The 72,089-nt window shown below is 36.8% G+C and overlaps 1 long non-coding RNA gene across 3 annotated transcripts; it reads left to right on the top strand.

The window, feature by feature from the left end:
• Positions 1-35,823: 35,823 nt before the first annotated feature.
• On the top strand, positions 35,824-52,703 carry LOC112970390. 3 transcript variants are annotated; one of them, XR_003254978.1, is made up of 4 exons: positions 35,824-36,019; positions 40,990-48,281; positions 50,002-50,223; positions 50,318-52,703. It is a non-coding gene; the product is annotated as an uncharacterized LOC112970390 (long non-coding RNA). The 3 variants fall into 3 exon arrangements; XR_003254977.1 differs by lacking the exon at positions 35,824-36,019 and having other exon boundaries at positions 37,169-45,962; positions 50,318-52,693; XR_003254976.1 differs by lacking the exon at positions 35,824-36,019 and having other exon boundaries at positions 37,169-48,281; positions 50,318-52,693.
• Positions 52,704-72,089: the final 19,386 nt, after the last annotated feature.

Here is a 72,089-nt window from a genome sequence, read left to right as displayed (position 1 = left end):
GTGTGGATGTGTACATAGAGTTATACTTGTTTAAAACATTACTAAAATGCTTCCAATTAAATAGCAACTATGTAGGAAGTGGTTACATAAATATTGTAGTATAATTATGCTATAAACATAAAAATTGAATAAAAAATGAAGAGCCATAATATTCAGATACACCATCTGTAAATATTTACACAAGTAACAAAAGAAATAAAAAGAATCTTTTTTTCTTCTTTTTTACTTTGATGATGCTGAATGTAAATGCATCTTTAAACATCAGTTCTGCAGTCCTCGCTAAAAATCAACAATTTTTGAGTTTGGACCAAGTCAAATATTGTTGTGTAAGAACATACAGAGAATAAGCTAGAAAAGCAAAAGGTAATGAACTAGAGAAGCAATACTGATAAAATACAAAGGCTTTGGGTCAAGATCATTAAAAAGTAATGTAGGACATTTCTGTACTGGTGCAATAATGCGTCTTTGTTTATTATGCTGTCAGAGAGAAATCAATCTGAGTACAGCTAAAACATTCCCACAAGTATCAAAACAATATATATAAAAAGGGCATAAGAAGAGGTGAGTGGGGGCATGAATAGGCCTTCTCAGACAGAACTGCTCTCTGCTGGGGAGTTGTTTGCGGCGGATGGATCACAAACCCTCCTTCCCTGAAGGCTGACACTGTCACAGCACGCTAAACAACTTCTGTAAGAGGTGCAAAACAGACATCTCTCTTTATACCAAAACCCAGTCTTAGAAGTAAATAAAAACAAGCATTTTTCTTTTACTGGGAATAATTTTGTCAAAATGACTTCTTCCTAATTCTGAATACCAAAAATATTTTCTGTATGATTGCTGATTCCTCTAATTTTAGGCAATGTGTGCTATGTTGTCAAAGAATATTATTTTTTGTCTTGGAATTCAGGCAAATCTCCCACACTAACAAAAGAATTTATTCTTATTTTTTGTRAAGTCTGAAGGTATACTTTTGTACATATTTTGTTCAAAGTGTGACTTTCTAAAATGGAACCCACTTATGCACGTGCACATTTCTTTTATTAGGAAAGTAACTCATAGTGGTACATTTGAGTGCAAGCAACCCATAAAATATGCTGTATTAAAAATTAATGTGACAGAAATGTTTAAATGCTGTGCATCTTCCAACATATCTCACTTAGAAGATATTTCACATTTTCAGATATAAACCTTGAAGATCAAATAAACACATATCTTGAGAGTGGTTTACAAGTCCCTCAGGTAAATAGCAGCAGCACAGCCAATAAAATGATAAAAATAGCTGTTWTCAGTATTCCAGAATGACAATAAAAAAACACATAATTGTTACGATATGAATGTTTGATAGACACAAGTTAACCTAAAATGAGTTACTGTTAGAGTTACCTAGGGAGACTGTCATATTGTAAACCAAATATTTCATTTTCCCCTACCTCATTACTTTCTCTCCATCTGTCCCCAACCTCTGCAGCAGATTTATTCAAATAAAATCACTCCATGCATTACAAGACTAGACCTCCAAATAGACCCCAAAATAGGGGTCTATTCTAGTAACATATGTGACCTGCTTGCTATTGAGTTTTGTCCATTGAGCAGCTTTATTGCAAAACTGCTAAATATCAGATGGAGGCTGTGACGCTAGAGCAGCTGCGCTTGTACAAGGCAGCTCACCTCAGGAGCAGGCATATTCATGCCTCAGTGACACGCACACRCAATAGTCGTAGTGTCTTCAGATGGCGCTCTCCAGACAGCCCTACCACACAGCTAGCAAGCGACAAACCAGAAGTGTTTCAGAGGTACAATGACTGTTGGTGATAAATGTAGGTAGTACCATTTTTATAAACAAAATGACAATATGCTAAGCAGGAAGAAAGCCTGAGATCAGGATAGGTCTCTTACTAGGGCAAATTCAGAATAATTTTAATATATTTATTATTCACTTCATTGTGCATATTACTATAGGTACCAGCCGTGTTTGCAGCCAGCAAACCATTTAAGTTTCATTGTTTCTTGATGTTTTTTAGGGAAAACCTGTTCTGCCCTGAGGGTCTTGCAATAAATGTCAATTAAACATAGAAAAGCACAGTAATAACAGCATAAGCTAAACATAGAAATCTACAGTAATAATAGTGCAAACATGTTTCCATGTGAAACATTTCTATACATTGTAGCATAACAAAAATACACTTTTTGGGGCAGACCAAAAATATTTGACCATTATGTGTTCTAGTTTATTTTCCTGTGAAAACACAAGTGTGGAGTGTGTCTCTCCCGTACGTATATGTATGTGTGTATGTAAGTGTGCATATATACTTTATGTAGCTATACCTTTCTGTGAACTAAGATTTTAGGCCTTCAGACATTTTGATTTAAACGCATTTGCAATCTCTCGGCTCTCAGCAAGAACTGGAAGAAAGCCACAGATTTGACACTGAAATCAAGGAGATATTGAACACTCATAAGTATCATAGAATTCAGTCAAGTAGAAACTCCAGGCGACTGTGAATTGGGTCATCTCAGTGATTATAATTAAACCTCATTCTTCAAAAAAAGATGGATCAGATTCTTCTTGCAGCTTTGGTTTTGATGGCTTATTTAAACATTCTTTTGAGATATGGTTAGGTTTAAATGTCTTTTTGAGAAAAAAAGGTAATTAGCAAAAAAAAAAAGTTTACAGAGGTTTATGCTTCAACTGTTAAGACTGATGAATCAAATGTTTAGTCATTTTAAAAGCTGTCCCAACAAAATATGAAATATTGGGTTGAAAATTAGGAATAGGTCTGAAAAATAATGTTCTGTTTACTCGACAGTAGTCTCACAGAAATAATTGCAATGGAAATAATTATTTGTAAATCTTAATTCCCTTGAATGGTCTTTGTGCTGTTTTCAACTACTCCCTTTCCTTTCAGAGTTATGATATATGATGTCCACATTTATTTTTAGTTTTCCCCAAGTATTTTCTAGTGCTGAGAGCATTGACAAAGCATTACTGTTTTGACCAGTTTGGCTGCACTCTGTAATCTCAGCTCAGACCGGATGGTAAGCCTCAGCTGCTGTGTGAAACAGGTAAAAAAAAAAAAAACAACAAAAAGCAACCCCCCCACAAACACTTAAAATATTGTGGGCAGTTTTATCAAAGATACTTTCCAGACAACAGGTGTTCTTTTTCTGTGTTATTTATGAAAACACATATCATGTAGAGCTAGAGGCATTTGCTTGCTCAGTGTTCAATGCTATTATCCTTTTAGTCTTCTATGGATTTTTCTTCTGTTTCTAATGTAGTTAGTACAGCATTAATTGTACAGGCTTATTGCACAGGCACAAGTAGGGTGAAGAGCTGCCTAGAGAAGCAGACATACATTTAAGATGTTTCTAGTTGGAACAAGCATGTAGGGTGAGTGACATTCTCTCCTTTGGAGAGACAGAAGTGCTTAATGGGTTGTTTGGCAGAAGGCAGAATTATTTTCTTCCAGTTGGCATTAACAGGTTTAAGTTGCTGTATTTTTTGTTCCTTGGGGGAAGGGAGAAGGAAATTTAATTCTTAATTTCTGTGATACTTGTTGGCTGACCAGTTATAAGGGAGTAGGATACATGTAGTGTGTGGACAGAGAGCTGCAACTGGATGTCCTCATCCCTCGCAGGTGTTATGAGGATGCCCACTGCCTCTGGACCTTCTGTTTTCTGCTCTCTTCTGTGTGTGCTTGTCCTTGCTCCTGTGCCCTTCCTTCTGCTTCTTCCACAAAAATTCAAAACCTAGAAGGCAAATAAAAATGCCAACAAAGGACTATCATAGATAACTGCCTGTTTTTTTAAGACAGCCTTATGACTTTGAATCCTAAGGCTTTTGAAAGTGTAGAACTAACCAATCTTTTGACTGTAAGTATTTAACCAGAATATATTCCATATCTGTCTGTTTTTTCTTTATGCTGTAAAGGGATGCCACCTCTAAATACACCTTGATGTTTGTAAGTTTTTAACTAGTTCACTGGAGGTTCCTCATGAAAATTCGCGTCATGTTTGGGAGCACAGGGTGAGAAAAGTGCGAATATGCATTTGTCGTTCTAAAGCAAAAGGTTTGTCCTGCAGCTGGAGACAACTGAAGCGGAAAGCTCAGGGTAAATTCTGCTGTTAACACAAGATGGAAGCTGCTACAGTTTCAACAGACCTTTTCAAAGAGAGAGTGAAATCTCCTTAGCAAGGCTGTGTTACAAAATAAATCACTGAGGTTTGGAAATGGCATATATCTGCTTGTCTGTCCAACTTCTAGCTAAGGTTCTTTGTCTTCAAATTACTTGTGGTAACTGGAAGGTCTAACATTTCTATTAATGAACACATACTGTTTTCCTAAATTTATCACTATGGCAGTGTAACTACATTTGCTCCTTGTGACTGAAGTGGCATTAGGCAGTTTAAAAGCCAATAATATACAGTTAGCTCAAAAAAAAAGTCTTCTTTCATGAAATGACTCCTAACTAGTAACAACCGGATCAATTATTCTTTTGTTGGATAGGGATAAATAATGGGTGGTGTTATATTCCTTGCTGATTGCAAATTCTAGATAATACTATGTTGCTTAGAAACAGATCATGTCATTCTCACCGAAAACACGGAAATATCAAGCAGTTGATATTTGGATAGCTTCTTCATTAGCTTCCTAAAGGTTTTCTTTTCAACAACTGTAATCGTAATTTAGTAAAATGATACTTAAAACAGCCTGAATAACAAAGCAAGATGCCAAATAAAATCACCATTCTACAACGGGCAAATTATAAATGTCAACAAACTTTTGATTTTAATTCTACAACAGGATATGTGCTTTACTAGCACACATAGCAAATAGTGGACTCGAAAGTGTCAGGCTAGGTAAAGCTCATAAAGCTGGTTCTGCTTTGACCAGTGTGTGCACACAATAAGGCAGGGGCATATCCATCTGGATAGACAGCTGCATATCACAGGAACCAGTAACCCTACGCGTTGAAACGCCCACATAGAGCTACCAGCTGCTTGCATAGCTATATTTATTCGAAAACTTTTGTACATAACATAACATAAACCAATTGAGCCATGAATATACACACAGTTGTTATCGCAACCATTCTCTGCTATTGCTTGTAAGTGGTTCAGCATCATCTTGCTGTATTATAATCTATTGTGGTTGTTCTGCAGGGTTTTTGTAGCAGCACTATGGAAAAAAATCAGCTACTGCCATGTTATGTGAATACATTGTAAGAGAGTGAACAGACCAAATCTAGAATGACTAACACATTCACAGTAAATCTACTTCAGGTGCAGAAGGATCTGAAAGCCTTTAGGAACTAAATAAAATATTTATAGTGTCTTGTTCTTTATTTATTACTGCCATCAGCAACAAAACATTGCTTCATTTTACAGAGGCTCCATAAAGCACTGCATAAGAGAAGCAAGCAAAAGCAAATGGACAGAGAAATAACCCTGCCTCTTTATTTAACAGACACTAAATTAAAAACAAACAAATGAACAAAAAAAAAAAAAAAAAAGACAAATACAGCCCTGAAAAAAATCCCAAACCTTAAGCTCTAAATATCTTTAAATTCTGTATGTGTAGATACACGTCACATATATCATGCTCCCAGATGTCAGACTTTAATCCTTGTTCTTGGTCCTCTTCATTTGATCCCTTCTGACTGCTTGTGTTGAAAAGGTGACTTCAGTGTGGATAAATTCTCTTTGTATAAATGATTTATTTAGAACAGGAAAATACTTGGAATTTTTGGCAGATCATGGCGGCATCCTGTTGCATCATATGCAAGTGCACATATTCAATCCCAGCAGCTAGAAATAATTAACTCATTTAAAAGCACGAGGAAAAACTCTAAATTTTGTGACATATTCATGAACCAGTGTTCACAGTTTTATGCATGTGAGCAATTTTACACATAATATTTGTGTTGCAGTTTGTTTATCTGCATAAACTACAGGCAAAATGAAGGAGAATGGGACAATTTTTATGCACCACTTATTTATTTTGCATTTTGACCTGTCAAAATGTTTGTCCAACAGGGTGGTCACACTGTTTCTTTGCTGTTTCTCAATAATCTGTTTATTTGTTTAAGGCTTTATGCAGGCTGACTGTAAGACAAATGGAGATTCACAGCCAGTTGAAAAAGTGAAGTCCCTATCACCAATCTCTTCAGCTCCCTTACCTTAATACTTGCTTTAACTCCTTTAAAGAAGCAAAATAAAACTGGAAGTAAAATGAAGTTGGACCACTGAAYAACTATTGTGGATGGCCTTTCATGCTGGTGCTCAGCAGAGGAAGGATTCACTTGTGATTCTTGTATACTTTTGTAACAGTGAGCACATCAGTCACTGGCAGGCGGAAAGCCAGTTACCATCTATCATGCCTCTTTACTTTGAGTCATATATTACCTGGAGCATCAAGAATGTAAGAAGTAATAACCTGAATGTGGCCTCAGAAAGCTTAAATGTGGGTATGACGTGTGGCTGGTCCACCCAGAGCAGTAGGGTAACTTGGGGTTCATGCAGAACATTCATATGGGGCATTTCACACCGAGCTGATTCATGTGATGGGTTTGGTGTGAGAAGATGATGGGAAGAATAGTGCAGAGAAGAACTTTTCTGTTTCATTTGAAGGCACACTAAATCAGCTATCAAACGTTAACCCTAAATGAAGTGGCCTTACACTCCATGCTTGAACACTGCAATATAGCACGCTTGAAGTCAAGGAGAGGAGTACTAATGGTGCTCCTCTCACAGTATGTTAACCTGCACTTTTCTGGCTGGACTTTATTCTTTCCGAGATGGACACAGACTAACATGGCACATCAAACTGGACTCTGTTAGATCAGATAGGACTGCAACATTCCTTTAGCTATTTATTTTATTTGAAAGGACAATGGATTGGTGTACACAAGAAAAGGAAAGCAAAATCTCTTTATGTTAGCATTTATTTCCTGTTTCAAAACTATTAGCAGTATTTTAAATCTTTGAATGTGTATATCTGTTTTTATTCATCTAAATGACATTCATCTCTTATTTTGGTGAAAAATTATCAATCAGTCAGAGGTAAAAGTGCACTAATGGATAAGAAAACTTTCTGGGAACTCYTCCCATGACTAAGAATTGAAGGATTATGCTGCTGACTAGTGTTTTATAGAATGGCTTATTTAAAACAGAGCAAAAATCCTGACATAGCTAAAACTGTACTCAATTCCTTGAGTTGCCTTTATGCAGACAGCGTCTTTTAAATATTGTTATATAAGTCAGCTCTTGTCCTATTTTAATAGTTCAGGCTTTTGAAACAAGCTCTTCTGACAGTGCAAGAAATATTAAAGAAAAAAAAATTTTTTAAGGAGTTTCTGCCACAGGAATAAGTATGTTCAGTGGCCTTTGTTTCTTTGTGACCCACTATCTTTCACCAATACTATTGTTCCCGGAAAGGAAACCTAAGTTATTCATATGCTACAGTGAATAACAATGATTTTATTCTTGTGTAAATTATATGCTCATCCAGCCTATTCTGAAGTAGAAAAAAAGGTGCAGAAGAGAACTGATAGAAAGTAACTTTCCCTCCATCTGTAAAGGAGAGAAAGAAAAAAATCTTGAGAAAAAATGGAGGTAATAAAAAGACATTATTGCGGGATTTTTAAAGGCTGGAAATAGCTTGGGTTCTTCCCCTCTCATCATCATAAGGAGAGATGTAAGAAAGAGACCCCTCATCTCTTTTGAGAAAGGTAGTGATAAACTATAAACTTAATAACTCTTTAGGTAACACTGTCAATTCTGCTTTGACAATTAGTGATGAAGAAAAGTGTCCTGAAGTAAGTGGTATTAATATTTTAGCAGATGGCATCCATTCTTCTATGTCAGTACTGCTAGAGGGCATTTTGATGATGGTGTTTCAAAATTTAAAGCCAGCTACCTGCTTCCTTGTAGCTATTGAGTACTATCCAGTGACATTTTTAACAAAGATGTATAATACTGGGCAAATTACATGTGGTTTGATTCATTCTCCCTAAATATAAAATGGTTTGGATATATGCTCTTAAAGCCCTTTAAAACTCTTTCAAATTATACAGCTGAATATGGTCTATGCACTGATCTATGCACTAACAGTGCATAACTATGTGCAATTAATATTAATACTGGATTTAGAACCTTATGTGAATGGGGAACAATTCATATGAATCAGGAATTTTACTGAGATTTAAGTAAACAAAGGTCTAGACTGCAAAGAAAATGCTTCAGGGCTTCAGAAAGAAAAACAGTCTGCACAGATGAATGTTACGTAGCTCTTTGAAGGCTTCCTTCTCAAAGCCTCCAACCAGATCTCTCCTTCAGTAGCTCCTGCACTCTGAACTCCTCTATCTAATGACCAGTTCTGCTCCTGAGTACCCTGTCAGCCTGGGCCAGGATAATGGGCATTACTTTTACTTTCATCCTCTTTCCCGAAAACTGATTTACATTTTCTGTTTATGTCAGGGAAAAAAAAAAGTCACAACTCAGTTTGTCATTCTGCAAACACTGCCTGAGTTTTTAAAAATCCCATCTATTCTTGTGTGCAAAGCAGCAACTCACTGTACTGTAACCATGGAGACCTGCGATAGATTTAGATTTAAATCCCATGCTTCAGACCAGAAGATGTTAGATATGCTGCATCATGGAAGTGACGGTCAACCTCGGGGAAAGTCTCTTGCGATGCAGCGCACTGAAGACCCTCCAGAACCATGAAGATCTGACTCTGTTCTCGGAGCAGACTTTCACTGGGCCAAACTTGCTGCATTTCAGGCAAAAACAAGGAACTCGCATAGATTTTGAAGGGTCAAAAAATCTCTTATGCTGTTATTTGATTTTCCTAACTAATTAGAATCKCCACCTTTGCCTGTGATCTGGAAATCAATGGTATTTTAGCTTCCCTGACAAGAGAACTAACTCCCCCAAATAACCTTTCTTATGAATAGAAAGCTTGTGGTAAGGCTATAGACTTATGCCTCAAAATCATATTGCCACAAAAACTTTCCTTAWTAATGGCATACGCCATGGATTCAGTTGATCATGTAGCGTAAGCTAGTGACTTCAGTGCTGTTACATCCCAGATACATTTGATTCTATGTAAATATTTTTTACACTGTCACTCTAAATCTTTTCCCTGCTTCGCCCACAATATTCTCCTACCTTAGCAATCTTTATTAGAGAAACTTTACTTAGATCAGCTCATATACAAATAGAAGCTTTAGGTAATGGCTCCATTAGAATCTCTAACGGTGTTACATTGTGATGGAAATAGCTCTGGATTTTCCTTGCTGGGTATAATCAGAGACAGGGATCAAACAGCTTTAAACATTGATTTAGTATGAGAAGCTATGCAAAATCAAGGCTGTTCAAAAAGCAGGAAATCAGAGGAGCAGAGACTAGCTGGGGAGAATAAAATAAAAGCTGTTTGGTTCAGGAAACAGAGGGAATGGAACATTATAGGATCTTTTCTTTACCAAAGCTGACGCATGATATTTATCAATCTTATTTTTCTATTCAGAGATCAGACAGGCTTTCAGCATTTGGCTTGACTTACTCAACATCAGCAGCTCTGATATTCCAGTAAGTGATATATGGCTGTGTGTCTCAGAATAAAGGAGGTATATCGATACTTGGGACTAATAATTTTCCTGGGTATAAGACAGCTATATTATTGAACAGGGCAAATGATTCTTAAGAACAGTCATTTTCTAATTAAATTCTAGTACAGAACAACTGATGTTAGGAAGAAAAGGTAAGGCTTGAAGAGTAGGGTCTTTTTTAGAGAGCCAGATGTTAAAATATGGGTTCAGTCCCTGGACTCTAATAGACTATTCAGAGGATGTCCTGTATTTTCTTTGCCCTTCCCCTTTGCCCTCCTCATTTTTAGATAATTCTGATGCACCATCCAGTCAAACATTGGCTTGCTGTCTATTACCCTCTATGTACAGGAAATTCTGTCTTTTGTTCTGTGTTGGTGGACAAAAGCATCTGCAGATTGAATTCTGCACCCATTATTTTGCTCTGATTCTACTCATTGCAATATGTTGTGCATGGAGGGAAGAGAGCATTGCTGTCCTCCTTTTAACAGTAGGGAATGGTTTAGAACATTAAATGCTTCTTTGATAATGGGCTGTGAGCATTTGTCAGAACAACTAGTAAGCAAGGATCTGAACAGAGGCTGTTCTGACCCACTCTCAGAGAGCAGCTTCTGCCTGCTGACTGCCAGCCCACCTCTCAGCTGCGTGCCTAGGATGTCAACACAACACTCATCCTTTCTGAGGATAAGGCTCTCTCAGAAGTTGTTCCTGTCCTGTACTGCATATGGGCTAGAGATTTCTGTCTTGGCCATGGCTCCTATACGCACTGTCTTGAGCAGAAGAGGAGAAGAGGGGACTTCAAGAGGACGAGTGGGTAAAATAAGAAGGCCTCCAGTCAGTGAGAGGATCTTGATATTTGAAATACAGAGGATAGATATTAGGAAAGGAGGAATGTAGACTGAGAGGAAAGGAAAAGAGGAAACACAGAATAGTCACACAACAAAGTAGAAGGAAAACAGGAAAAAGAGAGCACAGAATGGATGCTGCTGAGGTTATGTGAAGCTGAGCTAGATGTAGTAAGAATGCAGAATCTGAAGTAACATATATAGAAAAGAGGAAAGAAGGAAAATTGGGAAAGAACAGAAAGAGAAAAAAATGGGATATGATTTCCTTCCCATTTACTCCATTTTTATATTATGCATCAGTGGAGCTAACCTGTACACCACTGTAAGAAGTGTCCAAATCAGTGAATTCAGAAGTGCTAGAGGAAATGTGAGAGAATTGATTAATGAACAGAGCAGCTATAGTGTGAGAATCTGAAAGTGGACTGATACAGTGTAATAGTGTCTTCGCTTGTGCCTCACCTGGACTCTCATGCAGCCCAAACTCATTTTCTTCCCTTTCCAGTAAATAGCTGAACATTCGACTGTAGTTCCTTTCTCTAGTTTCTGTTATTGCCATTGTTTTCCCAGTGTGGCATATTCTTGCTAAAAAGTCCACAGTGTAGCAACGCTACTGGCTACCGTGAGTCCTAACACAAAGGATAAAATATTCCTTCATGCTTTTCAGAGTCTTCGCTAATGTTTTTGACCCTGGACATATAGCACATGTGGTGCTCCAGTTTCTGTAATTCCTTGCCATCCTTTCATGCCCTTCTTTCTGTTCCCCACCAGGTGCCTCAGGAATATCACTGTATTTTATCTCTGTGGTCCACGCTCCCCAGAGCGCTGGTTAAAGTGCTATGAGCCATACCAAGCATGGGATGCTACGAGCAAGGGCAAAGGATTGGTGTTTTGTTGCATGGATTAGTACACTGAGAAGATAGGGAGGAAATGTAATAAGACAAGAAATAGGGAGTCTCGGATAAGGAGTAATAAAATGGCATGAGGCATAGAATAGGATGAAAGAGGAGTAAAAGTCCTGTCAAACATACTACGAATCATGACTCATGTTCAAAGCACATAGAAGTATCAACAAGGAACCAAACTGTCTCTTCTCTAATCTTTAAATTAGCTATTGCATTTTGGGGCTTCCTGAAAACAAATTTCTAAATGTTTTTTTTTCCAGTAAATACCTGGATAGAAGCATACTTCTGTTTTTAATTGAAAACTTTCAGTCACGTTATCACTTGCCTCCAACAGCTTGAGCTTTAAGAAAAATGCAAACATTTGTGAAAGCCACGATAACACAGCAAGAGCAGGGACAACAGCTAAGAAGAGATGGGCAAAGATCTGAGGGTGGTGGAATTCGCAGAATGACAGAATAATTTATGTTGGAAGGGACCTGTGGAGGTCATCTTGTCCAACTCCCTGCTCAGAGCAGCTCCAGTTAGGTCAGTCTGTTCAGGGCTGTGTCCTGTTGGGTTTGAATATCTCTGAATATATATAAAACAGTACAGAGAAAGGAAAGAAAACAGAGAAAGATAAAAGAAAATATTGTAGAAGGCAGAAGTCAAGAAAGAAGATAAAAATAGAGAAAAAAACGAAAAAAAACAACATGCATTTTTATGGCTGGTGCACTTTAATATTGCATTTTCATTCCAGGAGCATATCAGATCTAGGCAGCAGGCGACTTCCATGTTATATTTCCAAATCCATAGTTTTTCTTGCAATGGTTAAATAAAAYTTAATGTAGAAAAGGTTTCTATGGTGCCACTAGAGTCTGAAGCTATTCTCAGGTTCTCTGCGATGGGATCTGCCATTCATTAAGGTCATGCACTTTTTTGCTTCCAGCTATATGCAGCTGTGTCATTTTTCCATCTGCATTTCTTGTTAACAATCTGAACRACTCATCCTTGAATTTGCCTTTGAGGTAGACAGTTTTCCTATGGCAATGAAAGCCAACTGGTACACAAAAAATGTGTGTGTCACTCTCAAGGAAGGGTCATTCTTAGAAGAGTTCAGCTTAGTCTTAAAGTTGGAATTTTACCATTCATTGTTCAGCCAGATTTTTATTGCTTTGCAGGTCCTTTGTAATGACATTGTAAAGTAAGTAACAGATCAAATATCCCATACTATTAGTTAAACTCTTCTTAGAGATTTTCAAAAAATAATTAGAAATAAGTGTCTAAATCTTACTAAAACTCAATTTTCTTCTCTGAAAATATCAGCCTTTTTTAATCATGACTACTTCTGTTGATAAATCAAAACACTTTTCCGCTTACTAATCAAACAAAATTCAAAGTTTCTGAACACTTTTAACGTTATTTATCAATTCAAAAGAAAAAGCAATTATGCATAAAGCAATTGTGCATTAGTTYACTTGGCTAGTTGCACTTCACAGAGTCCTGCAAACTCTTTTCTATTAGGAAATATTTTCATTTTGATTAATTTTTTTTTAAGTTTGGTGTTTATTCAAGCATTCCTAAATGACTGTGGGTTATTAAGTTCTTTTATCTATCCATTTTCTCAAGCTCATTAATTAATTGATTTCTTTGCAAATGAAGAAAAGACATAGACTTGAAACATTTAGCTGTCGCAAGACAGAACTTGAATACTATTAAGATACAGATGGTACTCAAAAAGAGTAGCAAAACAGGAAAAAATGCTTGCTTTTTCTATTGCATCTTCAAGATTAGAACCTCAAAGCACTTGAATTAAAACTTATGAAATGATAGCATACTAATGAAATATCTACTCAGTATAACTAAGCATCTAAGGAAATTGCAAGTTTCCTCTGATTTTGAATATGTTATCTTCTGTGTTAAAAAGATAAATTAGAGTCACCACTGTGAGACTTTTTGAAAATATTTGACATTCAGTCCATTCAGTTTCTTTAATTGCCTCACATGCATTAAAGCTCAGAATCAGAAGTAAGCTGACTTGGGATGTGTTTGAAAATCCCAACTACAGAGATCACATCTTTATCATTAATAAAGCCACACCATTTAAAAGTTATTTAATGATACAATAAGTGTTCAAAAATTTGTAGAATTTTTTTTCCCTTGTGAACACTACCTGGACAGTAGAAGGTCATGGATCCTTAATAATCTTCCTATTTGATAGAGTTTTGTACATTTTACATGCATTGTTGTTCTTCAGACTTCCCCGTATGGGATAGGCAAGCCACCTGAAGGATTGGGTGATTTATCAAGCTTTGTAATATTATAGCATTAATGGCAAAGATATCATCATTACTTATTATTCAAGGAACAGGAATCATGATGTATAGGGAAGATTTGAGGGACATGGACCTAAGGGAAAGGAAGGACCTGTGTGAATAGAGGTTGACCCAAAACAAATGCTTTTCTTTTTTCAGTGAGCTAACCCCTTGTTTCCCAGCATATTTAGCAACAGGCCAATCAAGCTTTTGTTTTAGTATAAGATTATCCAACCCACCCTCTCCTACTGCTGGCACCTTCCAAATCTACATGTAAGTTGTAGGTCAATTTTGAAAAGAAAAGTGATTTGAAATAGAAATGGAAAACATTTTGTGAATAACTAACAAAAAGTTTGGACCTTTCTAGTTTTCCATTTTTAAAATATGGTTAAAGTGACTTCTTAAATTTGGCTCTTTCTGAAAGAGTTTTGGTCCATCTAAAACTGCTTTTTCCTTCCAAATTGCAAGCATTACAAAGGCTTGCTAAGCATCCCAGATTTGGAAATCACTCTATTTAAAAATGGCTAGCTCATATGTAAAAATTTCCATGGATACTCTTCCAAGGAAGACTGGACAAAAGTAAAATTAGAAAAAAAATCAAAAATTTTTTTCATGCTTTTAAATTAGACTGATAAAATTTACTGAGAGATCTGGGCTGATAGAGAGGAGTTCCCAGTGAACTAGTCTTCCACATTAGTCAATGAACATCACTTGATTACTGTCATGCTTGTCTAGCAAACTAATTCAGTTTGGAGAATTTGAAGAGCTGTGGGAACATTGTGACTCTTCCATATGAGGAAAAGAAATGTTTATGCTATATTGTGCTGACAGTGAAGCCAATGTGTTACCATTTATTCAATAATCTTCACATCATATCACAAAATTCAATTCAGTAGCAGAGATTAGATCTGCAAATGATTTGGCCTTATAAAATTTACAAGGGAGTCAGGTAAAAACAGTAAAGCTGAAAAGAATTGAATGTTGAAACATTCAGCAAGAAATGTCATTAAAATCTTGCTTAAAAAAGAACCCATTCCGCTAGAAAAGAGTAGAACATGGTTATTGAATTAAAATAAGGTAAGGGTATTGTTATTTTGAGAACAGAGAACAATAATAAATCTGCATCATATTTACTATCATCTGAACAATATAATAATTCAACTGCAAAATCCTTGTTGAAAAGTATACAGGTTAACTGAATGACCAGTGCAGAAGGTAAAGATTAATAAAAGATAACTGAAATTTAAAAGCCGAAGTATAGCTAAGGACATTATTTATAGCCTCCATAAATGAGTTTCTTCTGAAACATTATCCTTCTCTTGGAATTTAGTTCAGGAATGCTCGTTTCACACAGTTTAAGTTTCTGATCTAATTTGTGCTATGTATTATAAGCCCTTCCAATTTACTGGTCATTACTATAATACAGCAAAGTGCTCAGTATTACTCCAGTAAATTAAATTAGTCTTAAAAAAGATCAAGCGAGTGAATTGAAACATTGGCACCAGAAAACAGCGCATGGAAGGTTTATCTCAGTAGCTAGGAAATAATTCCAGTTCCTATAGTGATATAAAGCAAAGATTCTCTTTCCAACATCACTCAGCTTCATAGTTCTTTTTGCTTCATCTATGGTATAAAGTGAGTCTCAGAGAAGATAAAAAAATTTTAGACGGCCACTTTTTATGATACAGGAAACAGTATGTCATACAGAGGAGGCATGCATCATCATTCTCATTTTTCTCAGAAGATTTTTTTCTTGACTGAGCAGCTTATGACTTAATAATGTTCACAGATGTAGGAACTTCTGACCTGTCTGCCCCTTAATGAAGACAATTATATTTTAAAGTTCCATAAAAAAAAGAAAAATTGTCCTTCCCTTTTTTATTCCCCAGCAATTACAGTTAAGTTGAGCTGGAGTTAGTACTAACAAAGTTTAAGCCACGATAGGCTGAAGAACCCCGGGCTGGATTCCTGGGTCTCAGGTTAAGCAGTTCGTGGCCTGGTGCTAACACCTTTTAAGCAGGTTAGGGCTACATCCACACTAGCAAGTAGTGCAGCTGAGAAGGAGGCAGTCATTTTGCTGCTGAGAACCCAAAGTCTACACTATGCACAGTCTGGGGTTTTTCACTTCAGACTACCAGCAGTCTGATCCTGTAGGCTGAGCTTTGATTAATGGTTTAGTATGTTAGGTGTCCTTCTGGTTTAGTGTCACCAGAAGGGAATTCAGCTCGTGTGCTCTGAGACAGCCCCCTGACGTAAAATGAAGGACAGTTTCCACAGTGGCTCAAGTCTCCTCTTTCCTATGTGACGCCTTTAAAGCACTGAAACTGGATTTTATGTGTCTGGTTTTTCTCCTTCTTTTTGAAATAAATAAATAGAAAGCTGTGTCAGAGTGTCAGAATGGTACTTAAAGCAAGTTTCCCAGGGTATGTTCTGTACAAAGGTGTAAGGTTTTTTGGGATAGTCTCAGAAGACTGTAGAAGTGAGAGGGAAACAAATGTGTTGCAGTCTCATCCACAGAGATGATGTGTAGGGAACAGTTCTTGGCACCCTTGGCACCCTCAGGACTGCTTCTGGGTTTCAGCTCAGGGAAAAGTATGGTTCACTCTAAGATGGGGCCCAGAAACAAACTGACATACGTACTATTTGAACAATACGGGGACCAGCACCAGAGACTTAAATATGGAATTTGGTTTTGACAGTGTAGAATATCTGTAGAGAACTGAAGTTCCCTCCAGAGAACTGAATTTTTTTCATACTCTGCTGCCTGTGTGGCATGAGTAGAAGTGCATTAAAAATATTATATCTAACTTGAAGTCTAGCATTTCTAGAGCTGTTTCTTTTAGCATTATACCAGCACTGATTTTAATATTAGCACTGTTATATTTGAGTTATGATGAGTGTTATTGTGCTAGGCATTGTTCAAAGATTATAGTCAGTTATGAAAAGTTCATATTTTCCTTAGGTTAGCTGGTTTCGCTAAAAGAGACACTCTTACCTTAATGAACTGCATAAGTCTGGAGGATTTAACCACTTGTTAAAACATGAAGGTTCTTACAATTTACAGATTGCAAACAGCAGTGACTACATAAGAATAATCTACCTACCTATCAACATAGTGCTCTTCTTTTTATGGCTCTGCTTTATTTAAATGTTTTCTTATGGAGCCAGCCAGACATCTCTAACTGGATCAATAACTGTACTCATGTGCTTATGTGAGTCAAGTACTTCTTCATAGTTTTAATGTTGTTCAGAAAACATGTAGTGTTGGGAGTCAGGGCCTGCTGTTTATCTTTACATTGATTTTTGTCTGTACTGCCTTCAAGTATTTCACTGGTTATTGTTGTGGGTCAATTCCTGAAAATTTTGGCTTCAGTTTTGCAGTATTTCCACAAATATCTCAAAAATTTTAGTCATTCCTCATCTCTGAACAGTAGTAGAAGACATAAATGGCTTCTTTCCCATTGAACACCTTTGCACAAAATCCTACGGTCTGATCCACAAATAATGAATAATTCCTTATAATAAAGAGCTACCCATCTCCTTCAGAGTCATGGCAGTCAGGATCATTATTCCAAACTGAAACATTAAAAGCTTTAAAAAAGCTTATTGTTATATTACAGTTAAAGTTTTGTATTGACTGACAGATACAAACTAAGGAATATAATTTAAACAGAGTTTAGACAGAGAAGATTAACTTGCATCTCTATCCTTTTATATTTAATGAATCAAAATATTTTTAATGAGCTATAGCTATTATTTTCAATTGTATGATTTGTGTGTTATCAACAGTTCTTTAACAGTATCCAAGAAGACAAAGAGGTGACAGAGATAGATAGAAAGACATATCTGAAAGAGGAGCTCTTGAGAGGTCAGTGGGAGAAGAGACTTTGTGAGGCACCATAAACCAGTGTCTCATTGAATCCTTGGCATGCCAGGCTCATGTTTGGAAAGTATTGTGTAGGTTTCCTCTGAGGATTGGGACTGAAATGTCTAAGAAGATATATCAGAATGTGAAAATCTAAAACTTACACCCGGAATTATCTGTCTGTCCAATTCAAGGTCTAATTCATGGTAGCAGGATTATTTATGGAAGCTGTCAGTGAACCAAGAACCATCTGTCTGTCTTCTGATGCCTTGACATCTTGCTGCGGTATTTTGGTAGCTGGCTGAAGTGTATTTATTGGCTATTTTGGGGGTGGAGTTTGAAGGTGAACACAACTGCCTGAGTCTGGAATTAATACCTATAGTCTGCTGAAAAATTAGTATAGCCATACATAGAATGCATTGTGCTGAGAATCTGTTCAAGCAGATCTTTTTGTCTGGCAGATATTCGATTACTGAATAGATTGTTTAAAAAGTTGCATTTGCCCACAAATGTTACAATATTGAATGTGTACCATTACAGTAGTTTGTGAGATACCACAGACATTTCTGAATCTAACTGCAGAGCAACCCTCTGCTATTTCCTGTGATAGTGAGTGATGTTTTTAATGATAATGTGACCATATGTATAAATAGCCTGTATTCAGATCAGAAGCAGAAGACTTAAAAGCACTAACTGAATAGATTCACAGGGGAACTAACAGAATGAGTAACAGAGCTCTGACTGGTAAGTGAACATATGTTAGACTGCATTTCAGCAGTTTGAGAATTCATTCTGTTTCACAATAAGAAAGTCAGGTGTCTATATTAGCGCACAATAGAGTATACATTCCATAGTATTGRTCCTACAATAGTAACAGGGAAAGTGAGACGCTTTGGTTTGGTCATTAATTTACACAGATAAAACTAGTACAGCAGTCATTTGCATGTTTGAAAACCAGTATGTTACAAATAAACACATTCACTTGTTATCTGATTTTCTATGACTTTTGACAATTTGATGCTTGAAAAATGGTTTAAAAAGTGCTGAATCTCTTAATTTCTGTTAATACTCCTTTCTGCTAACATGTAGTGATATTTTTTATTATATTTTTTATATAATACAAAATTACTGGGTGGTAAAGCTTTCCTAATAAAGAACCAGAAGACAGTGTGCACCACACTTCTGCACCCAATATCCTTCTTTATCCAAATATGTCTTGGAGGTTTTCAGACCAAATGAAAGCRGAACCACTGCTGGATAAATGTTAGGCCAATATGCCTTTACTCAAAACAAGACACTACTACATTTATCACAAACATGGCATCTCTAAAGAAAGACTTCTACAAGTAGCAACTACAATAGTTACAAACACCCAGAGGAAAACAATTACAAGATCAAATCAAACTCATGGGGCAGCATGTTGACCAGCGTGAGACATATACAAGACACCCAATCAAAACAGGTATATATTTGAACATTGAGAGGAAACTCTACAAATCAATATCATATGTTCCACTGTCACATAAAAATCAGTGCTTCAGGGAACAAACTCACTATTAACTTCTTTTTCTAGGATATTTCTGACAGTTAATACAAAAAAGTACGCATATTCAATTGTGGTGCGTTCAGCAAAAAATAATTTAAGGGTGTAAGTAATACTTAAACACTGAGAGAAGCCTCAGCAGTTGTGGAAATGCCAKTGTCTCTCCAAACTTAACAAAATCAAATCCCTAGTGACCTGCAAAACATGATATTATGTGTGGGTCACTGTAATGAAGAGATGGCACTTCTGAGAATGAGAGAGAGAGAGAGAKAATCATTGTAGCTCAGTGAAGTAACTTAAAAATTTTTAGAAGGGTCACAACCAGAAATGGAATAGGAACACTGATCAGATGTGATGCATTCTCAGCTACATATGTTCTTTCAGATGCTTGTATGAATGATGTTTCTGGGCATGTATCTCCTTCTTTTGAGGCTGCTGAACAGAAGCGTGAATGACCAGTCAAGGCACAGTACAAGCTGCAGGGACGCCTGCGTTGTGTCCAGGATGGCTGCACTGCTTCTGTAGATATGGAACGAATTTTAAAAGATGGCCTACTTACATCATAAGGGTATGCGCRCAGACAAACTTAGCCATTTGAGCAGGTATCCCACATGCAGTTCCTCCTGAACATTTCCGTTCAGATCTGTTTGGACTGTGCCTTATATTTGCTTTATTCTTGCCTAGATTAGCAGAAACACTGAAATTAAGTTTTTTTCTGAATATATCTAATATTAAACCTAGTAGAATTATCCCATGTGGCTGTCCTGGCACTTGAGTGAGATCCTCTAATCTATTGTATGAATTGCAGCTATTTCTCTCATCTAAGAGTCAGCTCTGACCCTTCTGACCTGTGACAAGTTTTAAGGAAATGCTGAAGCTAATGATAAAAATAATAATTATACAAATGAGACCAAATCCATGCGGTAATAACCTGTTCAGTGACCTCATCCAGTGCAGTTAGATGAGGCAATGGGAAAATACACTGAGTCACCAGAATAACCAAGACAGCTTTGAATGCTTCTTCCACATAAAAGAAAGAATTACACAGACAAGAATTATGAAGCAGTTATCTCTAAAGGCCTTTTACTGTGTCTTTTAAATAACAAAAAAAGTCTAAATTGAGTAAAATATTGAGTTTGCTATGCTAGCCAGAAATGAAAATAGGGCTCAGCTTAAGATATTGTGATTTACAAAATTTGTATGTGAATATAAATGTATATTTGATTAATTTTTGTTATGTAAGTGTGCACCTGCAGCAGATGGCATGTGCTTTTCAGCTGCTCTTGCTATTTCATTACAAGTATGTTAAGTCCCAGCTGTCTGACTATAAGCATTGACCGTGAATGTTAAAACACACACGTCACATTGCCAGTAGCACAGACATGCTTCCCCGGTATAGTCTTATATCAAGAAACATGACTCAGCTTAACCCTTTGCCCTCTTTTGTTTACAAAATGTTGTGGCTAGTCAGCAAACATGTTATACTTTCCATACCGTCTGTTATTAACAGAGTCACTGGCATGCCTAGATTTTTTCACAGCTACGGCAGGTTTTACACAAGCTGTAGGGCAGTATACAAGCTATACAAACAGTCTGATTTCCATTCAAACTTCTTTTTGGTTTTGTTTGTTTTCCTTTAAGCTTGGCGTATAATATATATTGATATACAATATATACTGTGAACATTCAGTAGGTCATTAAATTGTACCTGTACTCAGGAAAGAGACTCTGGAGTACTATGTTGCAAGACAGTTTCTTTCTTTCCTCTCAAGAGCTCTCATAAACATTTGCAAAGGAAAGGGTGATAATTGTGGATCTATTGATGAACAGAGGCAGATTTCAAGTCGATGCAGAGCTACCTTCAAGATGACACCTGCTTTATGACAGTTTCCTTGTTAGTTCCTGTGCCAGCACTTTTCCTGAAATCACAAAGTCTGAGGCATGCATCCCACTTGTACAGACCACCCCAGTGGCTGTCGGCAGTTAGTGTAGAGTGATTCATATTTATTCCAAGATACAGACAGAGGAACCCTCCTCAGCACCAACCTGAGCACTGCTAATAGTAATCCAAGTTTTGGATCTTTTTTTTTTTCTTTTTTCCCACTCTAGTTGCCAGACCTGTAAATATAGGTGATACTTGGTCATTAAGCCAGGTGCCTTGGGGCATATCAGATAAATAGCACCAAATGCCTTGAAACCAATAAGTGATTTTGTCAACAAAGTAAAGTCAGTTGTTTGCACGCCAAAGTTATGAGAGAAGTTCTGAAATAAAGTAGGCTATTTTTCACCTGAWTTACATAAAGAGTGAATAATTATTATGATTGGTCAGGAATTATTTGATGATTTTTTTTTTTTTTGGTCAAGAAATTGTAATTCACTTTTACCATGTTAACGCAATAGATAACCTATATGTCTTAGTAGGAACATAGGTTTGAAATATTCACTTTGATCGTGATTAAAAATCATGTGTGGGAAGCCTTTACCATGTAGATCCTCAGAATTTATCATTTTCATGAAGTGGGAGGGGGAGTTGAAAGAACTAGGAAAATATCACAGAAGTACAGATATTTGCAAAATCCTTTTAGAACTGTAATAATAACATATTAAGTGGCATATATTACATACCTGCATAAAATATACACACATGCAGAAAGTAGTTTATCTTCACAACACTAATATAAGAAAGTACTAGTTACCTCTCTCACTGTAGCTTACTGGCTGGAATTCTTCCACGTAAGGGTAGTGTAACAAGTCTTGATATTTAACAGTTCTCTTTAACAGAAAAATTTAATTAGGCCCGATCACTTCTCACATGTTACTAAGACTGTGAGCCTACACTTAGTTTAAACTCATTAGAGAATATTTAGGGAACATGAGAATTAAAATGAGACTGAATTGCAAAGCTCAGATTCTAACTTTAGTTTGTATGTAATTGAGGTTTAGTGTTATGGTAGTAAGAACTGGAGTTCTTAAGCAGAATTGGCTAGACTCGTCAAATTTTTTAATCCAAAATGTTTGTTTTGTGAAATGTGTTAAAATCTTAGAGGTTTTTTTTAGAGTGCTTTTTGATGTCAGGGAAAGAAAAGCTACATTTAGTAATGCTTATAAGATTCATGTAAAATGTTGCAGGAAAATTTGCTTACCAGAAGCTATGTTGTTTTGATAYATTAAAAATGCTTGTTTCATTCTGATGATCATTTTGTTACCTTAATTCATTTTCTTTGCATATGCTTTGCATATTCTGTGAAAAGAACTGGAAGAGAGAGAAAGAATGTTATTAGACTGTCTTAGCACTGTGGGATGAAACACTCTGCTCAGGAAAATTTGAGTTTTTGGAAATTTTTCAAAAGTGAGTTTGATGGAGTTAATGACTTCCACAGGCAGAAAAATTACACCAGGGCTTTTCTTCCTTGTTTTCATATTATAATACAAAGAATATTTAATTGTCAAGGCACATGGCTGATAATGACCACTCAGATCCTAAAGGCAATGATTACAACCAACACCACAGGAAATTTTTTGACTTATTTATCTGGCTCTGTGCTGAAAAAGGAAATTAAATATTCTTTTCCATGGCCCCCTGCTTAATTTCAGAGAAGGAAAAGCTCTAATTAAGTTGTTCTGAATCACCTCCAGCTCCCTATATTGATTACTCAGACAGTCCAAGAGGATTAACCTTCTGAATTCAGTGCCTAAAGTTTGTGTGGCTGCTCTAGCCTTGAGCTACTTTCATGACCAAGCAGATCCTCATCAGCTGGAGATGGGTTTCATTGGGTAATATGATTTGTTGTTGTACAATAATGGTAAACCGACTATATAAGCATTATCATGTGTATTTAAAAAAAACCCTTCATTTTCCTTGTGTATAAATCCAATAAGTCATAACATTCATTTAAAATACATAATGGGTAGAGATTTTAATATAATATTATTGAAATGCTTGCCCCCAGCCCATAAGAGAGGAGTATAAATACTCCTTGGCATGGTGACAACGAGAGAAGTGATAAGCTAAAAACACTGCTGTAGAAGTATGGAACAAGAACATAGGATATAAAACTTGAGAAACAGCTTAAAAAATATCTGAGTATTTAGCTAAAAGGTCCTAATTCTGAGGTAAGTGAAAGCTTTTTTTGCATATCTCCAAGAACCTGGTGCAGTAGACCCTCAGTAGCACAATAACACCTGAAGTTCCGTAACATAGTAACATATACRTCATAACGACCAGCAACAACTACAATAAAACCAGACAAATACACTCAGGAAAAGAAGCTGACTTTGGCTTAGTACGTGGGTGCGTGCTGCTTATTATCTTTATTTATGAGAGGCCAATGTTTGCTGATGCTGACTCTCATAAACTTGTGACCATTTCTAAAAGTCTCATGGGAAATGCAAAATACAGCAACTATTACTTTTTGGTTGCAAAGAGATGATTTGCAAACCAGATGAAAGACAAGCAGAATTACTGCTGCATAGACTCTTTAGAACATTTGCCAGAAATATAAAGGATCGATGTCCAGAAGGAAAAGTTAAAGGAAAAGAAAAAAAATCTAAAAGCACACAGAACATAAAACATAAGCCTCAAAAGAAGTGGCATGTAATTTAAGACTCTTGGTTTGGCTGATGGTACATTCACAACCTCAGTTGTTAACTGATAAGAAGTTTTCTGCCTTTTAAGGGACCTTGTTCAAAAGACACCAGTATTGTGACCTACAAGGTACTGCATGAAAAAATGGGCTACTTTATCCAAGACAAGGGTTATAGCTGTTCTATCTTTACACAGAAATTCTGAGATTTTGTCAGCGCTTGTTGTGCCTGCCAAATATGTAGAGCAAGTCAAGCCTTAACTCAAATTCCTGAAAGCAGGAATGTCATCTTTATGTCATTTAGAAAAAGCCAAGGAAGAGTACTAAACTAATACTCTTGCATCGCTACAAGATGCCTGGTTAGAAGGCGCAAGAGCTAAAAAGGTAGTTGAGTGTGGTATGTGCAACATAAGTGTGTCTGACAAATGACCATAACATAGGGACATGAAATTATACAGTTTGCAGAGAGGTGTAGCTACTATGTTCTATTATCCCCTGTCCAACAGGCTGGAAAATGTTTTTGTGATTCTAATCTATACTTAGTATGTCTCAGTTACAGTTTGGAAACAATTACTTAACTAAAATCTGAGAAGTAGAATCTCTCTTATGTTAGAAACATGAATAGTCCTGAGGATTTGCAGGGTAGAATGAGATATATAAAGCTTTATTAATGTGAATTGGGGTCCTAGGAGCTGCCATCAGGTCAAGAACAGACACAGTATTAATTTGTGATGAAAATCAGTAGTTATAAATATAAGCAATGACAAATGAAAGTACATTATAGTCTCAGGAGTTGTCACGCTGGGTAGTCATCTGTTGAATGAGAACAGGCAATCTTTTCTTCAGTTTCCAGAGGAGATGGAAGATAAAGATTTTGATGCCTTGCCTAAGATTTTCTCTGTGAGGAACCATAAAAATATGATGGAATTCTGAGATCGACACTACTAGAATAAACAGGCATTCAGCCCATGCTGCACTGATATTTCAGAGAAAATCTGCAAGCCCACGCACAGTCTGAGGCACCTCAGAGGTAAGTGAGCGCGGCTGATTGTATCTTGGTATTTGTCATCACGTGCAGTGTCAATGTTGTCTGCTGCTATGGAAGATATGGTAATGGGAAGTGTATTTTTTTGGCACCTAAGCTTAACACAGAAAAAGTCTGAGCTGCAGCTGCAGATGTTTACACTCTGTTACGCAGTTAGAAATGGCCAATGAAGAAAGAGGATCTCTTTCAAGCATTTTGTCCCCAAAGTGTTTGCTGAATTCTACAATACCAGACTAAAGTGGCCTTTACTGAGATTAGGGAGATTACTGAGATCACAGTGCAAGTGGTAAACAGGAGTTTCTCTGTGAGTTCCTTGCTTGACATCCCTCTGCTGCCACAATAAGTAGCATTCATATGGCAAGAGCTGTTGAGAGAGACATGGGTGTGATGCTTACTACTGCAGTGAGGCTGGAGTCTGCCTAAGGCAGTCGCAAAGCTCGGGACAGCCTGAGAAAGCAGTGGAGCTCTTGCCAAAGGAAAGGTGTTTTGAACCAGGAAGGTCAATCGGATGAAAATGTATGAAACCTGCAGTTGTCAGAATGCCAAACTGATTAGGATCATTCAGTAACTCTCATGTAGGCGATAAGTACCTAAGACCCTTCCTCGATAATGTTGTAAATCTGTCATTTATTTAAATAGGGTAGTACATTCTTTCTCTGTGTTTCTGTCTCATAGATAAATGCAGTAGACTGCAATTGACATTACAATATCCCAACTATTATACACTAGGATGACTATTTTCATTTTTAAATCCATTATATTTGACTTTCCTCTTTGCCAAGAGAACATTGTCAGATCAATCCAGTTCCCTTTGAATTTTTACCTCAGAAGAGTTATGCTTTCAAAATAGCAGGTTTTGCTAAAAGCATATTATTGAGCGCTATCTTCCTGTTCTCATGACATCTGCATATGCCTATTAAATGTTTTTCAGAGAAACTGTGCATCAATAAAAAAAGATCTTTCAACAGCAGCAATGTAAAATAAATGGTAATATATGTTACTGCACTGAAAGGAAGAAAATATAACAGAATTGTTCACAACTGGAGTCAGGGATGCCTGGAGACCCAATTAAATGCATTTTTTTCTGTACTGTTTATATCCTCTGTTCTCTAACTTTCGCTAATAAAAATACCTTGTTGTTACATGCAGCTTTTCAAAATGGGTCTTTTATTAAAGGAGGTAAAAGGGTAAATATTATTTTACCTATATTCTCATGAGGAAACAGAATCGTGAAGCAGAAAAATAGCTTGGCTAATCCAACAGCACCAAACAACACAGTGCTAAGGCCTATAACAGTACCCTGAGTCTTCAGAATCTTATCCTGGGCCTTATCCATCATGACACACTGATTTTTAAAGTGTGGAATTACATATATTTGTTATTTTCTTGTTGTACATGATCCTGGCACTCAACTAATATATGTAAATACATAACTATAAATATCAAATTAGAAGAAGTGCATATTCAGTTTCCCTTATGAGATGATACCGTGAATACATATGACTATTGCCATCAGTAGCAAGTATCTCTGAGAGATCTATCTTCGAGATTCTAATTTTTGATCTATGTAAAAAGAATAGATTTTGTTTACTTTATCTTGTGTATTTATTTAAGTTGGGGGGGATGCTTTCATTAATGCTTTTAAAGTGCATTTACAGAAAGTTACCTGGTATTTTAAAAGTGCAGAAAGCCAGAAACTGTAGTTTTAATTTCTTGACTTTTTCCTGACATGACTGGCATTTCTTTTGCGATGTTCATGTAGTTGTCTAAATTGTTGCCAGAACATTTTGGCATCATTGACATTGTTTCATTTTCACAAATTTCTTATCTAGTTAGCTGCCCCTTTCTCTGAAGGAAAGTGTTACATCTTGATAGTGGCATTTCCAACGATGACTTGAAGAGTAAATATTTCCAAGGTTTTTTTGAAATTTGAAATTACATTGTACATTACATTTCACCCACAGGCATACATCTGGAAGTGTCTGCATGATGCTGCAGATTAAAATAATGTTGGTGTTTCATTTGGGATGATTGTTATTAGATGATCATCACATTAGTTATAGTCAGTTATCAAAGAAATGCTATTACAAGCAGAGAAATCAAGGTACTGAATGTTGCTTTTAAGCTTAGGTATAGAATTAGCTGGGATGAGAAATGTATTTCAGCTAACTGGACTAAGCTGTGTGCATTTGTCTGTTCTTATATATATATGACACCTTTAAAAATAATAGGCATATTTTCTAAAGATCCCTGTCGCACCCATTTGCAAACAGACAGAACAAGAAACAGGTTTGCCTGACTCCCCAGATGGTGTAGGAGGATGCCAGGGTCTGGAAATGAGAGAYCAAAAGAAGCACTTTGGCCCATCCGTAATTACTGGCTCTTAGACACCGTTCTAAAACTCCAGAGTGTCCTAAGGGAATCTCCAGCCTTCATGAGGTTAGCTACCTTCCCATAAAATGCATGGGCAGAGGTACTCATGTGAGTAACTCAAGCGATTAGCAAAAAGGTTGAATGAGAACCCTCCTAGGTTGATGATTCCCAAACTAGGGACTGTGGCTAGTGGCTTTGCCAAAAAAAAAAATATCCGAGGGTGTCCAGGAGTGGTGCCCCAGTGACAGAGATAAGAATCTTTTTTAGCTTGGGATCCTGTGGAAAGAAACCTTTCATAGAGTTAGATGCTTAAATCCTGTATGTGAAAAATGAATGAATAAGAAAAAGAAAAAGCTTTTCTTCTCCTAGAATATGCACTATCTTAGTAATTCGAGCATTGGCCTGAGTTCAAATCCCCCTTCTGCTGAATTCAGTTCAGGAATTGTAATCTGTATCCTCCAGGAATACACCATCATTAAGCTATTGAGTGTTTTAGTCTGAGCTCTAGTTTTGTCTCTGGTTGGAACCCTTCCACTTTATATTAACAATTAATCAGCCGCTGAAAGTGATGTGGATCTGCAACTCCTATATCCAGTTGAAGCTCTAAGCACTGTCCTGCTGGCTGCAGTCAACACTTGCCCATTCGTGTTAGGTATTCTCCAAGGGGAAAAATATGTCTACCAAATGTGTTTCACCCAAGTGAGACAAGACAGTGGAGAAGAGGTCTATTTTAAGAATCCTACCACCCAGTGTATTTAGTACTTCAAATAGGACTCAAGGACCTTTATAAAATCTGTGACAACCTCAGGCCTTGTCTGCCATTAGCAGGAACTGAGTTGCTTAAGCAGCTGTGATGCCGAGGGTGTTGGATGGCAACAGGGCATCATTAACTGAGGATTTTAGTGCCCATCTTGAACTGAGGAAGAATGCTTAACTTCACTAGGTAAACAGCTGGACAGGTAGCATTAAAGATCTCATTAATAGGATTTTGAAAGGGAGTAACAGTCTGACTGTTAGGCAGGGAGTTCTGGCAAGGGAAGCTGTTGGGTAGAAACCAGGATAATATTCCGGCTTTAATTTATATCATTCACTGATAGAAACGCAACCCCAGAAGATAGATCTGATAATCTGAAACTGTAGGGTTGCTAACTAGAGTCATTGCAACAGCTGAATGCATTCAGGATTCTAGAGTTGGCTTAAATGACCAGTATATATGACCTAGACTGAAAGTTCAAACTTTCAGAGAAGTTTTTTTTTTCTTGTCTTAACCAACCTGAGAAGCTTGTCTGCTACAAAACTCTGCCTTTCCTCTTAGGATGTTTTATGCACCTTACAGCATTGTCAGCCATCAGTCCAAAAGCCATTGAGTAAATCAAAACACAACGATTTTAGTCCCTCATTTTAACTGTCATTGATTTGTTGGTACTGTCTCCAACATACAGCTTTTAGAAGTTTCTTATTTCCCTTTCACTTTCATGGCACTTCCAAGAAAATTTGAAATTCATGTTTGACATTTTTCTTTGTAGTCAATGGATGCAAGTCACATTATTTTGAAAGACTGTATTTCAAAGAAATGTTAGTAAAGAAAGGAACCAATATCATTTTAAAAATCTCATTTTATAAGGCACCTTGGCTATAAGTAAATACTGTGAGAACACCAAAATTTTCTGTTTTCTAGGCCACAGGTTCTCAGAGGTGAAAGATGCTTCATTTAGACTATTATCTTGCTTTCTCTCCTTTTCATTCCAAAGTAAATCTATGGACCACCATCTTGAATAGAAGTCTAAAGGATCTAAAATAGATGGTGATATTTGAATGAGGTCCTTTCAATCAACCTTCATATTAGATATTGAATACTGTATGGATATCTCTATTGGAACAGTCCACAGTGGAATAATAAATGCAGCTGAAATTTACATTTTCTCTTTGACTGTTAGGAATAATCTCTGAGCAAGATATTTCTGGAGATATTGTCAATACCGCTGTATTGGTTCTCATTCAAAAGTTCATCTCTGCAACCAAAAAGGAGAGAAATTTTAGAAAAAAGAATCAGCAACATATTAATTTGCTGTATTTAGGAAAAGATTCCATTGTTTTACTCTTTTAAGAGAGAATGTGGGTTGTTGGAAAGAATGTAGATAAGTTACAAAGACTGGAGAAAATTAGATTTTAAGGCTTTAGAGGGTTCAATTTATGTAATGAACCAAATGAAATACTTGGAGAATCATCTTCTGCAGAGCTATGCTCTGATGAGGCAGTTGAGGAGGTCAGGGTAGTGTTTCCTTCCTGCCCCTGCCAAAAAAACCCAAACATCTAGGACAGCTTCTCAATATTGGGTTTTCTATGGGAGCCAGCTCTTGAGATGTGAATATGAACTCTAACCCCTTGCTGGTCATGCTTTACAAGATCATTACTCTCAATGTGACTCTGCTCAGGAAGAGACAAGGCACTAGTGATTATTGAAGATCTCTGAAATGGTCCTTTTTCATCTGCCTACACTGTACCTATGTTCTCTTAACTCTTCTGTCTAATCTAATCTACTTCTTTGCATATATGATGGAAGTCTGCCAGAACAGAGAGATTTTAACAGTCAGGAGTACAAAGATGTTTTGCCTATATACAGCTACATTTTAAATCACCATTACAGCAATATACAGTAATCTGATGTCTTCAAAACCCAAAAACATAGAGCATGTAAGTGCCAGGGAGGAAGAAGATATATTCAGTTGCTTGTAACTACTTCAATGGGAAAAAGTAGCCTGGTTAGAAAACTCAAAACAAGCAGTAACGAGAAAAWACAGAACTGATGTTAGTGGAAGCTAAGTTATGCAGGAAAATTATTAAAAATATCAGTAGAAAGCAGGTCTAAACAGAAATCAGATAGACATCAACATTACTCTGTTAAGAAATCTTCAGCGTTCAAAGATCTCTTCAATCTCTATATGGTACCTTTTTTAAAGGGCGTAAGCCATGCAAAACTGTCACAGAAGTAAATGCTGTAAGCTAAGGTTGACCACAGAATTTCACTCAGCAGTGGCTCCTAAGTGCAATTCCTGGACAATTGCTTAGGAAGAAACAAAATCTTTCTTTCTTCATTTGCACAATGAAGACTCCTTCTGCAAGGACTAGCTGGACCTTATTCTCATCTCAGGTCAATATAAGTCAAAATTTTCTCAGCTGGCAACTGCGTGGCTGCACTGCTGTGAGAGCAAATCAGGCCTCTTTTGTTTACCTACATGCTTACATAACATTTTAGTATAGAGGGTTTTTTTTCTGCATCCCTAAATATGATAATTTTTCTTCATTTACATTAACCATAGTGAAGTATACTCAAACTGACGTAGGGAGGCCTCTCATACTAGTCGGCATATAGTCATTGTTCTAAATACCTCACCAAGCACATAATCCTTGTTTGCTTGAAGTGCACAGTGATTTTTCCACTGTTCTTCTGCTTTGTTGGAATATCATCAAATTCTTTTATTTTAGGTTTATAAGAATTACTTGCTTTATGTAGTGCTAATATTGAACTGTTTTATTCTTCAACAAAATTTAAAGAAAGAACACATTTAAATATCTATAATTATAGAAGGTATAACTGTTAAACAAGCAGAGTAAATGTACTGTTGATGCATATTTACTCTCTGTGGGGATATTGACTTTATCATTTAATGGTTTAGTCCCGCAGTTATTAAAACATTAAATGTTTTCCCAATAGCCATTACAGCAACTGTTTTTGCATTTGAATGCCAAAATAAATCTGATGCGGTTCAACCTGAAGTGACATCCTTATATTCAAAGACTGTTCTAGCTCACTCACTCACTACTCTCCTGATTGTCCCTTTTTTTGTATTTCAGCTTACACCATTGTTACTGCTCTCTTATTTTATTCTTCTTTCCTCATAGGTTATGAGAACTGGATAAGACCTTGCAAAGACACTGAGCCCGTTCCCCTCTTGACATGCTTGATTGACTTGGAAATCCTGTGATGAAGAAAGCTCCATTTTCCTTTGTTTTGCTCCAGGAGTTTAACTGTGAGTACATGTTCAAAGACCAAACCCCTCTGTTTCTTCCATGGAAGAGAAACAAACAGCCAGATGAAGAGGACTGAACAATCTTAATCTTGCGGCAGAAAAAAAAATTGTCAAGATGAACTGATTTCTCATGATCAATGTACATCTGTTGAGATATGTTATGTATTTTAAGGTTGATTTGCCATAATTGTTTTCATTTTTTTATCCATTATCTTTAGACATCAAAAGACATCATTCTTCTTCTCTGGAATCTACAAACACCTGATTTCAAGCCCAGCCAGATCTTCTCATCTTTGTTCCAACCATCTGGATTGCTCAGAACCCATTTTCCTCTTTTGAGGCTCGTGCCATTGGTRCATAACACAAAGGAAAATGGAGATATTTGTGCATTAGAAGTTTGGGAGCATGCAATTTTTCAAATAACTTTTGAAATTCACATTTGCTTGTTGCCAGCTAAAAAGGGATGATTAGACTTTTTTGTTGCTAGGGGGAAAAAGTATCTGAAAAAGAAAGTTCAAAGAAAGAGTATTGAGAATGGAAAAAGCCGAGAATAATGTTCCTGGCATACGAAATGGCAGAAAGAAAATGTTATGTTAGAGCAGCTGAGTGAGGCAAAAGGGAAACAGAGACATATTAGTACACTTAAAGAAAAAAGAAAAAAAAAAACAGAACAAAATCTGACCATTGTTACCCATTGTTACATCAGGGACTTGCATTATTTGTAATATTGGCTTCAGAGTGATGATAGGTACATGAAAAAACAAAGAGAACTGAAAGATTAGGTTTCCTAACAAGCATCAATCAAATAAAGTGTTGTTTCATATTAGTGATAAAAAGTGTTATCTTAAAGCCAAGCATTGAGATACTATTAACATGTTCAGGCAAAGGGTCAGGTGAGGTTGAGAATGGATTTGGAACTGGTTGGGTCTCTCCTCCCACTCATCTTCCTAATCCCTCTGCACCAGTTTTTATGGATAGAACTGAACTCTGCAAGAGAAGGACTGAAACTTCTCCTTCCTCATCRTCCTGAGGAACAGGACCGGAATGAAGTACAAAAGACAGTCCAGAGTGAGGCACAAAATAAGCATGTGAACACTACGATACAATGGTAATATCAATGTCAATAATTTTGGTAGCATCTGATTGCCATTTACTCAAAATTGTGTTGCCATTGTGGTTTGGATATATTACACCTCATTACTTCAAATCTGTAGACAATGAACAAAACTAGAAAACATATTAAAACTCATCTGCTTGTACTCTGGGTCATAAGAATAAAATTCAGGTTTTACAATGAAATAACAAGCCTGAAGGAAGGAGATTTTGGAAGCCCTGCAGGCCTGGTGTACATTGTAAAGCCAAAATACTATTCTATCAGTATGAACAGAGGTAAGAACCATAAGTTCATTATAGTTTTTGGTGGACTTTTTGGCCAATATTTAATTTACTGAAATGCTTTGTACTAACCATAGTTTAAACAATAATCTTTCCATGGGTTAAGCCCTGACATCCTGTCTGCTATGGAACAGTCATTGCCCTGATGTCACTGGGGAACAATGACACTCATCAGATATAAATGTGATGCATTTGGAGCAAATGTGATAGAACCGAGCTATATGAAAGTCAAGGGAAAAAAAAGGAAAGTAATTCTGCATGATTAATGCAAAAGGGTGGAAAATTATATCAGAATTTTAATGAGCCTTGACCTAGCCACAATAATCAAGTACTGTAGGTGGTCATGACATCCATCAGTTATGGCCCTCTCTTTATGAAGCAATATTTTCAAATCGGTCAAATCAGATCATGTTTTATGAGTTTGTAAGTGCAGTAAAATGTCATAATTCAAAACCAATATCTTTCTCATTAATGCTGTAATTATGACTAGTATGAAATGTGACTGCTGTGATTTGACCATTTCTGGTCAGTAATTTTAACAACTTTTCCAAATTTACATAGGAATGTAACCACAGTACTTCCACTTCATTTATGCTCTTCCTGTGATAATTTACCATGATTTTTCAAATATGAAGTAGCCTTAATTTCCTATGGTAGGTTTGCATTTCTTAAATTTATTTAAAGAYTCAAATTTGGTAACATCTGTTTAAATAAAATATTAGACTATTAATTCATATTTAAGGACCATGTATTTATTCACTTGTCACTAAAATAATACCACTGAAAGCTGAAACTGAGAAATGTTTCTTTTGGGGATATATGGTGTAGGCATTTTTATGTTATAGAACCACTAGAACGGTTCTATGTAGCATGTTGTGAGTCTAATCTCCTCCTATTGGTGTTCARAGAAACCATTCTAAAGCCAGCTAAAAAGCCATAAGAGTAACACCTGTGTTGTTTGCGATGAGATTAGAAACTCTGCAGTAGGAAAAATGCATATTTAACTGAAGCTGACCACTGTGCAGCCTCTAATGCTGAGGAGCACTCTATAAGCAACAGACTAGAGAGGGAAAGGCAGTAAAAGACTGGTCCACAGTGGAGGAGACAGAAGGAAAGCTGCAGAAGACTTCACTGTCCTTTAGATAGCTGGACAGCTACATGAAATTTCTATAATCTCTCACTACTACAGTGATTTCACATAGCTGCCTAGTATCTCCAAGCCAGCACCGATAAATATTAATCAATTATATTTATGATTTTACTATACTGTACTTTTAGTTTAGAGTGGCACACTGCAAGCTGTGATATTGTTGCATAATGGTGATGTATGGCAAAATATAAGAGATAATCAATTGTACAAGCCCAGACAGCAAAAGTTCAAATCCTTTCCAACAGATTTTTATACATATTGAAGCCTTTTAATTATTTCCTGTGATGTCTAGCACCCAGCACACAAGTGATCCTGAAGAAGTGTGGAAGTATGGGTTGTACATACTGTATGAGTTTGTTGGTATGGAAGTGACTTTCACTGATTTCGTATGAGACACTAAAGAGTAATTTGAATGTAATCCAAGCTGTTTCACTAAAACTTGTTGTGAAACTTCTAATGGTTCTGTAATGATGACATATTGAATTTTTTGGTAGGAAGTGAAGTGCCATAGAAATTGAGTGAAGCTTTCTGTCTCCAGCTGATGATGTAAGTTAAAAGTAAAGCACTTGCTGCTCCATTTTAATTTAAAGTCATCAATAACAGCACATCACTGTGATGTTCAGATATTTTGATAATGGTTGGGTTCACGCAATACCTCAAACACAATATGTTAAGGGAATAAACACCTATATAAAGAGATAGAAATAAATACATGTATAGAGAGAGAAGATCCACTAAGATAGTTCAGCTACAGAAAAAATAAATCATGACTGTTTTAAATTTTTTTGTCAGTAAATAAAAAAAGATGTGGTTTCAAGTCTCCAGGACACAAAATAAAATTTCTTTTCAACATGTGCCAATTAATTAAACAAAAGTTTTAATTAACTCAATATCAACTTTCTCTCCCAATATCAGTGCTGATCTAATGATTTATGGTTCATCCATTTCTTTTTCTTTTCATGAAAGAAGATTTCAGTTATTATGCAAACTTTGGGCTTTCCTAAGTGTATGTATTTGAAATGTATACTAAGGTCAAGATTGTCAGAAGAAACTAGCGAGTCATTTTTTTAAATGTCATCTCCTCTAGCACAAGGAAATTGTTTTCATTATAAAGTACACCGAAGAGGGGAACAGTTTTCCAGACGTTGCCTCAAGGCTTAACTCTCGGAGTAACCATGGACTATGACCACCTTTACCTTAGGCAAACCACCTTCTACTTAATAGAAAGTGACTTTTTTACTTGCTTTCTCTAATACAAATATAAACATATAAAAATATATCTGCATGGTATTATGCTTTTACTCTTTCTCTCTGTGAAGATAGGCAGGGAACAAAGATCTGGCAGATGTTTATCACATTGTTCTAAGCATTGCTGTAAGACTCTGGGATGCAGCCATGCTGAGCATAGCGAGAGAGTGCCATAGGGAACTGATTAGATGCTGTGCAATACGTACTGTGCAATAGATACTACCCAAACACCATGCAGAAAAGTTGGTCATTGGCCCCAAATGTTTCAGTTATAGTTATGTGATTCACTTTTAAAATATATTTGTTTGAAAACTAGGCAGACTCAGAACCTTTTCTTCAGTGAATCAAAGTTCAGAACAAAACCAAACCACACCAAACCCAAATATTTTGCCTCCAAATAAACATCAGATTTCCCAAATAAGTGATGACTTCTGTCAGAAACCGAGAGCCTTCCCTGCTGTCAGTGGCTGTGACCTGTGACTATGTCCTCCTACTTCTAGGACTACATATGTTTAAGAAGTAGCTATCTCTGCATCTTTCATTCTAATCTCAAATGTATGCAGGGTGGGAGTTTTTTGTAAGTTTCAAATATTTATATTATTATTTTTTCTGAAAAACAAAGTTAGGATTTATTGTCTTGTTATCTACTACCTTTATTATAACATTGTTGTGGAAGAATGCAACTACTCCCCCCATCTCAGGCCCAAAGTGTGGTGGAACACAACTATCCCCCCCACCCCCCCAAACACCTTATCTCAGGCCCCAGCTGACTGTAAATAACTGACTGCGCCCAGAGCTGACCAGGAGGAACTAGGAGATACTGGTTGCAACGAGTGAAGCCAGAAATGGGCATGAGATCAGCAAAACGGTATATTTTCCCCAACACGGCATGAGGTCAGCAAAATGGTATATTCTCCCCAACACAGCATGAGATCAGCAAAAAAAGGTACATCTCCACACCAAATATTGTATGACCATGAGTCAAACTCCGTGCCCATAAATAGYGCTGCAGCCTAGAGCCCATTCAGCTCCCTGCACAGCAGCGGGCTGCACAGCGGTGAATCTCCCCTTGAGCTGGGACGCCTCTCAAGGTTACTCTCCAGGAGTTAAGAGAACCTCTGGCAAGAAACCGTTGGAGTGGTAAGAAACCAAGACTCGGGCACTAACAAATGTGCAGTAAGATTTGCTTGCTACGACTACACTATATGGCCATCTTCAATAAATTTGTTTGCAATAAACCCAGAGATAATAATAATAATAATAATAACTAATAACCAGTAACCTTCTCCTCCCCCTTCACCCCCGCGACAATTGTGAACAATTCTTCTTGAGAATTAAAAGTCCACATAGAATTGAAATTAGCTCAAAATATAATGTTTTGTTTCATTATTCTTATTGAATAATGAAAGTTGAATTCAACTTCTGGTTCTAGGAAGTTCCACAGATTAACAGTTACATATTTCAGAATAAATTTGTTCTGTTTTATCAGTTCAGAATTTTCCTATGTTACAGGAAATAATAAGGACCTATTTAAGTAAGTCATACTTAACTAAAATCTCCACTTAATAAACATAGAGTTTATCATTAAAAAATACATGCTGTCCAGTGTTTTCCTTTAATTACAGAATCACAGAATCACAGAATTGCTGAGGTTGGAAGGGACCTCTGAAGATCATCTAGTCCAACACCCCTGCTCAAGCAGGGTCACCTAGAGCACGTTGCACAGGATTGCATCCAGGCAGGTTTTGAATATCTCCAGAGAAGGAGACTCCACCACCTCTCTGGGCAACCTGTTCCAGTGCTCTGTCACCCTCACAGTGAAGAAGTTTTTCCTCATGTTCAGATGGAACCGTCTGTGTTTCAGTTTGTGCCCGTTGCCTCGCGTCCTGTCGCTGGGCACCACTGAAAAGAGTCTGGCTCCATCCTCTTGACACCCTCCCTTCAGATACTTGTACACATTAATAAGATCTCCTCTCAGCCTTCTCTTCTCCAAGCTAAACAGGCCCAGCTCTCTCAGCCTTTCCTCATAAGAGAGATGCTCCAGTCCCCTAATCATCTTTGTGGCCCTTCGCTGGACTTGCTCCAGTAGTGCCACATCCCTCTTGTACTGGGGAGCCCAGAACTGGACGCAGTACTCCAGATGTGGCCTCASCAGGGCTGAGTAGAGGGGGAGGATCACCTCCCTCGACCTGCTGGCAACACTCTTCCTGATGCACCCCAGGATACCATTGGCCTTCTTGGCCACAAGGGCACATTGCTGCCTCATTCTTAACTTGGTGTCCACCAGCACTCCCAGGTCCTTCTCCGCAGAGCTGCTTTCCAGCAGGTCAACCCCCAACCTGTACTGGTGCATGGGGTTATTAATAAGCAGATTAAGTGCCCCAAAATAGAGATTGTTCCTACAAATGCAATTCACAGTGCAGGAAATAAAATCTTCAAACTTAATTTCTGTAAGAGTAATCTACACACAAATTAGTACTCCCCCCCCCCCCATTTGTAACATTCTTAATAGCACTTATTCTGGGATACTTAGTGATAGAACTTCCCTACAATCATTTTTGCTTTCACAATCAATTTTATTTCTTTTCTCTATTTCCCAGATAATTCTGTCCTATAATTTCTCATGTTGCAGATTGGTTCTGATTAAATGACTAAGTCAAGGAGTTGAAGTTATAATAATCAATAATCCATTGCGCTTAAATGGAGCTTTTCATCTTCAAAGTGCTCTCCAAATATTAACTAATTAAAGACTGAAGAAGGAAATTAATTTTAGGGACTTGTAGACTTCTTGGTCTACCAGACATACTTAGGAATAGGATGTTCTAGACTTCCACCTCATACTTAAGTTGTTTAGCAGAAGGGTAGGCAAAACTCCCCTGGCCTGGGTTTATTCATGTCTCTGGTCTTATATCCTGCTTACTCATAAAGTTCTTCAATGGTTGCTAATTTCTGCATTGGTGAATGTAAGGGTTAACTGATCTCTGCAAATGAATCTTCATGAGTAATCGGCTGGATAGTTCTCCTCTCGTTACTAAATCACATGTGTAGCTGTCATATTGGCATACTCCTGATCTTGCAGGGAGTCCTAGTCAGGTGCTCCTCCACCCTGTCTATGCTTTTGTGTGCACTGGCTTCTCAAAGGAAAATATCAGCTGACCACCTCTGGGAAGAAGCTTGGGCATGGATTTGTCCTTGTTCCTACCTTCTCCCTACCTGTAGTACGAATGAGATCTGTGTGTGCCTCTTGGCTTGAGAACTACTGAAGATGTGTATATGTAAACAATATTCCAAACTTTTTCGTAAAGCTGTGTGCCAACTGTAAACAATTAAAAAACAGCTCTGAGCAAAATTGCTCCTGTACTCTTTGTGTGGCAAAGATGATGATACTTTTTTTTTTCATGGAAAGAAGTATCTGTGATTTTATACTAAGTGGATCCTCATGGTCTTCCAACATCTTCTTTTTTTCTATGAAATTTTGTTGTGGCTGACATCAGGGGGATCAATCAGATTGAAGCATTATCGTTTCTTGATTTTGACATCTATTTCACTGCCTTCTTATTCCACTTTTGTAAAAATACCATGAGCTGGTTTGGGTGCTCCTTCTTTTGAGAGGGAGGGATCAAAAGAAGTACTTTCTGAGGAGATATTTGTTGCTTTGTTATTTCAAAAAGTTTCCTTAGTGTGTTTTAATTGTTGGTCCCATAATTTAAATTGAATTTGTAACCTTTCCCACAAGATTGTCAACTGAATGTCAGAAAATATCTATTAATATTGATAATATAAATACGATGGAACTTTTACACAAGCAAAAAGAAAAAAATCTTCATCTTGACTTTGTAGGAAAGCAGAAAAATTAAAATCATGGTTCTGCTCATCCAAAACATTGGATCCCTGATGACAGTATATAATCTGAAAAGATAAAAGATTATTTAAGTATAATTTCATAGGATAGAAATATTCCTGATGGCCCCCATGGGATCCAGGAATGAAAAACAGAAACATGTTGGCATCACTTTTATGGTAGTTCTGAATTATATTTTGCTGCTCTTTTTTGTTCCTTCTCTGTAAGAGGATGCTAAGATATGTATTAAGCTGTTTGGAATTTGAAGTAACCAGGATTTTGGTATTATGTGATTTTATTTATTTATTTTTTTTAATAAATTCAGACAGTTTGGCACCTTTCTGATGAACCTACAACCTAGAGAATTCTTAGATGGAGTTCTTGCTTACCTGACATGCGATACATCATGTACATGGTGGCAACAATGAAAACTGTAGTGAAGAAATGTCATTGGGGTTTTGCACGTGAGCAGATATTGATGCCTCAAAGCTGCAGAAAGGGCTTAAATTCCAAATACTAAGGGACCAAGACGTGGTTATGAGGAGATCATTCAGTCTTTTAGCTCCAAAGGACAGGAGGGGAAGCAAGAGGTGAGGAGAAACCATGGAATTAGTCATCTGATGACAAAATTATGATTTTCATCATTTCCTTATATGTTCACATGGTAGTCTGACCTTTGGACATACCTTTAATGAGACAAATAACATGCAAAATCACTGCAAGAGGTTTCAGGAGCATAGGATCTCAAAATTTTGAGCTCAATTCTCTCTGTTTCATGAAGCTTCTTATCCTACTAGAAAACATCAGGGGAGACTAAGTAAGAGGTATAGCTTTCAGAAGCAGACCTACTAATGTAGGCGGAGGGTGAGTAATCTAAAGGAGTTGTTAAATCCTATATCTGGCTTTGGATTTATTTGTTGTTTTCCTCTCCTAATTCCACTCTTCATCAATAAATTACTTTTTCATAGGATAACAAGGGTGGGAGAGGTGGAAAGAAAAGGAGATACAGGGAGTATAAGCCTGACTTTTTCATTTTTAAAATATCAAATTTGACCATCTCAGCAGCTGGTATTTTTCATTAAGAAAATGGACAATTATCACTACAGCTTAACAGGGCTTTTTTTGTTTATTTTCTCGTCTTTATAGAAGCATATTTGTATATACAGGAAAGTATATATTCTATAATTACTTTTATGGATGCTGCCCAGTGAATGCACTTTTCAGCAGATTACCTCTGCTCACTGCTGCTTCACAAAGAAGTGCTCTACTATTTTTACAGAGATTTTCCTTTCCCTTCTCAGGGGCTGAAGAAGACCGTATATATCCAAGAAATAGCAGGATAGATGGCATTTGATTCTTTTGACATAAGGATATTTGTGATCCTATGCACAGGCAAGGCCAGAAAGCCCATTCTTTTACTGGGTTATTTATTTATTTGACCTTTCCTCATTTTCATTCTTTCTTCCACCGCTTCTTTTTTCCCCTCTCAAAAATACCTGACAGACTCTGTTCTCTGTTAATTCTAGCACACAGCTTCATCAGCCAGGTTGAAAACATTATTTCTTACATAATATGATATATTGTTGGTTTTCAAATACATTTCTTAATATCACTTTCCAATGAACCCTCCATAAATCCAGCTGAGGGCAGGCAAGATCCATGTAGCTCTAGAAAAAAGGACAAAGCTAATTTACTAAAGATCCATGAGTTGTTTTCTCACACCCTGCCAGCTATTATACCCAAGTATAGTATATCTGATGGAATTATTCTGAACATGAAATAGTGCTTCTGCTGCAACTGAATTTGAGAACAATCACCAATAGTCTCAAAAGAAATAGGAACGATTTCTCTTAATTTACAATAAAATAAAAGTTCATTTTAGTATATGGGTTTAAAGTGAATTGTAATGACAATTTRATTTCTTCTAAAAAGAGATTTTACTCCTGTCTTGCATGATCTGTGCGAATTTACATACAGCATAACACATTCACTGCATGCTCAAATAGAGAGAGCATGCAAAGCTGACAATATCTGAATAAAATTGGAACAACTGATATTTTCCACTGAATCTGGTAGCACTGATTTTAGAGTCATTGATGTTTGCATCTGTATATGTCAGGCCTGGGTTTTGGGGTTTGGGGGTGTTTTTTGTTTTTTTCTCACATGAGATGCCCTGGCTTTTAGGCCCCAGCAGTGACAGAGCTAGCAGCCGCAGCCATACTCTGATGCATTAAGCATCCAGCTCTTGTTGGTTTCTTCTTCCCTGCAGGGCAAAGCATGTCCACGTCCATACTCCTGTCCCTGGTAACCACGTCCCTGAGAAAGAGGCAGTGTGTGCCCTCTCTCCCATATTCAGATCTATTCTCCTTGACAGTCATTGTATTAAGAACCATTTACCTCGGACCATCCAGACAAGAAAAGCAGCATCATTCCTGTCAGTCAGGCAGGGGCAGTTTCCTTCTCTTTCTGAATTACAGCAAATAGTGATAGAGGCAGGAGACACTTTGACAATGCGTGATCTCCCTGTGTGACAGCTCCAGTGCTGAGGAGCAAAGAAATGTTCCATACATAATCGTTTGAAAAACAATGGTAAGTTGTATTTAAAACTGGGAAGCAGAATTTCTTGTGTTGCAATATGTTTGCTAATTATATTACTGGAAATCATTTTAAACCTTTTCATATGCAATTCTGTGTGTTGTTGCATCGTGTACAATGTTAAAATGTATGTTTTAAAAATCAAGTATGTAAATGCAGTTATGCCTAAGACAAGTCTTCCTCCCCCCCTGCCCCACCCCTGGAAAACTCAAATGTACAGTGTTTTCTAAAGCTGAGAAGGAATTAAGCTATCAAAAACCCTACTTTTGCACCTTTGGTTTGCTTGGCTAGGCTGCTCAGGGAGAGAAAAAGCAGCCATATCTCCTCATAGTGTGTTGTGCCCTGAATATGTCAGACCAAAGGGATACCCCACACCTAAGTGATTTTAACAGTAGAAATACTTTGTGGGTAACAAGTACATTGAACAGTGGATTAGAAAGGTGATCTCAAAACTACGTAGAAGGTGAAACTGAAGAGTACATCCTTTTCTTGCTGCTAAGCTTGGTATACTAAATAAGTGAGTTTTCCCATTGTTTCTTATTTACCATCATACTTCACTTGGAATATGCATTTCAAGAAAACAGCTGTTGAAGAATTATATTAAAACATATCAGCCTGGAAGAAAGATGGGCAAATCTTGAAGAGTTCATAACTGTGGATTTGAAACTGTATTATTTATGTGGGGGTTTGGGCCAGGTACAATATTCTATGAAATTGTGATCTCAGCATAGCATAAAGCAAACAAACCTTTTCAAGTGGATTAAGAGTACTCTGGTGGACTGATCAGAGAGCTCTAACAAATATTGACTACCAAACTGAAGARAGGGATGTAGTGAGGTACATCAGAGGGGCTCATCTCTGCCTATATTTATTTTATGTATCCTTGGTGATTGAAAATAGGGAATAAAATATGGCTTTATACATAGACTTCTTCAGGAAAAAAGAATATTAACCTTGTTAAGTAGTTGCCAAACAGCTCTGCTATTGCTTTATGTTCTAAAATGGAAACAAAAATTCTTTCTTTCTCTTTTATCCCCTGAGGAAACTGTTGCTCTGCTTTCTTGTTCCAGGGCACAGCCCTGTGACTGAAGCTGTGCTGCAAGGTAACTCTTTGGCCCCATAGGGCTAGATAATATTACTCATATATGCTGCAATGTTTCAGTCATCCTACACAAAGTGATAGTTTGTAAAGGGATAAAGGGTGTTCTTATCATGTTAAGTTTCCTTAACAAGCCATTGGTCCCATCCAATATAAAAAAATCAAAATTTCAGAGCTTCACAATGAAGAAACATAATGTATTTTTATTGTATCTAGCCCTGAGCTCTCATGTCAAAAGTTAGCAAAACATTGTTTAAAACCTCTTATCTAATCAACGGCTTCTGAGCTTTGCATGATGTTTCCCAAACACAGAGGAAGTCAAAGAATCATAAATCTGTGAAAAAATGAAAGCACAGTGAGTTGCACTAGGTGACAGAGAGCAGTTATGCACTATCTACGTTGTCAGCTATCCAGAAGGGATAACTTATTAAGTTCTGTTTTGATTAGTTTTTTGAAAGCTCCACTAAAAACTCAGGTTCACTGATAGAGATGGGCACAAATGAAACTAGAATAAACGAGTTTATGCTTTCCATAAATCAGGACAGTTTTCCCAGTCAGCAGAGTTTTAGGTCACTAATTAATGTAGAGCAGCACCAATTTCTTTCTTTCTATTCAGAAAACTGCACAATAGAAACTTCTGAATCTTAATCAAGATTTTTGCTGGAGGGAAAGAGAAAGATTTTTGCATGTTTTAGCTGTGAGATAATTTAATCGTATTTATTATAATATATAATATTAATCGCATGTTGTGTGATTTTAACATCATCCTAATCAGAAAAGGAAAAAAAGCTGAAGTCACACTACCAAACCTACTTCTCCCATTGTTAATATTTGGTAAATTAGTCATGTAGTCATGATGTAGTTTTTAGACATTCATACTCTATTTTGTTATTCAAATAAAGATCAAACAATAGAGTTAACTGCTATCCAAAGCACAGGGCTTTTTTTCAATGTATTCTCTTAACTATGCTACATTCATGTTTTTGTGCAAGAATAGGCATTAAATGAACAGCATTGAAATGCAGACGAAGACCAGTGCTAGAGTCCTAGGCCTCTGGAATCACCTGAATTTCCTACGTTTATCTTCCTATAACATCAYAGTCTCATTTCCAGTTTGAATTTCTTTTTAATCTGCTGATTTGCAACTGAAATGATGAAGTTTAATATGACATAATTTAAATGTATGGAATTTAACAGGACAACATGAGATGATTTTCCTTGGAGAACATAGAGAAATTCTGTTCTGGGTTAGGAACACACAGGGGCATTCAATCAGGGAACTGAGCTAAATCAAATGGAAAATCAGTTCAAACCATTATTTTTTCTCAAGTTGGAAAAGAGCCTACATCATTATTCTGATGTTTTGCTGAATTCAAAGTGAAAGAGTTGAGACAACTTCAATGGTATCTAAACCTGACCCAACAACTGGAACACAGATTTGCTGGTTTGGATGCTATATACATCCAAAAGAGGCACTAAAGGAAAATAACACCTAGGCCTATTGCCCTAGTAAGGTTTTTTTAATTACTTTAGCCTAATTTAGTTTAGTTTTTCACATGCACAGTTTTTGTCTTGGTCTTTTGTCTTCCAGCTGGGAAAAAAAATGTGTTATCCAATAGACTTTCTCTCAAGTCAGACTTAATAAAGCAAGATTGGCTTCTCATTGAGGTATTTGCACTCTTCCTTATTAACTAGGACACACTATCCTCCGACTTTCTGCCATTTAATTATTCTGAACAGTTTGGGCATAGCTGTAGCTGTGAGGTGCTCCATTTTCACATTATCCATTTAAGAAAACTTGACATGCCATCCAGTAAACATACAGGGTAATCAGAGCTTCAGAAAGAGATCTGCATCATTTTAGTTGAAAATTTATTATAAATTTTACAATGGTGCTGATTTTAGCTGAAAAAATATCTTTTTAAGTTTTGTATAAATCCATCTTGGGTTTTTTTGTCATTTTAGAATTGCAAATATTGCATCTGAATCTCAATTTTTTTTCAAAAGTATCTCAGGATTCAGAAATTATATCATTTTGCATTTTTTTTTCAAGAAAAGTATATAATTTTAGGGTCTGGCCCATTGATCTGTTGCTCAAACATGAAATCTGATTATCTTAGTGAGATTCTGTATGTGAGCAGGAAGTATTGCTCTCTAAAGAGAGTCTTTTTACCAAACTCTTTACCAGACAGATGGGACAAAAAGTGCTTAAATGTTAATTTTGCCTTATAAATGTCTGTTTGTGGAGATACAGAAAACACAAGTCTTTAACCAAAAGCTTTTCAATGTTTCCTTCTAATATCAGTTTAAAAAAAAATCTTTAAGTCTAAACTCTTCTCTCTTCCTTCTTCGTTATGAAAGAAATCCACTTTTATAGAATTTTCCATGAAACAAATTGGGAAACCTCAATCTCTCTGATGTCACCAATAATGTGCATTAATGACATTTTTGTAGCATTCAGCCCCAAAGACCTATACAACAGTGTCACAAAAGTAAGTATCTTCAAAAATGCAAGTTTCACAATGATTTCAAAATGTGTAAAAATACTAAAATCTCCCAGAATTTGAGAACTTGGGTAAGCTGTACCCGTACTTTTTCTGTTGTGTGGAACAGAGGCGTAAAAAAGAGAATTCCACCTTTCCTTTTTCATAATAGATGTTTCTATCTTTTTGTTTTTGAAATTCAAGCTAGAGTAAAGCAATCACTAAAGTAGAATATTAACTGCTTTGTAATGATGCACAGCTGATTCACTGTCTTTATCATCAGGTTTTGTGTGTATACCATACAGTTAGCTTAGGACTTTTGATTTTAGGAAAAACCCGGACAACCATTGTTTGGAAACAAATGCTCATTTTTTCCATCTGAAAATCTGGTTCACAGTATTTCATAAGCCAAATAAGAATTGCAAGCTCTAGCTCTATTTGAATTTTCCAGACTTTTTTGAAATGACAAAATTAAGGAATTTCTAGTTACCAGTAAAATAAATATTTTCCAAAATTGAAAAAAGTAAAAGTATCATTTAATGTGATCGGTTACAGATACTAATTACTTAGCTACATGAGATTCAAAAAGCTTAGGTGTCAACTGAATTCAGTAAAGATTTTTGATATACAAACATTTTTGTGGTCTCTTGGCTTCCACTTGCATTTTGCATACGATACTCAGTTCCCACCTTCAGCTTTCGGAATCTGGTATTATATCATGTCTCAAAACATATTATTAATTCTCTGATTAATGACTAAAGCTTTCTTAAAAGTTATTAGTTCCACCTAAAGCCTAGAAAACACATTAGGCATTTTCAATGATATTTATTTTAAATACTTCAGCACTCGCAGAAACCTCTGCCATCTGGAATCTTCATATGGATTACCAGCAAGAGTTTTAGATCTCCTGACATTTCTCCTTTCAAAGATCAAGCTTACTTGCTCAGCTTTTGAGGACTATTAGTTCTTCAAAGATATATCTTCACTCATTTATATGCAATAGTGAAATGCAGTGATTTTCCCAAGCTCTGCAAAATAATAATGAATGAACTTCTTAGTGTCATGGTAAGTTTATTAAAATAGCTAGTTGCTGTAAGCAATGCCAAAGATAAAATACAAGTCACATACCTGCATGAAATAACTTCAGAAAATATCTTCTCTGGTGTGGGGAACTATGTATTTGCCTTCACATATCTCTGCAGTTATTAACCAGGCAAAATCAGAAAAGATGAGTTTAGGAACAAAGGATGATAGAGAAAAGTCATACTTGCCAGGATTTCATATACTCCTCACAGCAATGTGATGACAATCCTAGATACATGATAATTGGCCTCGCTGTGGCCTGGGTCCTCCCTCCAGATTCTTTACTTGTCTTCAGCTGGTGAAGATGCAAGATGAAATGTTTTTCAATTTTTCAATTTCTCATCTTGAGTATGTATGAAAGCTTTCGGATTAGCCCCTCTGCCTGCTGATTCATCAAGAAAAGAACTGATATTGTGTAGTAATCAATCTTAAAACATCAGTGATATCCCAGTTTCTCTTGAGTAAGAGGGTCTACCATTTCTTTTATAAGTTCCTTTCTTAAAAGCACAGACTATTCAGGAAAAAGGAACATTCTTTCACATGCATGGATTTTTCAGGGGATTAAGGAACCCATAGTTTATCCATTAGTGCTGCCTTCTGACCACAGTATGTGGGAACTTTTACTCAACCCCTACTCCTCCTTCTTTCAGATAAAGACTTCTCCCCTGTTTGTAACAAATGAAACTTTAAAAAATGTCCACTGTTCCTAAAACATAGAAATTCATAGCATAACAATATGATATATGATCAACCTGTAAACTCTATTCATGTGTTCAAGTTATGCAATTGGGTAAGCATATTAATATATTAAAACCTAAGAACTGGTCTTGTTATTCCAGCCTAAATATATTTCTCTTATAGATCACCAACTGTTTTATTTTTTTACTGATGTTGTGTTGGCACAATGAAGTTTAATAAAATCAGAGACACCCTGTGCTCTCATTTCACAAATTTGGAAATAAGCAGTGGTCATTTCCCCAAGGAGATAGCAATCTACAGCCCTGATCTACATTGTGATCTTCACAGAGAGACTATCTTTGGATGCAATCTCTCACCATCAGAAGGTTTCTGTGTGGGGGCAGCAAATCTTCTGTTCTGATCAAAATAAACAATTGTTGCCAGGAAGATACATATGAGATCTGGGCAAAGAGGGAAATGGGAAATACCTAGAGAGAAAAAAACATATACTCATTTTATTTTTACTCTCTCTATAGTTCTTTGGTCATGCTTTGACAACAGATTCCAATAATTAAGAAACAGAAATTTCTTTAGGCTTTGTAAATCTATATTTTTAACTGTGTAAAATATAAAACTAACAGCTACCACTGAGTAATTTGAAGTACAGTTTTGATTAATTCTGGAAAGCATATTATCTTGTCTATTTTCATGTTCCGTAAAAGGCTCTAAAATGGCAGCATCAATTAGTTTTGATTTCCATACCAATCAGTCCAGATGGTTCCTGTTATTTGCTGAGGATAGCTGCAAACTGAATTTTTTGAACCCGTTATTCACGTTACGTAAAAGGTGTTACTGAACTGTCTTTTCTCAGAATAATCAAAGCCTAAGCCTACCTAAGCTCACCTTTCTCTACAATTGGAAACAAGTTTGAAAACTACAATGTACTATTTCAGAGAAAGGGAAAAATTATATAGTCTTACTTTTTTTTCAGAGGAGATGAAGAAATGTTTGCTTTGGTATTTCTTTAGTGATTTACATACTATCTTTTTCTGATATATTAGAAATTATGATGGATTTTACAACATGTCTGTGCCTTACTCTAAGAGTATGAATGATTCTGGGTGTAAGACTTTACTAAAATCCAAATATATCTATAGCTGAACACAAGTTACAGTCTGATTATCATTATTTTATATCATATCAAAACATCCATAAAAAATGTTAATAGACAATGTTAATTTGTCAGTCGGTAAAAGCTTGTCACAAGGACACTGAAAATTTATCTCTACAAGTGACAACAGATGAAGAGTATCCTAATCTAATGTAAAGAAAGGCCCTAAAAAAATGCACCAGTGATCTTGCCATGCTCATCTAATTTACCTGAACAGCATTTAGTAATACTCTGTTACATTTATTAATTAGGAATTTAAGCAGTTCTAGTTACTCAATACTTAGAGCATCTCAGTCTTGAATCCGTTCCTTATTCCATGCAATGTAACTTGGGTCCACAAAAAATACATGTTTAGACCGTCCTATGAGGTGTAAGCCTGTATGCAGCAACTTCTAACCCAGGACTGCTGTTACATTATTGACCGCACATTCTACTATTCCTCTTGGATAATAGTAAGTGAAAAAAAGAAAGTACCGTTATATTATACACATGTATATGTATATTATATCTTTATATACATTATAGCTTTTATATACATATATATATATGTATGTTTATATAATATCTTTAAAGGTAGCATTATATTCCTCTTCTTTTAAAGAGCCATGTGAAGTTTCTATTCTTAACTACTTTTGTCTGGAAGTTCTGATTTAAAACATTTGGGAGAAATGTGCAGTTTTCCATGATCACACAGTCAAAGCAATCAACAGAGAGCAAACTCTTTCAGCTCTCTCTAAAAATATGACCTGCTATAGCCAAATTACTGTTAAAATGTAAGATAATACCTACATGGAGAAAGGCCAGTTATTATTCTCTTCATCCTTTTTATTCATTTTAGAAAGTATTGGAGCATTAATCATATGATTTGCATAACTCAAGAGTGAGTTTGAAGCATCCTCAGCTGTTTTGCAGTAGACCAAAGGAACTGGAATTTCAAAGGCTATGAAAGCAGTTAGCACTAGGCTTTGTAGTATGCGGCTTCTGATAACAATTTTATCTTTGCATGTCAATTAACTATCAGGCATTCATTCCACTTTTACTAACATGTGCTTTCCCAGTTCCATGATTTTTCTTTAAGGTAGTTGACCTGATTGCTGATGAAAACAAGAGCTGTGTGATTACACTGTCAGTCTATCTTTTTCTTCCACTTTGATAACATTTGAATCCATTGACTAACTGCAATCCAAACTTGATAGGTGGACAGAGGTTTCAAAAATAATTAAATTCTTGCAAGCTTTGTGAAAGTAAGCAGCCAAGGAGAGGCGGAAGAATCTGTGAGTGCCTGGGTGGAGGGAACAGCAACAGCGTGAGTGTGTAGCTAATTAGACACTGGCAAACCCACAGCAGTGAGAGACATAAATGTCTCCATTGCTGGAAATGCTTCAGCAGGATCTTGTACCTTCTCAAACAGCAAAATCAATCAATCCTACAAGTAGGAAATGAAACTTCTTGGGTTTGGGGTACTTGAAAAAAGGAAGCTGAAAAATCTAGCTATTATTATTAGAAGTGTTTGGCAACCAGATGCTGTTCTCATAGTTGATTTTCACAAATCCTTCTGAAAATCAGCACCTGCTATTATGCCCTGAAATGTTTTACATTTGGATGCTTCTGCTTAGAGAAGCTGTGAAGTAAATGAGATTGAATAGAGCAGCTAATTGAGCCCTTCAGAGACAGTCAGACCTGAGGCCTAATAAGTACCTTACAATGTCAGCAGAGGTAATTGGCCTGCAGCTGCTGAAGATGCACGGATATGATCGAATTTTTGAAAAGTAGGGGAAAAAAAGTCAAAACCTCTTCCCTCTTGAGCAAGAATTATTGGGTCTAGGTCATGTCATCAGGTACCTGGGCTTGGAGGACAATTGATGACAGAAAACTTGCTGGCAAATTAAAAATGAAGGCTTAGGTAGAAACTGTATATAATAAGAAAAAAAGTGTAGCTGTATATAGGACAGGTAGTAATGATCTTGTTTTGCAAAACTTTACTTGTCTCTAATTGTAATGTGATAATCAGAGTAGCAATAAGCTATGTACCAGTTTTATTCTGATACTGTAGCAGTAGGGTCGTCCTTATAATAGCAGTTCATTTGAAGAAAAAAAAAAACACAGAAAAATCCTGGAGAACTGTAGAACAAAAAGCATTAAAAATTCCTGTCTCTCATGATAACTCTGCAGTAGCTGACACCTGCAGAGCTCCATGGCTCAGAGGTCACCAAGGGCAGAGCAACCTACAAACACCAGTGGCTGGTAATTTATGCAGCACAGTGTGAAGAACTGCTCCACACACCATCGAACCAGGCAGAGTCACCCTTAAAGGACCTTCATCCTCCGAGGCAAACCTCCTTCTCGTCTTTTTCAGCGGATTCCTCTTTGATACATTTCATTTAAAATGCAAAGGTACAAAGTGTCCTGCAGCTTTTACGATGTCCTTATATATTTATTTAGTCCCTAACGTATTGTCCTAATTGTTGTTTTCCCTCTTTTCCATTAGGAAACAATGCTTTGCTTGAAAGCTACCAGATATTCTGGGTAATGAATGTTCTTCATATTTTACTTATGTAAACTACAGCCAGGAGAACACTTACAATAAATCAACTGCTTTTGCAGCAGACATCAACAGGACTTGCATGCCAGCACGTTGCTGGTTTAAAATCAGTCAAGCTGTGCCCTAGAGCTGCAGGAGTTTCGCAGGCTGCTCTAGTGCAGAGTGCAGCCTTAGTTACATAAGAGCAAATGTTCCAGAATGCAGACACACCAGCACAGCAGCTGAACCGCGGCACCGCCTGCTTACAGCGTTTCTAAAAAGGGTCTGTGGGGAACCGCTGCAATTGCAGTTAATGTGCTGGAGTGCCTCCTTTTAGGTGATGTGTGTCACAGGGCTTTGAACTGGCTTTCAGACAGGTGAAGCAGTGTGTTTAGACACACACTTACAGCACAGTGAATTACAGAACACCTACCTCCAGTAAGTTCATTTTCTGATATTACGGGCTAGATTTCTAGGTCACAGGCTGGTGCAGATGACACAAAGTCTCCTGCTTTCCATGATAAGATTCCCTCTATGACTTTATAGCCAGCTGTGGGAGAGATGTCTGTGTTGAAGATTTCTGCAGAGGGAAAATGTGGAGGTTCCTCCTGTGTGGGAGTGGGGTGACCTCATCCCAACTCAACCTGTGTGTCACATGGTCACTCACCCCCTTGATCCATGACCTGCCAGCCACTGCCACCTGCTGTGGGGCATGGAGGAGAGGAATACATTTTGGGCAGTTTTTAAACCCCTTTGTGTTGATACTCTTTCACTGGGTGTCTACCACTTGCTTACTTTCTTCAAAGAAATCTCAGGAAGGACTGAGCCTTGCATTTATGAGATAAATGTGTATCACAGCACAGTTTGGTCAGGGTCTCTTTACAGCCTCTTTCTGAGCAACAGGTTAAGCTTTTCACAGGCTTTCACAGCTGTGCAGTGACTCAGAGGGAATTTGCTGTAGGACCTAATCATGTAAAGCCACAAATATCTGAAGGCTCCCTATCCGTACACCTGCGTGCACATGAGAGAGAGAGAGAGAGAGAGAGAGAGAGAGAGAGAGAGAGAGAGAAAGAGGGTGGTGGGTCTGGCGGGGAAGATACAGATGGAGATCGAAATCCTAAACTATTTTTGGGTTGTGTGTGTTAAAGAGAAGGCAGTGAATGATAGAAGAAGAAAGTCACAGTGTTGATCTGTCCTTTTTGCCAATGTACTCCATTGTCTCTTCTGCATCGTTTTGAGGTGGTTACTTCTCACAGAGCAACCCAAGGGTTGCCCTGTGGGAAACAGCCCTGTGCCTCGTGGGGACAGCGACAGGGACACTGGCTTTGGGAATACAAGAACTCTGCTCTTTCTACTGAACAGTGAGAAATCAGACTTCTGAGATCTTCTGAGGAAAAAAACACTTCTGAAGAGTGCCACCAGGAAAGTGTATTCCTGTTGTGAAGTGGTAATCATTTATAAAAAGATGATATGCCATCACATGGATTTTATTTAGATTGTAAGTCTTCGACAGCTAATCTGACTCCCGTTGTCAGTTCAGGTTCTCAGGTCTCTGGGGCTGGGACTGCTTGTCCAGTCTTTGCTAATAGTATGTAGGGGACTGAATCATGGAATGTGAATGACTCCAGAGAAAACACTGATGATGACTGCTCTTTTTGTATCAACAGTTTTAGTATTTTCTATGTGATATATTTAATTCTTCAAAAGAGCTAATAGCCATGTTTTTTAAATATATATAAAATATACAATATGCTATATTATATGTTATAATATATATCATCTATATTATATATATAATTTATATCTATATATATGTCCCTAACTGGGATAATGTTTTGCTTCCGTTCTGTAAATGTTATTGGTTTGGTAAGCCTGTGACTTAATAAAACTGAATTTGTATCATAGAAACTAATTTATTTAATATTATTATATCTTCTCTACCATGAGCACACAGCTTAGAATGTGGAGAGTAAACTTGAGACAAACTTTAAATTGGACTTCAAAATCTAATAAAACATTAAAATATAACTTTATCATAAATATTTTACAGCAGAGTCATATGAGTTCACAGTATTCCCATTATAGCTTTTAATTTATTCACTTCCTGTACAAGGCATTTCTATACACAATCCATCTTTATTGTGAGTTCACAGGTGAATGGCATTCCTTTTATCTTACATATTGCAGTTTTAACATAAATATTTGGCCCCATTTGTACAATCTGTCCTTGAATAGTGTTGAGGAAGAGAATATCTGAAAGTGTGACTTTTGTCTCTACTTTATCAGGATACTATAAGGAATATAAACATGAATATTAGTGCATTATCTGTAATAAGTTCATTTTCATAGTCCATAATGTTAGAGAAGGGGAGTTTAACTGAGTAAAACCTGTAAAAAAGGCAACCTATTCCCGACAGTTTTATATAAAAAAAAAATACTTTTAATGGATTTTAAAACCTCTTCATGGTGTTTTTGACCTGATCACTTTCAAAGAAACACAAATGCACAAATCTTTGACACTGAATAGGTAATCATATAAATGTRGTTCATTAAAATAGGAAATTAGAAAGGGGAAAAAAAAGAAGGCACTGCTGTGATCCAACTGGAAGAGCTCTAAATAATGTGCACATGAATAGTAAAATAAAAGTACTGTAGCACCAGCAAATTGTATTACATATTTTATAGTCTTTTACAAGCTATTCCATAGTATTTTGCCATAAATAAGTATTAAACAAATGTTTAACTGCGTCACCTGGCAGCAATAAAATTATGCTACATTGTAAGCATAATTCACTACCCATTTTCTGAAAAGACAGATCAGTCACCCTAACAAATATGAATGGGCTAACTGGTTTAGCAGCTACATATCCCTGTGGCCAAGGCAATAAATACAATATAGAATGAATGTCTAATAGACAAATACGGTCAGCTTTTCAGTCTACAGATTTTGCTTTTTTTGTATTTTACAGTAAAGACACAGGAGGAAAAGAGCTTTTTATTCTGATAAACTTTTATAATACCATTTTCAAAACCCGGAGTTATCACAATGTATGCGGTCATACTATAGCTGATATGCACAAGGATTACTGAAGAATTTATGGTTGGAAATATGTGAGTTATTTGCTAAGTAGGGTGGGGTCAAGTACAATATCCTCTGCTTAAAACAGTAGGTGAAACCTGCGTCTCTCCCTATATGCTGCCACTAAAACCGAGATCAACTGTGGCACTTGAACAGTTCACAGATTCAAATGTCAGGAAAGTGGGAGCAGAGTTTGGAATTCACTTTCTGCACTGGCAGACTGAGTTTGACCTTTAAAAGATCAAAAAAGGCTTGTTTCATGCAGGTAGAGAGACTCCTGATGCTCAAGAACTTCCAATCCCTATGGAAGTTAATGGAGCAAATATTTGCTCACATACATAATCTACCATTGATTTAGGATTGTTTCTGATATATACCCCCAGATGAAAATTAATCATGTTATGGTAGACTCACATGGGTAGAATGGAAGTGAGGATCAGGGAGTCAGAGAAGGAGGAACCTGGACTGGCTGCAAAGATGTCTGATATGTCCTTCCACTGAATTTTCCCCACAGTATAAGTGGTTTATTTATTTATTATTATTTTTATTTTTTTACCCAGAACTATTTCAAAGGCTACACTTACTGTGCTTGTAATATATATTCATATTACAAACTACAGCCTCGTTGGCTATTTAGGTAAATCCTATAGAGAACTAACCCTACTTTATACACAGTTTTAAACTTAACTCAGTAGCATGATTTTAACCACCCAAAGCTGTGTAGGAATCAGCTCAACTGGAGGTTGGCACTCTGTCACTTTCAATTGCTTCACCATCAGAACATATGCATTTCAATCCTGGTAGAGGCTGTCAGAAACACCTCTTTCTCTTTGGGATTTTTTCATCTGCCCAGACTCTTCAAATTTCTTTTTGAATGGGGTCGCTGCCACGTTCTGTGCAGGCTGCGAAAGGGCAGCTCATTGCCTGATTGCTGACTCCCATCACAGTGTTGGCTGAAGTTAATTATATATGTATAAGAAAAGACACAAGCTCCATTATTGCTGTTTATCCTCCTTGTAGAGCTGCTATGTAGTAATTCCATAAAAAGGACAAACTCCACATACAGATAAAGCACAAGTACTTGTGTACATAATAAGGTGTACCAAAGAATTTAATTTGATCAATACAAACACCAGTAGAGAAAATCATCATCTCTGACTTCACTGTTCAGTGAGAAAGAGTAAGATAATGCTAAGAAAATATTATCACTGACTGACCGCATTTAAAAAAATTAACCTTGCTTGATGGAATTCTCTTCAGATAAAGGCAGGTTTATTTGGTTAAGAACAGTGCATTAGAAGTAAAGGAGCAATATTACATTATTTGCATTCAAATAGCTGAGCAATTTTTTTCATATTAATGCACTTTGTTTTATACARACAACTACAGCATTTCACTGGTGAACTACAGCAGCTTAAGAAATTATTGCTTCCACTGTATCATCTACAATAAGTGGTAAGGGATGGTTAATTTTTCAGAAATTAATTTAGGTTCTTGATTTTTATTGGTTCTCTAAAACTAGAATATAGCTTTCTTCAGCATAAGATTTCATTTTTATTTGCAATCTCTTACTCTCTGAGCGGGAAAGATCTTTAGTTTTTGTGGAAAAAAAATCATGACTACCCTATCCAAATTAATTTTTCCTTATTTCTGTGAAAGGCTTAGAATTTGTAAAACACATTTTTCTCACTGAAGACAATTACTTTGTAAAAATGGTTTCAAATGGGGACTCAGGTACCTGATATAACAAATAGATTAGTAAATCAATGGAAAATATGACTTGAAGTGAAGAGGATAGCAATTTTCTTTCTATTTAGCTCAGGAGCCACTAAAAAGGGACAGCTGCAGCTTGATGCAACATTTTGAATATGAGAGTAGTGGTGTGATGATATCTTTAAAATAAAACTGAAATATTTACATTTTAAGTATACAAGAATGTTCTCAACCTGAACTGAAGCATGCAAACATTACTCTGGGGAAAGACAAAGGGGCTGCAAAGAGAAAAACATATTATGTTACGTACTGTCACCACAACCATACTGACTGGAAAGCAATATAGCCTAACACATAGGGTCTGAGGCAGGGAATGAGAAAACCTGGCTTCTATTTTCGTCACTGCTGATGACTAATGGAGTGACCCTGGTGTGTCATTTCAAGTCACTGTCTCTTTCCTTTGCAAACTTAGATTGGAAACTCTTCTGGGAGGGATAACCTTTTTTGTAGGGTTTGTATAGCACCAAACAGAACTGGGTCTTCTAAGACTATTATAATATTCTTAGATAAATTCTTTACCTAAAACTTGAGGTGACCCTGAACCAGATATCTCTGGAAGATCAAAAAGAGTATGAAGAAATCTCATTCTTTTTTTCATTTTGTATTCTAATATACTGTTATTCCTGGCTTCATACAGGACCAGAAACACAGTCTTCAAACTACTTCAGCAAAGACTGTCCTCCTGTATTTCTCTGCAGTTTTGCACCCTGGAGTATTTCAGTCTTCCAGACTTTTGGGTCTTTAATTACACATTGTCACTGAAGTGAACTTTTGAACCTTTTTATTTTAGTCTAAGAAAGAGACTTAAAAAATTTTAAAGTAACTTTTATGTACAATATTCTTGTACTGAGTTCACAGCATATTCATGAATTATTTTTTCAGGTTATTTAACACCAACTTCAAAAAAGGTTTCTTAAAAGACTTCAGAGAAACATTCCTTTTCCAAATGTAAGATATTACACTATAAACACACACACAATCTAACTTTGAACAGTGTAAGGGTTTGGCTGCTTTAAGTTTGCAAAAGATATAACCATGAGGGTAACATTTGATAACATTGCTACTGCTCTGTAATTGGCTAGCACAGTCTCTTATAGTACAGTTCATGGCCAAAAGAGAGGAAGAAAATAAAAGCCTTTGGTCATCATGATGTTAATCATACACAGCAGTGAATTCAGGGCAAGAACACTGAAGTTAACAGAGTCAATCTTGAAAGTTAGAAAAATTTAATTTCTTTGAAACCCAAATATTCTAGGCTTACAAATTTCTGGGGGAAAATGAAAGTCACTACAGCCCTTTTGCTGTAGATCTTAACAGTTACATAAGACTATAAAACTTACACTTCCTCAAGGCTTGTTGCAGCTCCCTCCCCTTCTTCAATTCTTGCAAAACTCAGGGGACTTATTAAGCTTCTGCCTGAAATCCTATGTGCCTACTCAGGAATCTGATGGCCCAGTACCCTTACACCACCTTTACAAGGCTCTTTGGGAGCTTCTTAGACACCCATTCTCTTCTATGAGCCTTTGGAGGATGCTGTTCATGATCTCACACCCACTCCTGTCTCAGGAGTCCTGTCAATGCGTCTTTTCTGCATCCCTAAAAGCCTTCACAGATTTGCCAGGATTCAGCTCCCTCCCTGGTAAGCTGTTGGAGGCGTCCATTTATTCTTCAGTTAAACTCACCCTGCTTTCTTGCAGCCAAAGAACGCTTTCTGTTTGTACAACTAGAATGGTCATATGGCAAACTAAAATACATAGACCATATTTAGGCCCATTTAGCATTTATCGAACCCTACAAAGGTCAAGGTGGGAGGCTAATCTAAGTAGATGGAAATGTGATTAGGTCTTGGCAGAAATCAGTGTTTTAGCTGGATTCCCAAGATGTGTCATTAGGTGTTACGTATCATTGGGTGTTTATAATGTAAGTTTCTAACTGAGCTAGTTATCCAAAGGCTCCATTTGTAATCAGTGGGGATATAGGCAGAAGAGTCAATGAAATTTAAAGTGTGATCCATCTGACCAGGTGTTATATTTCCTTTATGGTGAGATGAGCTGTGTTTCTGAATTCTTAGAACTTCATTATTTTAAATGGAATCTAAGTGACTGGCTCAGATATGGAAATCTTCATTGTAGACACACACATTAGTGAGATGAATCCTACTGCTAGAGGTTTTCTTTCCTATATTTGCCAGTTATGATTTGCAGGAAAGACAATATCTCTGTTCTGAACTTTGTCCTTCAATCTGCTTCTCTTACTATTCCCTGCTTGCCCTGCTGAGCTAGAAGATATGGGAGCAGTGTCCAGTTAGGGAACTACTTACTGCTTCCTTGGTAGTAGTCCAGGATCTTCTGGGACTAGAAGGTTCCTGGTCTACTAGGGAATTTCAGGGCCCACTGCAGCCAGTCACGGAGTTCCACCTGAATCTGAATCTTGCAAATAAATAATACATTTCTGGAAGAATTAATATCTATTCATTTATAAACAGTTGAGTGGATTAAAGTTGCACTTACCATAAACAAACATAGAAAACATTTTATACTTGGAAATTATCCTTGAGAGAAGGTATCAATAATTTTCTTAATGATATCTCAAATATCAAGGAGTTATAAATATTTTGGATTTATAGCATTTTCAGGAAATTATTAAAAGTGTTAATAATTTTTACTCGAACATTTAATCTGTACCGCATGCACTACATCTTGGCTCAATGAATGCTGTAAATTAAGCCTTAATAAACCTTGTCATGTTTTGCTTCAGATAAAAAATAAATCTTTTTCAGCTATAGTAAACATCTCTACATTTAGATTTCCATGATCCCAGAAACACTTTTAATTCCAGTCAAATCAAGTACAAAAGCTCTAAGCCAAAACCTATTTTATTTTGTTTTTTAAACTAATGCCTAAATACATCCTTTCTCATTTTTTGTTCACTCTCTCACATATACATCTCCAGTATCCTCTTAAAAGGCTGACTAGCTGAACTGATTCTGTGCTCTGTAGTCCATTTCTATTGCTACTTAGCAGCCCCTCCTTTTGGAGGAGAACAGCTGTAGAGAATAAGCAAATTCAGCAGTTCAGTCTTTCAAGGAAATGAAACAGACATCTTCATGCAGAGGTACAAAATAAATGACATTGTATGTTTTTCCATCTGGTGACTTATATACAAAAATCTTTCTGCTTTATAATCAAGCACTGATTAACACATTTATCTTGATTTTTAAATGTATCAGGATTACAGATATCTGAAACACAAGCTAATGTTAAGTAATAGAATCGACATTTGATCATTTCTGAATTATTCCTGCATTTCCTGTACATTTGCAATGTTTTCCCTGGTTTTATTCTCTCATTTTGTGTGACAGCATTTCAGTCATATGAGCCTTCAGGTACAGTTTTAACAGACATATCAATACATAGGCAATATAGCTATATGATACCCAATCTTTCAAAATAGGTTTTTTGATTTGAATGGCCTTTTTTCCTTGCAAAATCTGTCCTGAGTGAATAAATGGTGCAGTGTTAAAAATGGCAAGATGCTAGTAGTGTTTTGTTTGAGTTTTGTGTTTGGTTTAGTGCTTGTCATATAATGCTTAAAACATTATTTTTTGCTTAACTGTGTTCTACTTCCTTTTAGTTTCTCAGACAGGCTTTGGACAGTGCCATTTATAACACTAAGGGGAGAGCAAAACTAATAGGGTAACCCTCTGCAGGTCTGTGAACAATGCTTAGGTTTCTCTAGTACATCCACCGTCTTAGATAGATTCAAACAGAAAAAAAGCTCTATTCCAAGACAAATGGGGCTGTTTTGCAAGTCAGATATAAGCTGAGAGCTCTATATCATCAGTACTTTAGGTCTACATAGAAGAGAGAGGTTTTTTTTATTTTCAAATAAATCGCCCATGCAATTTAAGTATTTCTAGCTGTGCACTTCAAAAGCTCTGCAGGTAAGTAGTTTCATGAAGAAGTGATGGAGCTGAAAAGTATCTAGAATGAGGTGAGTAGAGTGTGGATCCTTGCAGAGTGCAGACCTCAGTGTAGCCAAGCAATTTACGAGCAGGCTGAGATAAACAGCAATTATGTATTTTGAAGGTGATGATTTAGTGTACCTGATCCCAGAGAAACCCTGTTTCTCCAGACTTTTCTGAGTGCACACATACCTGCTGAGGGCACTCCAACTCTGCAAAGGCAGTTTCTGTGTTGTCCGGCTGGCACTTCTCCCACCTGCACTATAGATTTTTTTGCTCTGACTTACACAAATACTATCCTGCAAACCTCTTCTTAAAAACTATTCCTTTCACTAGGTCTTCATTGGAGAATTCTGCTTCTTTTTGTCTTGCTATAAATTGGTCTCATTTTTAGGCACAATATTTGCTAGGAGCTCCATGTTAGAAACTTATTTTAGCTCTGATTCACTCCTTTGTTAATTTTGATTTTGTTTTCTTGTTGCCTCATGAATTCCGCTATTGTTTTCTGAGCATAGATATTGCTCTTTCCATATCTCCTGTCAGCCATGGCCCTTCCCTAGTAGTAGTCCTTCAAAAGTGTCTTACAATTCAAGCAGGAGAAACACAAATTTCTTGGATTAGGAAGACATGAAAAACTTCCAGCCACTGAAATGAAACTGGGAGGTGGCTGGCTATAGACAGATAACTTACCTGTAGTCAGTGCCACTAAAGTTTTCTAACATTTTTAGAATTCATGTTTATCATTCATGTTCCTCTTTTCTTTTTGTATAAAAGCCAAGAAACAAACAGACAGAACTGACTCCAAAAGCTCCATTTATTGTAAGAAGGTTGTGCTGCTGTGATTGATCTGGCAGGGAGAATTTGTTTTTAAATGAAAAATGTTTCCCACTGTATAAGCTTTTCCCAGTTTCTTATGGATCAACAAACGAGTTATTTTCCCTTACTTGTCTGATGAATTAAAGTAATTAAACTTGTCTAAAAGACTGTGCTTTTTGTATTTTGGGAATAATTTATTTATACATTGGAGCTATTTTACATGGGCTGATATTCTCCATTGAGAACTTGCTGTTCTGAATGTTCATAGTTGATTAATCAGTCTTGCTAAGAGTATGGCCTATTACTCTGCCACAATTATCTTTATTTAATTTAGTTTAGTTTAAAATATTTTAAAAGGTTAGGATACATTTTTCCATCTTTTCTGTCTTGCTTCTAAGGAGATTATTGTGCAGTCCCAGAAGAAAGAGAAGAATTAGTGGAGACAGTTAAATCTGGCCATGGCTTTTCCAGGCACTATCTGGAAATAGAATGTGTGGTACAGGTTATCACTCCTTATTGAATTGTTTCTGCCTCGAGGAAGTCTCTCTGCCTGGTCACAGCTGGTCACCAGTCCTACTCTTCCTTTCTGGGGACTAAGGGAAAACAAGAGCGCCTCCTTGCTGTGCTAGGTATTAAATTAACACTACTCCCTACTGCTTTGCAGATCCTCTGAAGTTTGCTAACTAGCAGACTCAACTGTAGGATTGGTTATATTGCTTTAACAAAACCTAGCAACCCAGCTTTAGCTGGTTTGTTTGACTCCATGGTTATGGGCGTACTACAGGGCCAGCAAGTTCAGTAGCAACTACGGGGTCCTGGCCTCACCGTTGTCAGCCAGGAGGAATTGCTGGAGCTGGTGAATCCCTTCTGCCCTGCCCTGTCTGGCTTTCCCTCGCCGGGACCGTAGGGAGCAGAGTGAATTGGGAAGGAGGAATGCTCCACTTCTCATCCTGACGTGCAGTCTGGGCAAGGCCACAGTGAATGTAGAGCTTACATGTAGGAAAGAAAGATTTGATGATTAACTATAAATAAAGCAATAAGAAATCTGATTGGGATTTTGCTATAATAAAATTGTCCCAGCATTGCTTTTCAGCAATTGCTTGCAAGGGTGTTTTTGTATGAACAATACATGCCTGTATATTTGGACTTTGTTCTGTGAAACCGTACACCAGTTTGCTTTTTGGTAAATTAATAATCTTGCTTTTTTATTAGCAGTAACAAAGTGTTCTGATCYAAGAAAGTGTTCCTCAAATAAAGGTACAAGGTAGTGTTAAAATCAGTAAGGTAATACTCTGTGAGCTCAATACAACATATTACATTACTTCCAAGTGCTGGCTAGGGCATTTATCAAATTGGTAATTCTACTTTGCTAGATTGCAGTTAAAAAATGTGACCAACAACCTTCCTGTTGGCTTCCCATTTTACAACTGCAAAATTCAAACCTGATGATGCTTCTTTTATTTTCTACCCTAATCCCAAAGATGAGGAAAAATCCAACTCTTTTTTTTTTTTTTTTTTTTCCCCTTAGCAGTGAAAAGACATCACACCTTTTCTGGTCATTCTTTGATGCCTCAAATTTCTTTCATCCAATTCATTGAACAAATTATTTTAAGTTACAGTGGCTGACCATTTCAGCCTGATGGATGTGCTAATCCTGGTCTTCATCAGACTTTCACTGGATTTTATTACCTCCTTCTTGCTTGGCTGGATTGAATTGAGCATAGGTGCCTTGATTATATTACTTTTAAGAGTTTCTTACAGAGTACAGAACCAAGTACTGTGTTAGGTAATATGCTTTACTGATGGATATTAAAAATGGTCTGAATAGGGGAAAGAGTGAAATTGAGGAAAAATGTGGAGATACAGCCACCGAAATACTGGATGTTCTATGAGAAAAGTCTTTTCACACACCCATACACACACACACACACACACACACACACACACACAGAGGACTTAAAAAATGGCTACTATAATGTAGCATTTGGTTTACTTTATATTTTAAAAAAGAAAACCATACAGTACCGTCTAAAACAGGCTATGCCTAACCTGATTTTAGGCATATATTGCAGTGTATGATCCTATTACTCTGGGAATCTAGAAATGGGAACTTGTTAAAATATAGCTGTAGCTCCAGTCTCAGTTATGTTCTCATTTCCTTTCTGGGGAAACCAAGGTATGGGAGTGCCATGTATCCCCTCATAGGTAAGTGGGACACGAGCAGGGCTCAGAAGCATACACAAAACCAAAGAAGCTTTGGGTTTTACTTTGTCTTTCAAGATGAAAACTCTACTACACTTTCTTGATTTAAAAAAAAAAAAAAATGATTTACAGTACTGTAAGGATTCATTTCAACCAGCTTTGAACATGTTACCGACACTGCTTGAGTTAATCTTACACAGGAGAAGGTGGTGCACTGAAATGTACATTTAGCAAAATATATTTACACTGTCCGAGTAACCACAGGCTTATATCAAGTCTGTGCACTAGAGAAACTAGCTTGGACTTATGTTTTATGAAGACAGTATTTGCACAATACATTTCTCAGTACAACTTCTCTGTGGAATACCCTGGAACTCCACTGGGTTTTTTGTTTCTAAAATCTGCTCCTTAGCCCACTTTGGAATTTAGAAAAATGACTTTTATGCCCTTTAAAAATTGATCTCTTTGTTCCCTACCAAGTTCTGTAGTATGGCTTATTTCACTGTGGCTTTTCTGTTTCTTTTCTTAAATTCTAAAAGGTACATGATAGGTGATTCTCCAAGGTATACAGTGGTATATATAAGATGAACTCAACATGAATACATTTTGGGGTTTCATTTAAGCATGGAGACTTGCAAAGCTGTTTCAGTTCTGTAACACTGTTTTTATATAGGTTTATCTTTGTCGGTCTGTGGTTCTTCCTTTGACAGTCTCGTTACACAGAATTCTCAATTCTGGACACTAGTTTAAGGCTACACAAACCCATGCCAAATTCTGTCCTTCCCTTGCAGCCTGTTCTTCTCCCTAATCTTCTGTTAAACTAATATATGCAATTACCTTATGGTCCTATCTGTTATTTCTTATCTGTTCTGTTTTGTTTTCCTTATTCCATTGGCCCAGGTACAAGCTGTTTCCTCTTTCCCTGCACCTTTCTACCCACCTTTTCTTTGCCTTGCCTTGCCTTCCCCTGCCTTCCCTTTCCTTCCCCAGACAGGCTTGCGGTTTAACACTTAGAGACCAATGGTTACCTTAAGCACAGTAAACATCTGCTCATACTAGTATTTGTAAGAAATCACTTGCTTCTCATAATGATAAAGATTTTTCTGGCCTGCAGCATAAATCTGGAGCAGTAATAAGTCTAGCAGAACACAAGCAGAAAGATCTTTTAAAAATTATTTTGTAGTTCATGTACTGTACTGTAACTGTGACTATAGAAAACTATTATAATTTAATGTCTAGGAAAGGATTTGGATAGGGTGATGGAGTTCTTAGAATCTTCTTCTGGGTAAAACATACCCAGACATGATGTTCCAGAGCACCCTTATCTGGATTTTCCCTAGGGCTGTTACCTCATTGTGCAGTACATCCATATAAAGACTGGCTATATTACAATGGAAATTCCCTCTTCACAGCTTTTTTCCCCACTGACATCTTCCACAAAGCATCAGTTCTTTGGACTTGATATGGAGGACTAGATAATATTTTACTGAGAGGCTTTAGGAGAGAAAAGAAAAAACATCAGGCATATTTGTTACTGAAGTTTTCAGTCCTTCTGCTTCCAGATAAAAATTGTTTACACACACAAGCCCCGCATATATATAACATCTCTTCCTGAATAAGGAGCAAAGAAAAAATACATGCTACATTTAACAGCTATCAAACTACAAGTTAATCTACTTTGTATAAAGCTAATCACAAGTTTCTGCCTATCAGTCATATGTTTGCAAATGCTGTATTTGCATGCTTATCTGTCCTGAACAATTGTTCAAGTTGCCTGTCACCTGTGCCCTATCTCCTGGTGCTCTGAAAGGGGCAAAGCAGCACTGGGGACAAGGCAGGATTCCACAGCAAAAGACCGTGGATCTGAGTCACTCCAGCCCTTACCTAGACATGCCTTTGCCCTCAGCAGCATAATTGTAGGGAGCCAGGAACCTCTGAATTCTGGTGCATGTGCAGCACGGAGCTGGGTGACATGAGCCCAAAGAATGTACCCTAGAAGTGCCTCATTTGCAGCCTCATTTTTTGTCTTTCCTTTTTTATAGTCTTTTATTATTATTATTATTATTGACCATAAAAGTCAATGATTGTGAAAACTTCTGAATTCTTTCCCTATTTCCTARCATCTTACTTTCTTATAGACAAAACCCCCCAATATAAGCAAAAAGACACACAAGGAAGAATTTCCATTATTACATGAACAGACACTCTCTCTCAAACATTTTTTGTGGTTGTCTCCGCAAGTCAAAAGCTGACTGTAAAGGGTACCGAGATAGTTCAGCTTGTAGGAGTGATTTAGTGCAGATACATACTCATCTTTATTTATAGCAACCATACTCCCTTACTCACTTGCACTACTGGTGTTAAAAGAGTTTAGACCACAGACTGATATTTTGCTGTGCTTTCTGTTTCTGGCTTCTGGTGCATGACTGGAATTAGATTTGGCCACAAAATTTGGAAAAATGAAATGTAAATGGTTGCAGATATCTTCAAAATGTGAGCAGGTAAAACAGGAAATTCTTCAGTGTTTCCCTCTCACTACTGTTACCAGCAGTGTTACTGACTTGTGTTGCCTATACTGTAATGAACAGCTTATAGGCTTTTGCATTTGCAACGTATCTCTTTTTAAATGGTCCAGGCTTTCTCCAGTTCAGAGCAACCTCTGTGACTGACATTGCAGTTGATCTTCTGAAAGAAAGCTGCCCACCAGTGTAATATTCCAAAGGAAGCACTTTCTCTTCTCCTTCGCAGTAGGAAGCAATTGTACCTTTGTATCCACAAGTGCTGACATATCTGAGAGCAGAATCTGTGCCTGTCTCTGCATTAGTATCTTTTACAACTTACAGATGATGATAGGTATTTTAGCTGATTTCTTGTTCATTTGCTCAGCAATGAAACCCAAAGAGTAGAATTAAAATCTTCTCATTATTCGGTATTACTCTGATGGAGCCTGAATATGTTTGAGTTACACTGGTTGAAGGGTACCTTCTTTAATTAGTGGCAATAYAGTGGTGTAAATAAGGTATTTTAAGTAGACATCATGTCCACAGCACTCGCTCCCTAATTGTTTACACAGATGCTGGAGAACACCTGTGAATCTGTTGCAAAGTATTGTAACATTTTCTGATACTATAAACTACTTGCAAACTAACTGTGGCTCCAAGTGCACCTCCTTGGTGACTTAATTTTCTAATGAATCTTGAATATATTTATATGAGTAGCTTTTTGAATTTCTATTAAGGTTTTCAGTAGCAAAATTATTGCACCTCCAACTTTAATTGGTCCAAGAGAGAGATATCATCCTAACTGGGGTCTCCTAGTAAGAACAGGCCTGAGAACCAGGGATTTATCTAAGAATTTTCTGACAACTTTACCTCAAGGACATGTCTATGTCACAATGAAGAATGTAGCTAGGATTAATTATTCAGTGTGGTTCAACCCAGTTTGACATATAAACTGGCCAGAGGTAAAATTAATTGTTGAAAAATGTGTCTGTGTAATTAAATTTCTGCACACAAAATATAAGAGTGAGTGAAATAAAACATTGAATAGTTCAGGGTTATAGAGTTTTTCAGCACTGACTCTAATACAACCCAAATTAGTTTTAAAAACTCTGTCATCTAATGATGTTATGGTGATATATGAAATATTTTAGCCCTCAGTTCACTTCCTGGTGGACAAATGTCTGTTTTGGATCAAAAGCTAGCTACAAGCAATGAGGAGAAAGAAAGAGAGAGAAAGGGAGGAAGAAGAGGTAGGAAAGAGCAAAAATAGAGACACAGAAGAAAATGGTCATTGGGAAATCAATTAAAGGCAACAAATACCATTGGAGGGCCAGTTCACACACACACAAAAAAAACCCTGCAAATTTTCACCGTAGTTAGAATATTTTCTGCAGATGAAATAGTATTTTCTGCAGCACTACAGATAGATTAACATTTGGAAAAGGAAATTACTTTTTTTGGGGGGGGGGACAAATTACAATAGGGAAATTTCATAGTTTCTGATGCTGCTGCTGTTACCCAGAAAGGACCTTAAGTATATGGCAGTTGAAGCCAGATATTTTACTACAGCTCTGAGCTAACATATTGTTGGCTACCTTGATTCTATTTGTTTTTTGAGAAACAACTAGGAGTCAAAGAAACCTAATGGTGGAGGTCTGAATGGAAAAAATGTGGCTAAACTCATTTAGCCAAAGACACTATTAGTATTTCTGCCAGTTCTAATTTTTCCTCAACACAACTAGCTTATGGAGACTTAATTGCATGAACAGGAGCACAGCCAGTAGATTAAGGGAAGTGATTACCTTCCTCTGTTCAGCACTTGTTAGACCGCATCTAGATACTGTATCCAGTTTTGGGTGCCCCATCAGAGGAAGGATATTGATAAACTGGAGCAATCTCAGTGGAGGTCCACCAAGCTGGAGTACTTGCCCTGTGAGGCCAGGCTGAGGGACCAGAGCTTGTTCAGCCTGGAGAAGGGGCATCTTTGTGGGGACCCAACAGCAGCCTCCAAATACCTGTGAGGAAATTATTAAGAAGCTGGAGCCAGGCTCCTCACAGTGGTGCATGGTGGGGGAACAACGGGCCTAATTTGAAACAAGAGAGGTTCAGACTGGATATAAAGAAAAAACTTTTTCCCAGTGAGAACAGTCCAGCAGTGGAGCAGACTGCCCAGAGAGGTGGTGCAGGCTCCATCCTTGGAGGTCTGTGAGACCCGACTGGATCAAGCCCTGAGCAACCTGGTCTGATCTCAGAGGTGACCCTACTTTGAGCAGGAGATTAAACTAGAGACCTCCAAAGGTCCCTTTCAACCTGAATTCCTTGATCCTATGAGCCCACTTGTCCTTACTAGAAACATAGAGCTGGAAAATCTTTTATCTCACCCGTCAATTCTGTTTAAATGGAGATGTAAGGATCTCTGGGATCTTGGGAGCTGGAAAGACCAATGTGTCCTCTGCTCATCAGCAGTGATATTTGCTAGAAACTCTTTGAGATCTGCTATGGAAAGTAATAGCAAAGACAATGTAACAGCTTGACAGATATGTATCTTTTCCTACCTCCCATCAGTGAGGGCACACAAACTTGAAAATACAGTTTGTTCCCCTAAAGGGATGTGAATGTACCTTGGAGCTGAAAATATCATACCTGGCAGTTTAAGAGAGAGTTTTGGTCTGCTAGCTGCACTTGAAGCAATGATACGTATTTCTGAGTTGAATACCGTTTCTTAGTATTTACATCATTTTGTATTGGGGGATGGTTCATGGCAGATAGTCTATCAGAATGTTCTTCCAGCTCTTTAATCCAAAGACATGAAGCTGACCCTAGGGCATGAAAAGTAGCTCCCTCCTCCTAAGATAAATGGAATTTCTATGAAGAAAAATGAAACCAGCCTTCACATTTTTTAATCCATATCAGTTCCCAAGATGGATCCACACTTCAAACCAAGCAGCCAAAAAGCATGGCACATTGAAAACAGTTAAAAAATTATAGATCACTTACCTAGCACTTAATTATATTTCTGGAACTATTCCTTGCACAGTTAAAAAGTCACATATTACGTGCCCTCCAGAGAAATTTTTATAGGTAGTCACATAAAAGCTACTTATAGCCTTGTTTTAGAAGTTATCACCTCAAATGTGTTTCTGTGATAATTCATTTGGCTAAAACTGTCTTTATTTGACATATACTTACTGTTCATAGACAGCGTTCAGCCTCTGCACCACACTGAACAACATACAAAGTAATTAGTAGATAAAGTGTCAGACAGCAAGGAAACTAATTTTTCTTGTTAGGAAAACTAAGATTTAGAGGAGCTGGGGTTAAATTCTCTATATGAACTTAGGCATACCACTTAATCTCCTTGTGTTTCAATTATCTAGCTGTAAACTGAAGATCATAGTAATATCTCCTTTCCTGCATAGTCAGGCTTTGCTCTGAAGAGTTTATCATCTAAATAAAACAAAAAGCCTTTTAGTATATCATAAAACACCGTTGTGGGACTGCTAGATGTTACTGTGATCATAAATACAAATAATCAGATAATGTCTGAGTTGAACATTACTGTCTAATTCTGCAGCTGTGCTTATTTCCCATAATTATTTGATATCACATAGACATACACCCCATCGGGAGTATGTTCGGAGTTTCACTGTTAAGAACTGCTGCAGTCATGAGAAATTACAGATCAAGCAATCTTCTCGCTAGCTGAATGAAACTTCTTTTGCATAGTTATGGTAATTAAAAAGAAAAAAGTTTTCAATGGCGCAGTTTGAATAATAAGGTGATTTCCTAATTGATAAATGGAAATTGATGCATATTTTAAATCTCAGATACCTAGATGTGTGTGAAGAGCATGTAAACTCAGTGGATGCATATTATAACTTTTATCCTCCTCTTTCAGTATGAATATATAAGTTGTTAACTGGTTTATTATACTTTCTTATAGAAAGGATTTTGCATACTGCAGTACGTTTTATAGATTAGTCATTTGCCATAAGCAACCAGTGGTTCCAGGGATTAGACATGCAGATTGAATTTTCAAATTAAATTAATCTGTCTTTCAAAAACTTCCTTGTCTGCAGTCAAAAGTTGTGGGTACAAAGGCTTCTCATCATTCAGTGATTCACAAAATCAAATCCATCTTTTGGCATATCTTATAAAAATGGTTATAAAAAGGCAACGGAATTTTGAATCCTTAATTTGATTCTGAACACAGTATAAAAAAGTGATTGGTAAAAGTAATTTCCTTTACGCCTGTCACTTTACTCTTATTGCTGTTCATAGGATAAATACCTATTTTTTGAAGGGAAATTACTGCTCCTGGAAAGCATTTGATCAACAGCTTTGGAGGCTGGACTCCTTTGTTTAGCCACAGAGTATATGTGAAACAAGCAACAGCTGCACAAGACTTGCAATACTACCCTGACGATGTGGCATGCATCTGACCAAAGGAGAAACCCTTTTTAAAGTCCATTTGATGAATGTTATGAACAGAAGGCACCTGTTGTAAGGTGCAGATATCTGAAAGGGAATCTGGTTGTAGGTTCCATTTTGGACCCAAGCTATCGCTTACGATAGTCTTTGATGCTGCGAACATTTTCAAGGAAAGAGGAGGGAAGCAAACATCTCTGTGCCACATCGTTTCTCCCTCTGTCAATGACAAGTGTTGAATAAATGTTAAGGGTAGACACATGTGACACAAATTCTCCTTATTCTGATTTTGTGGGTGCATTATAACGTGCTTAAGCCAAATGTTACATAAGTGCTAGTGCTCTATCAGAACTGAATGTGTTACTGGCCATGCTTGAGACTTGAAAACAAAGGCAAAGACTGATACAGAGACTAGATTTCTCTTAAAATGTCAAAAACCTTTTTTTTCTTGCCAAGCAGAATGATTGGAAAACCAAAATTTTTCAAAATGTATCCTTTTTGAGAAGAAACTATGAATGAGATATTTCAATTCAAAGGTTATGGTGGGCTGAGACTAGAAGTGCCTTCTCAGCTTCAGAGCCATTATTATGGGGATATTTGTGTGTATGTCTAAATCCATGTATAAAAAAACTTATGCAAGGTATATCTGTTGAAGGAAATCTCCTCAAAATTAAAAACATTCTCCACTCTTTTTATATTAATGTAGTTTATCTCTAAAAATACTTCATGGCACATTTTATTTTCAGAAAGGATCAAAATGTCCAACCTAGGAACACTTTTAGCACAGATACTATTGTTTCTCTTAAATTAAAAAAAATGCAAAGGTCTCTGAATAAATTAGAACTGTTGTCATGGAAACATAGTGGGCAAGAAATATTTATAGTTGCTGCAAGCAATCTTCTTGCAGTTTAATACTTTAAAATGTCAAGTAACACATAATCTCTAAAATAAAATAAGATTTTTTGTTTGTTTGTCAGTCTGGTATATTCAAAATTTTCTATTAAAATATATTTTCACTTCTTGCCTCCAGTAAAAACAACGCCCCTTCCCCAACCCACAATATTCTCTGGTTGGTTAAAAATATTTTTCAAATATAAGACAAATAATATCTTGTCAGACTCAGGTATGATGTTATACCCGTGTGATCATTAAAATCAACAACTGTAGATTTTTCAAAGCTTATTAAGTTAAAAATCTTTTTAAGTGTCTAAACTGTAATGTTAATTGGAACTAACAAAACATTACATGCCTTATTCACAAATTCAAGAGAAAAAGTATCTGATCTAAAAGATATTGCTATTAAAATGAGTCTTACTCATAATTAGTTAATTGAAATAAATTATAATAACATATGGAAAAGCCCAGGGAAATTACCTCAGTATAGATTGGATACTACAGCTCTGATTAATTTCTTTATGCCTTCTATATCCATTCTCAGCTAAAAGCAGCAGTCTTGGTGGGAAAAACAGTACAATTAGCTTCATTATGTTGGCATGTTGGTATCAACATCCATACCAAGAATGGACTAGGTTGTCACTTGTCCTTAATCCTACCTAACCACAGCATTTGAAAATGTTCTTTGTGAGTTCTGGGTTTGTTCAATACCTATGCCAAAGGTTCCTACATAGTGCAGAAAAATGTGCATTATTGTGAAGTGATGTATGAGCATACTTGATGAAGGGGAAAAGTGAATGTTGTCAGGAGTGAAAAGAAGGTGCGGTGGTATATTTGAATGTCCTCAAAAAGGTGCTCTTAGAAGACACTAAGAACAAAATCAGACTTTAGGGCCAAATACTGATAGCAATGCTTCTAGCATTCCTCCTGCAATTCTCTCTCACAGATGCTTCATGACATGCAATACCCACCCATGATCTTGAAATACTCTTTTCTCATCATAGGTAGCCTTATTTGATTATAAGTATTTTGTAACAATTTGATAAGGCATCAGTGTCATTCAGTTATCAGACTTTCAGAAAGTGTGTGCTGCTGTAACAGTCTCAGACACACAGATTGTCACTAAGATTGTTTCAGCCAAATAGCTGATAGAGGGAGCGTTAAGTTATTCCTCTATGGGCATGAGCATTATGAGTACTGTTGGTAGTCACCTAAACAGTGTTGTGAAGTAAGATGCTGTCTCCTTTCTCTCTCACACATAGGGTTAAGAAAGAAAACTTCTGATGTACTTCAAGGTAACACAGGCTGTTACACAAATGAAAATATTTCCTTAAATTAAATATTCAGTTCCCAGCTTATGTAACACTTCAGCACAGTCTTTTAGACAGAAATGTCTTTTAACTCTATTGTATTTTAAATATTTGAGGAACTGCTCTACAAGTTCTGCATTCAAATGAATTCTATCTAGGCACATGACTAACTATGTGCACACATGTACACAAATCTCTGAGGAAATCTGAGGGGGTCAAGGAGGAGGATAGATGAGGAATAAAACTACAAAGTAAAGACAAAGAGTTTCTATTAAATTCCTTGAATGAGAAAGGAATTCATATTAAAGTTGGGGGGATTCTTCCTGTATAGTTATTCTTCAGTTTAAAGAAGGGTTAAGAACAGAATTAATCTAAGCTGTCATAAACAGTGGGAAAGAACAGACATAAATAAGACATTCACTTATTTGTACTTATTCATCTTCAGGATTTTATTCTGCAAATAACTACAAGCTGCTGTCAATTTTAACAGTCAGCCAGTTTTAACGAAGACAGAAGTATTATATACATTATTGCATTCTGTACATCCATATGCATTTGAATAAGACCACACCTTCTAAAAGTTCATCTCCTCCCATCCAGAAATGCAGATCCTTAGGTATTAAGAACATTACTCAGAAACAGAGGCAAAATACTGAACATAATGAGGAAGGGCACGGGTTTTCTTCTCTCAGGGATCTTGCTTATTTTCTTCAGAAGACCAAGGCCTATAATTTTACCATCAATCACAACAGCAACTGCTAACTGTCTGCTT

Source organism: Apteryx rowi, unplaced genomic scaffold (assembly GCF_003343035.1).
Source record: "Apteryx rowi isolate R43461 unplaced genomic scaffold, aptRow1 scaffold_398, whole genome shotgun sequence".
Lineage (NCBI taxonomy): Eukaryota > Metazoa > Chordata > Aves > Apterygiformes > Apterygidae > Apteryx > Apteryx rowi.
The sequence above is the reverse complement of the archived record's forward strand: the minus strand, read 5'-3'. Positions and strand labels throughout refer to the sequence as shown.